Source organism: Excalfactoria chinensis, chromosome 6, assembly GCF_039878825.1.
Source record: "Excalfactoria chinensis isolate bCotChi1 chromosome 6, bCotChi1.hap2, whole genome shotgun sequence".
Taxonomy (NCBI): Eukaryota; Metazoa; Chordata; class Aves; order Galliformes; family Phasianidae; genus Excalfactoria; species Excalfactoria chinensis.
In genome coordinates, this window is record NC_092830.1 from 9300197 (window position 1) to 9365229 (window position 65033).

At 41.1% G+C, this 65033-nt stretch overlaps 2 long non-coding RNA genes across 7 annotated transcripts; both read left to right on the forward strand.

Annotated features, from left to right (window-relative positions):
* Positions 1-3434: 3434 nt before the first annotated feature.
* LOC140254110 (uncharacterized) lies at positions 3435-11053 on the forward strand. 6 transcript variants are annotated; one of them, XR_011904062.1, is made up of 7 exons: positions 3435-4119; positions 5060-5346; positions 6636-6773; positions 7565-7727; positions 7852-7946; positions 8602-8708; positions 10556-11053. It is a non-coding gene; the product is annotated as an uncharacterized lncRNA (long non-coding RNA). The 6 variants fall into 6 exon arrangements; XR_011904059.1 differs by having other exon boundaries at positions 8118-8708; positions 10556-10978; XR_011904063.1 differs by lacking the exon at positions 8602-8708.
* A 1964-nt stretch (positions 11054-13017) lies between these two features.
* LOC140254381 (uncharacterized) lies at positions 13018-25294 on the forward strand. The gene is made up of 3 exons (XR_011904182.1): positions 13018-13148; positions 17099-17228; positions 18077-25294. It is a non-coding gene; the product is annotated as an uncharacterized lncRNA (long non-coding RNA).
* Positions 25295-65033: the final 39739 nt, after the last annotated feature.

Genomic DNA, 65033 nt, shown 5'->3' on the forward strand with positions numbered 1-65033 from the left:
ACCTGAATAATGCTATGATTCTTACTGTTCAGGTATTACTGCTAAAGCTTAGAAGGTTTTTCTGCACTGTAGTCCTTATCAACCAATTTGTGTCATTACATATTAGTAAACTGGTTGAGAACTGTTATGTTGTGGGGACCCGTCAGCAGCACGCACCACCACTTGCCCAGGTAGAGCAGACATCCCCGCTAGTCAAATGTGTAAGACTGAGTCATGCTGGGCCCTGTAGCACTTGCCTTTACCAAAGTAATTTTGGATGCAGCAGTGATAGTTATGGGCCTACTGGATTATGAAATGAGCGGGGTTTTAGTTTGAAAACTTGATGGAGTTTATTTTCATTATAGATAATTTGCTCATTCTATGTTTTGTGCTGCTCATTGCTTTTGAAATTCATCTTGGATTACAAGTACTTTATCTCTGTATGCTCTCGGGTCAACGCGCATGTGATGTTCAATGCATGCCTTCTGTATTTTGAGTATATTCAGTATGCTGAACATATCTTCACAGCAGCTTTTATCTTAAGAATCATTTCTATCTTCCTAGAGAGGAATGTCCTCAAAGCAGTAATGTTAAGAGACTATTTGTTTTGTACAGCTGGTTTACAATTGGGTAGTCTGCCAAAGAATTCTCAGTAAGTTTGTGTTGTTATTTTGTGATGTAGGAATTTATAGCTCTGCCCTGCTTTGCTCTTGAAATGCAACTGATGATTTATGGCTGTGGTGATGCATGGAGGTGCAGTAATATTTCATTCAATTGCAAAGATTAAATGCCAAAGATAAATCACTTTATTAAGTTTCTTTACACTTATTTAATTAATAATAAAAAATCAATGTGACCTTTTTTTAATGTTGTGTTTGCAGATGCTGGTAACTGTATTACAAGTTACGCGATCGCTGACGGTTACATGTGGCACAATGAACATCCTTAGGAGCTGCTTGAAGTTCCCTTGCATAGTGAAATCCTGAAGTAGTTTTCTTGCTGGAGAGGAAAGAGCAGGTAGAATACAAGAAGGTTGAAGTGATATTTATGATATTTATAGTACTTATTAGGTGAAATAAGTTGTCATTTAATTCCACAATTCTGCATTTACACAACAACGTCACCCAAGAAAATAGATACAGAGTAAGTGTTCTATGTACAAAATGGTTATGTTGTTTCATACCATAATTAGTTTACCATTTATTTGAAGCCACAGAAGTTGCTTGAACCATGCTTGAAAGTTTTTCCCATTTGAGGTAGCGGATTTAGCTGTAGAGAATTAGTTTTCATTCATCAGCTTCCAATCAAACATCTACACAATAAAAGCTGCAGAAAGTCGCAAATGACATAGTTTAGTGCAACAGAGCTACTTCCACAAGCCAGTAGGACTGGCTGAATTAGAGCCTACCGCGATTGCAGCTCCTGCAAGAAGTGGCATCTCAGATGTTTCTGGAGTGAGAGGTAAGATCTGTTCAGTTACTTTTTAAGAGAAAGGTGCTTGTAGAACAGTTTATTATCAAAGTGAGAATTGGCTTGATGGTTTGATTGCACCCGTGTTAGTATTTCGCTGTAGAATCAGTGCAGTGTAATGCAATACCAAAAGGCTTTACAGAAATCAAGGACATGTATAGCAGTGTTCAAAAGGTTGTGACCTGTGGTACTGGGCAGATATATCTACACTGATAAGATGGATCTACAGCTGTTTCATGGGAATGTGAACTGGGATCTGGTATCTACAGAATACTAGATGACAGTGATGTGCAACATCTGGATGCCCAATGAAAATCGTGGCATGCCCTTTGCAGAGAGCATCTCTGTGGTAAGTAGGCAATGAATCCTGCTAGAATATGTCCAAACAGATCTTTGAGAGAGGATACAGCTTAAGAAAGCAACATATTTTAAAAGTTTCATGGGTAGGAGTTAGGCTAATCAATGTGACAGCCTAAGATCTGATCAGTCTTGAATACTGTGTATTCATAAAGACAGGAAATAGATGTTGTTGGGTAACCAGTTGCTGCCAACAAGATGCATTTTGAGAACAGAATAATCTGCATGTCTTCTAACTAAATTAAGAGTACTTAGATAATAAAATAAACTTTTCATTCATGCTGTTTTTGAACACATTTCTCTGTATATGAATTCACCGGTCCCTGTAAGTATGCCTGGAAGTATTCTGTCTGCAGATCTAGGTAATGCCTAAATTTACTGTGCGCTGCTGTAGCTTAAATAGACATGTTTTTCTTCTTCTTTGCTGATTTTATGGACCATGCTTTGAACCAGAATAGTGCACCTGCATGTATTTAATCAACAGCATGTGTTTAACAGCAAGTTCTATGGACAATCATAGTGTCAGTTTGCACAGTCCAGTTTGCACAGTCCAGTTTGCACAGTCCAGTTTGCACAGTCCAGTTTGCACAGTCCAGTTTGCACAGTCCAGTTTGCACAGTCCAGTTTGCACAGTCCAGTTTGCACAGTCCAGTTTGCACAGTCCAGTTTGCACAGTCCAGTTTGCACAGTCCAGTTTGCACAGTCCAGTTTGCACAGTCCAGTTTGCACAGTCCAGTTTGCACAGTCCAGTTTGCACAGTCCAGTTTGCACAGTCCAGTTTGCACAGTCCAGTTTGCACAGTCCAGTTTGCACAGTCCAGTTTGCACAGTCCAGTTTGCACAGTCCAGTTTGCACAGTCCAGTTTGCACAGTCCAGTTTGCACAGTCCAGTTTGCACAGTCCAGTTTGCACAGTCCAGTTTGCACAGTCCAGTTTGCACAGTCCAGTTTGCACAGTCCAGTTTGCACAGTCCAGTTTGCACAGTCCAGTTTGCACAGTCCAGTTTGCACAGTCCAGTTTGCACAGTCCAGTTTGCACAGTCCAGTTTGCACAGTCCAGTTTGCACAGTCCAGTTTGCACAGTCCAGTTTGCACAGTCCAGTTTGCACAGTCCAGTTTGCACAGTCCAGTTTGCACAGTCCAGTTTGCACAGTCCAGTTTGCACAGTCCAGTTTGCACAGTCCAGTTTGCACAGTCCAGTTTGCACAGTCCAGTTTGCACAGTCCAGTTTGCACAGCCCAGTTTGCACAGCCCAGTTTGCACAGTCCCTGTATTTTGCTATGTGTTTTAATAAAAAACATCTCTATATATATGTTCATTTTATGTGGGTTTCACATATTGCTAGTTGGTTTTTATATCCTCTTGGGAGAACTTACATAGGTTGATTGAAAAACTCACATTTTGCAGTTTGCAGACAAGAAGTCAGGATGGCGACGGTAACTGGGCATAAAGGATACTGATGTATCAACACAAGATTGTTTCCAAAGCTTTTTACTGTAACAATCAATAGAGTTTATCTCGTTGCTACAATTAAAGCGAATGTATCCAATGGCAGAATGGAAGGCGTTCGGCTTTCCGTTACCTGGCTGCTGAGAGTCGTTCCTGCCACTGGGGGGCGGGAGAGAGGCCGAGCTCTGTGGCTCCAGGGGTGTCGTCCACCCGCCTGTAATCAGATCGTGGGTGCGTGAGCGTTTGTGCTCTGCTGGCAGCCTGCGTGGGGTGACCGCTCCGTTAGCGGGGTGCGTTTCTGGGTGCCCCGGACTGGTGAGAGAAGGAGCCTCCCTCGGCCGTAGGAACGGGGGCTGCCCTGTACGCCAGGGAGGAGTTGCCCCGGGGTCCCAAGCCCTTTGCAACTGAGGCGGTGGCTGGGGGTCCCCTGTAAGCAGGGAAGCTGTCTTTTGGCCGCTGCTTTTTGTGTGTCCGGCACCATTTGCCCGGTCTGCCCGCCTCTGCGATCCCCCGCAGCACCGGCTGGAAGTCCGCAGTGAGTCAGTGAGGTGAGAAAAGTTGCTCAAAGCGGGTTTTGCCGGGGTGAATTGGGTTGGGGGGGCAATGCGGGGAGGAATGCAAGGCCTTCCTTGGCTGGGTGGTTGCGTGACCCGTTCGTTTGTCGACGTCGGTTTTCCCTTTTTTTTCTGTTGTTGGGGCTTGCCGCTCCGCGGGTCTGACGGTGTCGCCGCTGATGGTTCGGGAGCTGCTGCGGAAGAAAGAAGAAGCGGCGCGGAAGACCTGGCCGGCAGGAGCGAGTACGAAGCAGCTGCTGTCGATTATCGATCTCCTTGACTTACCTTTTGTCCTTGGAAGCCTCGGTTCAAGTAAGCGTTCTGCTCTTTTTAGCTCCTTATTGCCACCATATAACTTTGAGAATAGAATTTATTTTCATGTTTTCTTTCGGCGATGTTTGCTTTTAATCTCTGGCATGCACTGAGTTTTAGTTTTAAATGATGTTTCTGGTTCTTTGAAACGTCTTTCCTACTGTTTGAATTGTCAGCTACCCATTAGTTTCCTTTCTGCGCCCATAAGGAAAATCCTTTTATTGGAGCTGTGGGTTATACTGGCCTGTTTTTCGGTTCATAGTCGTGACTGATATGGCACAGCTCTTCCCTTAATCTCGCCCACGTCCTCTGTCAGGCAGGGTCTGCTTTAGATTGTCAGTGAAGTACGTTGCCTCATTTCCAGGAACACTTTTGCTGAGCTTTTCTTCCGTTGCAGTTTGTCAGCGCTGTCTGCCAAAGTTAGATATTTATTTGGATTTATGGGATGAATTGGGTAATCAGGGGTAATTGTATTTGCCTGGTTCCCCATCTACTGTTTGTGTCCTTTTCTCTTCTGGTGCTTTATTCTTCCTTTCTTCGAATGTGATTTTATTGGACTTTATGCATTAACATGGCCCTGATCAGTGGGCCTGTGTGGTTGCGTGACTGTTTCAGAAATGAGTCCCGTTGTCTGATTCAGTTCTCCCTGGGGTGTCGAGTCACCGGAAGGCTTGCTTTGTAGGGCCCGGGACAGTATTTTGGGCAGTAGCCACGTGCACGGGGTCTGTTTCCAGCGATCCAGTGGTTGTAAGTGTGTGGTGTTTAGGTGGCCAATGGCTATAATCTTTTCACACATCTCATAGCTTATTTAATGCTAGGAGTTGGACTATTTCTTTCTCCTCCCATTTTTGTGTGACATTGCTCCTCCTTTGTCTTATCTTACAAGCTCTCCTTGTTAAACGTTCAGGCTTTTTAAGGCGTTTTTTTGTTTTGCTTATAGGTGACAACAGTTACAGGCACTGGTTGTTTGGTTGAACTGTGAGACTTACAGTGACTGTAGTGACTGCAAGGCTAGTTGTGAGCTTCGTGGCAACATTTGCGCCCTTTAGGAGGGTTGCAGTACCCACAGGTCCATCACATGGCTTGAAGCAACCGCGAGGCCTGTCATAGGGAGCGGAGCAGCTGCAGGACTTGTCGCAAGGCTTGGAGCAGCAACAGGGCTTGTCACAGGAGCCGGAGCAACCACAGGGCTGTAAATGCTGCAACCTGGCTGTTCTTCAACGTTGGGTAATCCTGCTTTGTTTTCAGTTTTTGGAACTGCAATTAAATTCACAGCTGCAGAAATCTAGATAGCAGTAGTCAGTGCTTGTGTCTGTTGCCTAATGTACTCAATATTTTTAGAAAGAAGGAAAAAAAAAAAAAAAAAAAAAAAAAAAAAAGGTTGCCAAATACATAAAAAAAGAAATCAAGTTCCAAACTAGGGATGTCAGATGGGCCCTAGTTAGTTTCCATTTATCTCATGTATTTATGGAACAGATACATCTTCTAAATGAAGCTTATTAAGCAGTCTTTCAGTGTTGTTGTACTTGACACGTATCCTCTCAAACGCTTTATAGACAGTGCTTGTCAAAAGTCAGAAAGAACTTTCTCTTACATCCTCCTGTCCCTCTGATAAAAGATCAGGGAAGGGGGAAAAAAATCTGCAGTTCCTTGTGTGTCTGAGGTATGTTGCACCGGGAGTTGGGAAGGCAAAGTCCTTGCTGATGTCCTCCTGTATATGTTTAGAAAGCTATAATGGATCATTAAATTAGAGCTAGTGATAGGTTTTTAATTCCAGGTGGGAATGGTTTTGTTCATTTAATCGGATGTTATGCATATCAGAGATCAGGGATCTCTGGTATTTTTGGGGGAATCTTAATAATTGCCTCAGCACTGAGGCTTCTCTTCAGCATGTAGCAGTATGGGCTTTCTGTTTTTCCTTTTTTTGTTTTGTTTTGTTTTGTTTGTTTTTTAGTTTTAAAGTATTGGGTTTTCTATTTGTTCAGCACATAGACAAGATTAATGTTGTCATTTTTCTGTTCATGTGGAAATTATGACCTGGAAGTGACCAAAACCTCACGCAGATGACAAATTCCCTGCAGTTATAAAGTAACCACATGAATTGATTTGGTGTTGTGATTGGATTCAGTCATTATCTATCTCCATCTGCTTTAGTATTTTTAATCCTTTTAAGCTCCTGGCCTAGGTTATTCCATGCAAAAAAATATATATGTATATTCCAAAAACCTGACAGGTTTATGCTGATAACCACTTTGTTTTACTGTTGTTCTCAGTTAGTTCCATCAGATGTACTCTTCTGCAGTTCTGAACTTTTGAACTGAAATGCTAAAACTAAGCATAAGGTGTAGAGCAGTTTGAAAAGCTGTGAACTTCTCTAAGACCTCTTAGATGCCATCTGTTAAAGGGCAGTTATTCTGCCTGGTTATTCTTACTGTTTCTTATCATTTAGGAATCTATTTCTAGTTTTGCTATGACCAAGTCTGCTTATCTTATCCATCCTATGTGTTTTCACGCAGGAAAGTCCGCGGTAGTTCTTGAAACAGCAGCTTTTGAAAGGTTTTGCCTGCTCCACCCAGTGTTCCAAAACACAGTTTTCTGAGTAGTAAAAGTCACCGTTCATTCCTCCATAGCAATGAATCCATCTCAGTCCTGAGGTATGTCTATTTCAGCACGTAAGTTAATTTTTATTAACACGGGATCTAAAACAGAGTATTAGTCTGGTAAGGAACTGCCATTATATTCTATGTACGTATGCATAGTCTGTAAAGCATTATATTCTAGTATGTGAAGTCCACTGTTTTTCTATCCTTAGCAATTTTCTTTCCTCTTGTGCTTTTTCTGCTTTTATAAGCAGGGTACTATTTTTCTGGAGACATTGACAGCGGGCGTTATTCAGCGCTCATGGAGAGCCTTCAGTTAACAGGCTTTAGCAGGGGGGTTGGAGCTTGACATTCCTCGAGGTCCCATCCAACCCAAACTATCCTATGATTCAGTGTTATTATCTTATTATCAGATCATACTTTTCCTCACTGTCTTTTGGAGTTATTTATTTACATGTCAAACGATGTTTCCAATACAGACAGTCACAGTGAAATGACTCAGTGATGAATGTGTGGTACAGCTATATTTTAAGGAAATAGATTTGTTTACCTTATGAAGTACTAAAGTCTTGAATTTAGTAGTCAAATAATTATATTTGAACATGATACAGCAGACGATTTTGCAGCCTGATTTGCGATCTCTTCCAAGGAAAAAGCACATACTGGGAAGCGAGGGTTGTGAATTCAGCTTGTTTCAGAATAACCTGTTTTTTCAGCATTGCTAACTAGCCTTTTATATTGTTTACCAATCATCAGAAATCCACTTAACACAAGATTATTTCTGGCTCCTTAATGTCCTTCTGGTTTTTTTGTTTTGTTTTTGTTTTGTTTTTTTGTTTTTTCAGCTCTCTTATCATGATGCAGTGGAAGTGTTTGCTAAATCAGCTGTTTCGAGCGCATTTACCCTTTCCTTTCCCTTCACGTCAAACTCACGATGTCACTCAGATGTCCAAATACTTCACTCTAGACCGTGATTTTCAAGGAGGAAGACACTTGCCAAAGACTGTGGTAGTACTCACCCCTATGCTTTAGTGTTTTAATAGTGCATTCCTATTTAATCTTAATACATTCAATCAGTAACTCTTCTTTTCTCATCATTTCAGTAGTTTTTTTCTTCTCCTTTTTCCTATAGGATATATTTTTTCCCACTTGGTGAGTTGATGCCAGCAGAAACATTGTTGGAATTCAAACAGGAGAGATTGTTTGGCTAAAATCTATCAGTACATTGTAAGTAATCCTGCATCACAAATACATTTGATTATGGTTAGAAGAAATAGCAGCAAAGTAGTTGAGTTTTATTAGTGTTGAAAAATGTGTACACTTGTCTATTCTCGGTGCTATTTCAGAGAGAATTCTTTCTTTAATGACAGTTTATTTTTCTGTGCTTTCACCCATAAGCCAGCTTCTCTGATATTTGAGGTGCGATCATGCATGATTGTGATGGATGTAAAAACACGGTATGGTCGATGTCAGAAGATATTTCCAGAGGAGACCTGCTCGAGCACGGCCCCCTATATGAAGCCCCCAGGGTCACGTCCGGGCTGCTTTTGAAGATCTCCTTGGTAGGGTACTGCACAGCCTGTGACAGTGTTCTGACACCCACGCATTAAAGAAGAGTTTCCTGATGTTCGGAGGAAACCGCCTACATTGCAGCTCGTGCCCTTTGCCTCTTGTCCTGTCGTCAGACACCACTGGAAAGAGTCTAACTCTGTCATCTTTATTTCCTCTCTTTTTATTTGATCCCAGTAATAAGTTGTGTGTTTGGTATGTGCTATTAGTGTTACTTCTCTGCGTGACTAGTTAGAGGGACATGCTTATGAGAATTCTTAATTTCACTCTCCATTCCTTTTTTCTTTTTATCTTTGACTGAATTGGAATATAGAGGCAATCACTTGGAAGCAGAGCCGCAGTGAAATCACATGGATAAATTTGACTGATTCTGCTTTCTGAAGTTGTTTTCACGTACTGTAACTTAAGAGCTCTGAAGAGGTAACTGTGCTTAATCTTAGGGGCTGCTTTATGCTCGCTAGGGTTTACGTGACTGATACGCAGCGCTGGCAGACGAGCAGGGTGGTACAAGGAATCCGAAAAGGAGGAGAAGCCGATGGTTTGCACCCTTCTCAGGACAGGATGAGGTGGTGTGTTTGCGAATTCAGGCTGCTAGTTAAACTCCAGGAAAAACCAAGCTACAGATGAGGAACAACATGAAGGTGACGACAGGCTTGCTGGGTTAGGTTTGTCTCAGGGCTGTGCACCTACCCGGGCTCCTTCCCTCTTTATTTTTATGGACAGAATTGAAAGTCTGCACACGGATGAATTCTTTTCTTTGGAAATGATCTGCTTTCCCTCCGCTTTTAATCTGTTTGAGCAAGTTTCTTCTTTTAAGAGGTAGAGAAGGCATTCCGTGAGTCTGCATCAAAAAGGCAAAGTTAAAAGGCAGACTCCTCCTGAGGAGAAGCCTGACAGCGCTTCACTCACGTAGGTGGGAATCCTATTATTGAAGACTGAAAAATGCGAATGGGCCTCGGAGAACTGAACTGAGCAAACACAGCGTTTTATAAAGAGAGAGAAGGGAAAAGCTGAGAAGCCCTAAGCCCATATTAAATTTGCCAAACGAACTGCAGGACAGACTACAATGCAGTATAAATACCAAGTACAGTTTTCCTAGTGTCACGCATTCTGGTTGTTTTTTGTGTATTTCTGATGTTACAGTTTATGGATAAATAAAATAATTTGTACAGCAATAAAATGAAAGAGTATTTCTGACTAAAACTGGATTATAACTCTGTCAGATTTTCCCCGCTTAGCACATCACTGCCAGACACAGTGCTCTATGCGTATCACCATTTGCTTTTGAGTGCTAATGTACATATGTGACTTTAAATCTCATTTTTACTTGTGTTCACTTGAGGGATTTGAACAAAGGACCTGAATTAAAAGCAGATCTGTAACACAAGAGATTATTTGCAGAATAATGCAGAATTCTGAACAGCTCTCTGTGTAACACAAGACATCCCTTACTGTTTTTTTATTCATCTTTCAAACCCTCAGTTTCATGGGGTTTCATTGCATTATTTGTCTGCTTTCTCAGCATCAAGTAATAAACACTAAGCTGTTTAAAGCTGCTTTTACTGAAAGTTTTGCTTTCTTAAGTCAAGAAGATTTTGTCTGGCAGCTTTTATTCACAAATAAATGGCTCTTTTTTTTTTTTTTTTTTTTTTTTTTAATCCTTAAACTTTTTGTTTTGGTCATGTGATATCCCTGTCTGCTATTTGTGGTGACTCAGCACATGTCATTTTCATCACGCTCAAAGTGCAATCTGTCACTGGAAAATGGGCTCTCAGTTTGTGCGGCTGGCAAAAAAGGTGGCCTAAAAAGGCCTCGCAACCCTTTGAGAATGTTACAATAGGTGTTCCACAAAGAGATTTGCTTTTTGTTCTGTGCTCCAGCGTGTCCAATTATTATAATGGAAAGAGACTTCCTTAAGCATGCTGAGGAAAGCATACTCATCTCTAGTAACAGCTTCACAAGCCACAGCTTGAAATGTTTGTTTGTTTGTTTGTTTCCATTTGAGACTGCATAATAATATGTATAACTGCATAATATAATACACCTTTTTTTTTTTCTTTTCCTTTCTTTTCCTTTCTTTTCTTTCCTTTTCTTTTCTTTTCTTTTCTTTTCTTTTCTTTTCTTTTCTTTTCTTTTCTTTTCTTTTCTTTTCTTTTCTTTTCTTTTCTTTTCTTTTCTTTTCTTTTCTTTTCTTTTCTTTTCTTTTCTTTTCTTTTCTTTTCTTTATTTCTTTTTTCTTTTTTTCTTTTTTTTTCTCTTTTTCCCAGTGTGTTACAAGGTTCATTTTCTCTATCAGATGATCACAAATGACAACTGACATCCTTTGGTATTTATGGAAAAAGAAGGAATATAAATGAAAGTGTGAAGAAGGGCTGTACGGTCCCATCGTTCCTATGTGCGCTATGGGTAAATGAGCTGAGTATCCAAACAACCTGACAGAAGGGCTTTGGCAACTGGAAGTCAAACGTTTCATTCTCAGTGCTTGAACTGATTTTACATCTGCAACGTCAACCAAAAATCAGAGCTCACCGGTGGTTCTCGAGAGTCTTTTTTATGTGGTTTTGAGTGAAACTCTTAAGGAAGTTCCTGGCCTTCGCTTGCGTACCAGATAATTAATATATTGAAGTCTTGTTTCCTGATTTCTTCCTGTACATCTGCTACAAAATGACTATACATAGAGATGTAAGGACATATTAAAATTGGAACTCTGATTCCACTATGATTTTTCACTTAGAATATTTTGAAATAAAGGTATCTTAGTCCTCATTTCCTTGGTAATGAAAGTGTAATGTGTTGCCAGTCTTCTCGGAGGTACTTCCAGCAGAAAAAGGCATCTGGAAATTAGAAAAGCATATCAGATAACAGCGGTTGTTGTAAATACCCAGAACCTAAGCAAGTTTTTCATCTTGCAGGTTTCCATGCAGGTCAGCCGTCACCCTTTCATTCATTTGAATATTAGGGCTTCTGCCTGTTAAGCGTCCACTTAGGTACCGATAGCTGCAAAAGGCTGGACGCTTCCTGTCGGAGAGCCGCTGGGGGACACACACATATCTTACAGCATCGGAGCCTTTGGATAGTTTCTACATTTCCTGGGCACTATCTTTGATAGGCATTTGAGGGCAATAGGAATTCCCAGCTCTGCCTATTAAGAGTCAGAGTGAAACTGAAAATTAGAACAATGAAAGATGACTTTATGTCCTGCGACAGGGCATTACAATGGACCTGAAGCTTTATTTAGAGTCTGGTTTAGAGCAGAAACCCTTGAGGAGATAATGAATTCTATTATTAAATGCAAACATGTTTCACATGGGCTCAAATGCACCCTGCTACGGGCGAGCGTCCAGATTTTGCAGTTGAACGTGGCAGGGTCTGAAACAGCGACCTTCATTTGAGATCTCTATCATCCTCAAGAAAAAAAAACAAACAAACAAACAAAAAAAAACCAAACAAAAAAACAAAAAACAACCCACACAATAAGTGTTAATTAAATAAAGAGTTAAATTAAAAAAAATAAAGAGCTAATAAATAAATAGTTAATTCAATAAATAGTTACATAAATGTTAACTGAATTAATAACTTTCCCATACCAGGTGAAGTCTGTAATATTTTTTTCCAACTTCTTTTAGCACATGTTCAGTGAAAGCAACATGTTTCACACAAGACAGTTCAACTGGAAAGCGAATTTATTATTTTGGCACATGAGAGTCATTATGGAAACTATTTACAGTAGACTGAAAGTGATAATGTTGCTGTTAGTGTTGTCTTTAGAAGTTTACAGTTCAAGACATTGAAGATAATTTCACACAAATTCCATTTTAAGAATAGTTTGTAATACTAGAAATACTGAGTCATTATGTATGATCATCCTGTGAGAGTAAACCAAAATCAAAATCTAACATGACTTTCAGGCGTATGTAAGGAGCTCTTTAAAGAAGGGGTAACTCTGGAGTCAGTCTGGGATCTTCTGTACTGCTGAACAGCTCCAATTGTCATTAAATTCTTCTTTGAGGCCTTTCAAGTTAATATTAATGGCCTGCTTTACACAGTATATTACTAAAAAAAAAATATATAGAAAAAAGAAAAAAAAAAAAAGAAAAAACAAACAAAATAACGCATCTCATTTTAAATGGAAGAGACAGGAATCACACCAATATTTCACAAAGAACTTTCTCAACATTAATTGAAAATGAAAGAACCAGAGTTGAAGCACGTGCAAATGGAGTCTCAGTTCCCCAAGAGCGCTTTGTTTCTCTGCATTAAATCTCTTCTGGCTCTGCTTTGTGCAGTAAAATCCTCTGTGGAAATTCTGATGTCGGTTGTGGGTTTTCTTACGAATGTTAAAAAACATTTTGAAATATTGGCTCAGCGTCCATTTCTTTGACAGAGCGGCTCGGGTGGCAACAGAGCTTAAGAATCACGTCGTCGGAACACCTCCGCTACAGGCAGGGCCGCCACCCGCTCGGCGGAGCCGCCCGGAGCCCCGTCCGACCGGGTGCGGAACGCCTCCGGACGCGGGGCCGTCACGGCTCCTCCGCGCGTCCCGCGCCAGCGCCTCGCCGCCCCGAGTAAGACATTCCTGCCTCCTAAGATGTCACCTAAATGTCCCCTGTGTTAATTACAGCCGTTCTGCCTTATCCCGTCTCTTTCAGGCTGTAACAGAGATGACAAGTCACAGCTGGAAGCGATGACGGAGCACGTGGCGAGAAGGGGCCGTGCCGACCCGGGAGAGCTCAGGTGCGGGCGCCGCAGCGTAAGGGGCGGAGCCGGGATCCACCCCTTCGCAGCCCTCATTTAAGACTCGGCGGCGGAGGTGAGAGCATCTTGCCCGAGTTCTGTGAGTAGTAGAGAGATCTTTAGAAGGTGAGGCGTTTTTCTTTTCTTTGTTGCTGCTTCTGTGGCAGTTGCTGCGTTCGGGCTCGTCTTTGTTTGCCTAGCGCTTTGCCACCCTCCTGTTATTGCTGTACTTCACATCAGTACAACAGTATCACACAGACCGCATAACAGGTCAGCGTCTGTCCTGTTTATGAGCTCGCTTCGTGTGCTAGTAGGCTGTAATGAGGCCTTTGTCCCTTGTGATAAACAGACCCAAACCCTTCAATGTTTCTCGTTGGAAGAAGTATTGTAGCCCTTTGCTCCCTTTGCGGCCTTCCCCCGGAGCCACTCCGGCAGTATTTCTCCCCCCGAGGCCCAGGCGCGGGACTCCAGCCGGGGCCCTTCGGGGCAGAGCGGAGGGGGACCGTCACCTCCCTCTTCCCGACGCCCTTTCTCTTCTGACGCGGCCCAAGATGCCGCCGGCCTTCTGGGCCGCAAGGGGGTGCCGTTGTGCTCACGTTCAGCTTCTAGTTCGCTAGAACCCTGACCCAAGCGGGACACTGGGCTTCTTTGAACCTCGTAATGTTCACGTGGGCTTGCTTTTCATATTTGTCTAGATCCCTTTGGATGATATCCCTCCCTTCTTTTGTATCAGCAGCACCACCGAGCTCGGTGCCATCAGTGAACATGTCTAGGGTGCGCACGATTACAATATTTGCGTCATCGGGTACGAGGTTGAAGAGCACTGCTCCATAGAGCGGGCCTTAGGGGATGCTATTCGTCCCCGTGGGGTAAAGAAAACTGGGACTTGTGTGAGCAGAGTACATACTGCAGGGTTAATGATTTGAGATGCCAAGAAAGGGTGATTTCATCTTTTTGTTGTTGTTGATGGTGATGTTGTGTGTTTGTTTTTTTTTTTTTCTCTGTAAAAGAAGTGAAATACTTGGAGTATTGGCATTGCAAACAAGACGGGTTGGAAACCTGTGAGCTTTTGAACATATGACTGTGAGGTTTCTTTTAATTAAATAATTGCCCCTTCCGGGAACCGAGCAAATTCTGCCAGTGGCTGCTCTCTGAGAAATGTCAGATTTGATTTTCTATCTCAGCACAAGTAGAGGAGATGAAGATTCAGCAAGTCAGACAGCGACTTGAGGCGTGCGCTTTCTTGTGTGATCATCTCACTTGATCAGAGTTCCTTTTAAAACAGAACAGTAAAAAAGTCTGTCAGTCAGACAGTCTCTGCAGCCTTCTTTCCTCACGTGCTGAGCTCAGTCAGAGTCCTTGGAGTTCCGGGGAGCTTTCGCTAAGCCCTCACTGAGCTTTAGCTAAGGTGGCGAAGTTTGGGGGATCCCATCTTTCGGGAAAGGCTTTGAGAAGGATACACGATTCTGCTTCCCTCTGCGAAGTGGTTCTGCCTGACTTATCCGAGGCCAGCGTGTCTAGGTACTCGAGTATACCAGTATGTATATATATATATACACATATATATATATATAGTATATATATAGTGTATATATACACACGCACACACACATATATATAGTATTCATATATATAGCTTGTATCGTAAGCAGTTAAGATTTGCAAGACTGTCAGGGAACTGCAGAATCCACGTCGGAATCACCGATCCGGCACCTGGGTGGGGAGACCGGGTCTGTCTCGGGAGCACAGGCAGAGGCGATTTACCATAACAACGGGTAGGGCTGGAACCAGGTTCTGCCCCTCTCAGACCTCACTCGAGGGCCGTTTGCCAGCGAGGAAGGATCTCTCGGCCGAGATCCCTTTTTTGTGGAATTTTTCAGTGAGCCTAGATCTTCAGAGACAGGTAAGCCTTGTTCTTTTTGTTACGTGAACTCACGGCAGTGTTTCTGGTGCTGTTACAAAGATTATAGCTGTAGCCTTTGTAGCCTTAATATTTCTGTTTATATGGCTGGATTTTGATGTGTGAAGTAATTAAGAACTTAGAAACTGCTAAGGGTTATATCAGATAAAGGAATTTAAAAGATCTCCTACTGTCATTGTAGGCTTTATTTCTCTTTAATTGGGAAAAAAAAAAAAAAAATGCCCTTTGACATTCATTGCACGGTTTTGAGGGCAGGAATTTATCTTCTCAGCATGAAAAGTCAATTTGATGCGGAAGGGCTATTACTAGAGACTTCCCCACGAGAGCGTAGATCTAGAGAATGTGGGAGCTCCCACACGGCGTGACAAGGGAGAGGGTTTTTCAGTCTAGGGGATCAAGAGAGGGGCGGTTTTGGCTGTTTGAGTCTTCATAGCTACAAAACTTACTTTCTGTTCAGCCCTTGTGGGTATTGGTAGTAGAACACACTGGTACTGATTCTATGCAGACAATGTGTTTAGTGAAATGTCTTGGATTTTAGCAGTTGAAAGTCTTTGATGCTGCGTGTACTTGTTAGCTATATCTGTATTACTGATTCTGACCTGTTTGTCATTATGCATGAAGGGGATAGGCTCATTAACTGCAACGGTTGGAGCAATTCTGATTCAGTAATTAACTGCTATAAGTTCTGCTTTCTAGTTTGCCTTCCTTTTTTTTTTTTTTTTTTTGCTGTTTCTAACAATCGCTCGCTCCACTGAGCGCACGCATAACAAAAGAGGCGTCTGTGCCGTGTTCTAGTTCTGTATTATCCGAGTATGTAAGGAAGATGCTTGTCGGGCAGGGGGATGCAGAAAGTCAGTCCTATCTCAGCAGACAGCCCTTCCTCCTTGTACCTCTTATTTTTATTATATGTATATATATAAATATATTAAAAAAAAAAAAAAAAAAAAAAAAAAAAAAAAAGCACTGACTCAGACCCCTACAAAGGAGACTGCAAGCGTTTGTTAGGATAAATGACGAGAGGAGAGGCTGGCAAAGCACGTGCAGTTTGGCAAGAGCAATTCTGCTCTTTATATATATATATATAAATACTTTAGCTTTTTTTTTTTTTTTTTTTTTTTTTTTTTTTTTTTACTGATTTGGAATCAGTATCGAGAGGTGTTCAAGGAAAGGGTAGGTAACACACCAAGTTTCATACTTTATTAGTGTGTCTGTGACTGGTTATCTGTTAGCTGGTTTAGATCTTACATAGACGGTGAGGGTGCAGGAGAGTCACTTGTCATAACCCCCTTGCTGAAGCGTTTGGACTGGACTCTCAGCAATAGCCGGGGCAGTCAACAGACTGACAGTGAGCAGCAAGGAGCAATAGGATGCTTTCTCCTTGTGTTTACTAGAAAAATCAGACTTGTAATTGTGATGAACTTGTTTCTTATAAGCATTTATTAGCTCAGTTAAAGAGACTTTAAGCATTCCTCAGGAAAACAATCCATCATTATGCTTGTTGCGATAATCATTTGCCTTCTAGCATGTTCTTGAACTATTAATTAGATATATCTACTAATGTACTGCTGTGCTGTTCATATCAATAGGAAAGCAGAATCATTTTTAAGTGAGCTCTGCACACAATCCTGAATTATCTAACAACTGTTGCACTTCAATGGTAGCAGAAACAGATCATTTATTAAACATGTAGCCAGTACATAACTGCAGACTACAGCAGAAAAGATTCAACCTGTTTGCTTTTAGAAACAAAGGCAGAAGGGAATCAGTTCCATTTATTTCAGTCAGACCAATGTGACACAATACCATCACCCCCTTTTGTATTACAGTTAAGTCTCAGTTTGGGACCAAGGTTCACAGAAAATCACCAAGTTTCAAGGCAAAGGCTTTAAAGGAAAAGCCGCAGCTAGAGAGTTTCCTAGGGAGAAACCACAGTAAAGTGTCAGCAGACTTAACTGTAACATAGAAAGAAGTGTTTTCTGAAGAGCTCAAAGCTTTACTGAATTAAAGGAATACTTCTATCCCTAAGTTCAACTGCAACAGTAAAATCACTGGTATCGTACTCTGCAGTTTCACTTGTTGCGTAAAGCCTATCTGATATGTTATATAGTCTTGCATTAGTTAATTTGAATTTAAGTCTCAATTTCTTTTTCTACAGGCTATGCAACATAACAACTGGGCATGCTTATGAGGGATCACCTTTTACCTTAATTGAGATAAACAGCCTAACACCCACACCAAAGGAACAAGGCTCAAGTCCAGAAGTAGCCAGCACATCTTTTCTTGAGGTAAGTGACATAAACCCCATAGTAATATCTTTGTTTTATTCAAAGACAGACAGGCATCCTCTGTACAAAGTCTTGAGCGAGGCTTCTCTTTCCTTTAATTGCATAAGACATCCCACTCACATCTGACAACACACAGCACTCACTCTGACAGCCACAACAGCTTTATTGAAAGACCATTTTGAGCCTTTATTTTATTTGTCTCCAAACAAGACAGACATCATAACTCACTTCTCACCTTACAGAAGTGAGCTTAGAGATATGCCAGTGGTACACACTGAAATGAGAACAGTTATACCCTGATGTTGCCCTCTACAGTTGGGCTTAAGTAATAATAAAGTAGTAATAACAAAGTAATAATAATTTATTTATTATTATTTATTTTATTTATAAGTAGTAATTCAAAGACTTCTCTTACAAAGCAAGTCCTAGTTCATACTTTATTTTTAAAATTTAAGTTATCTGCCTACAGGTTACATTCAGCACACATTTAAGGAGGCACACTTAGAAATACTGAGTTAAACCTCATTAATGCAAAGAGATTATTTAATATTACATAAATGTAGAAAAGCACTCAAGTCAGCCTTGGACTTGACACACAAGGAGCCATCTGGACCATCTTCTTTATTCTTCTATTTAACTGACTTGCATTCCTGGAAAAAAAACAAAAACAAAAACAAAAAAACACTTAGAGCAGAATAGCAACTTAACTCCTTCTCAGGTATCTCAGACTAAACCCTTTTAAGAGGGCAACCCCCTCTACTTCCCAATTGCCATTTAGTGACTACATAGAAAAAAGCTGTTTCATCATTATGGGTTATCCTAACACTTCATTTTTCTCCTTTTGCAAGACATAGAACCCAACTCCTCCAAGCCTCCTTTACAGCCCAGGAACCCTACCACAATGCAGCCATCACCACATAGGAAACACTGAAGCACACAGGGAAGACAACTTCAGAAGAAGCTGCCCCCCACTCAGGGGAAACCCCTAAAGGAAGAAGGGGCTTTCCCTCCTCACCCCCACTCAGGGGGCTCCTATGCCAGGAGGGGCCCCCCCACACCCCCACTCAGGGGGCCCCGATGCCAGGAGGGGCCCCCCCACACCCCCACTCAGGGGGGCCCCTATGCCAGGTGGGGCCCCTCCTCACCCCCACTCAGGGGGCCCCTATGCCAGGTGGGGCCCCCTCACACCCCCACTCAGGGGGGGCCTTCATAGGCCCCCCCACCGACAAAAAGACCGACATGAACCCACCATCCCGCCCAAAAATAAAAAAAATAATATCTCTTTAGAGATAGTGCAAAACCCACTCTCTAGCCCCATTACAAAGGGGGAAACTCCAGCCACTCACTCCAAGAGTGAGCAGCCAGAGTTTCCCCCTTACATTCCAAATCATGCAACACAAAAGCAAAGTCCAAACAAAGAAAACTAACAGCCCAAGAAAAAAAGCTCAAAGACCTAAAAAAAACCTAACTACTCACCACAAACAATTAACCAAAATTAACAAAGTCAACTTAACACCTCAACAACCAAAAAAAAAACCAGCAAAGCACTAACAAAACATCTAACTCCTCAAAAAAAGAAATTTCAACAAAAGACAACTAAAAAAAAACAGCCAAAAAGACAACAAAACAAAAAGCCAAGACCTAACAACACACCTCAACAACCAAATTTAAACAACAAAAGAAAACTCTGCATGTTCAAACACTAACTCCGCAAAAAACACCAGCCTAAACTAACAAAGACAACTCCTAACAGACCAAACTCAACACAAAAAGAAAAACTCAAGCAACTACACTTTCCCCACAAAAAAAACAAGTCCTAGCAAACACAAACATCTAACTCCTCAACAACCAAAGCAGCAAATTCTGCATGCTCAAACAACACACTAAATCTCCAAAAAAACACCAAACTCAACGCTACATAAACAAACCGAGTCCTGACAGACCCCAACCGCAAAACTACTCTACGAGGAAAATTCAACGACCGCTGACAAAAGCCGAAAACTCCGCACACTCACCGACACGAACACTTTCCCTCAAAAAACACCAGCCAAAACTAACTCAGAAAACTCGCTGCCGCAAAAAAACAGAAACCAGCCAAGTCCTAACAAGACACAGACAACCAACTACTCACCGAGTATCCTCTATCCTCTATCAAAGAGCTGGCTAGGAAGTTTTTCATTCCATGCTCAGTCAAGTGTCACCAAAACATCCTACATTATCAGCAAAGGAATGCTTTGCAGAGAGATATGGGCCTTGTGGAAAGCTTTTTTTCAAGAAACCGCTTTGGATTAAGAACTCTTGCAAAACTCAGCTATGAGCCACAATTATCTGAAAGTAAAAAGGTCTGTGCAGAAGCACAGGGTGCTGAACAGTCTCATGAATAAGTCAAGCTCCTGAAGAACTAAGAAGTTTGAGGAAATGAAACTAAGTTTCTGTCTTGAGGAGGAAGAGTGAAATATATTAGAGGAAGGAAAAATACCTTGTTAAAACCGAAAGCAGATAAACAGAAGCAGAGCGCAAGTGACAGAGGGCAGAAGGAGATGATAAGAAGGCACGGTTCACTGAGGACAGCTTCCTGCTAGACCTGCTGGTTGTGCTGAAGGATGCTGACTGCAAGCATCAAGATGTCTGGTCTGGATAAGAACTGATTTATTGAGAAACCACTCGAGAGGAACAATCTTAGTTTATACATCAGAGAACAGGGATTGAACATTGAGGAAGTTTACTATTATTACTGATGCCTAAAAGAAAAAGAACTACTGCATTAAGAAATCTTGGAGACCCTTTTCAGCTGCTTCCTTCAGACATCACACAATCCTGAGCATTGAACACAGATTAGAGGGCACCTGGAAACCCAAAGAAACCCAGTCCCAAGGAAACAAGGAGTGCTGGAAGCCCATGTGAGTTACAGACATCCTAAAGAAACCAGAACTGGAAGCTCTGCCTCACCCAAGGATCTGGCATGAGGCAGAGAGACAATGTGGGTGCTATGCACAGTGGGGCTGAGGGCATTTAAGGCACTGATGGTGTGCACCACAGCCCAAGCTCTTTTCTGTCACTCTCAGTTGTGGCATTTGCTCAGAAGTTTTACAGCACAGTTCACACACTGCACACCACACATTTTGAAACAGGCCCTTTAACTTCAAAATTAAAGAGGGTAGATTTAGGTTGGCTGTAAGGAAAAAGTCTTTTTCCACACATCCTTTCCACAGAGAAAGTGTGAGGCGCTGGAACAGGTTGCCCAGAGATGCATAGGATCTCTTGTCCTTGGAGATTTCCAAGGCCAGGCTGGACACGGCCCTGAGCAATCTGATGGAGTTGTGCATGTCCATGGTCACTGCAGGGGAGCTGGAGTAGATGATCTTTAAAGGTCCCTTCCAACTCTGAGGATTCTGTGATTCCTTGCAGTGGGAGTTTGAACTAATATTTTTCAGGTACAAGCACACGGCATGTAGCAAGAGGATAATGGAACATTTAATTAGTAACAAAAGTTCTTTCAGCCTTCTCTGCAGACTGAAAAGCTTGCCTTCAAGTCATCTGAGTTGTAAAAGAAAAGGGACGCCTCATTAATAGAGTCTCCACAGCATTCCCATCAGTCATTTCAGAACACAAACTTCATTCTCTTTATTATCTTCAAAAATATTTCATCACCAATGTTCAGAGGATAATATAATGAAAATCAATAACAAATCATACTTTCTGTTAGCAATCAGAATTATTTCAGTACTTCATAAAGGGCCAATAACTTAATCTAACTCATCCAATGAAGTTAATCATAATTGAGCTTTCAGCTTAGAGAAAAACCAAAGCTAGACAGGCAGCATTGCAACCACACACACTGGGGAAGCCAGAATGTTGAAATATTAGTACAGATCAATAATTATTTATGAAATAGAGGGAAAATCAGATGCTTTGCATAGTGCTCGTGGTTTATAAGTATCTTCCAATCCAATGTTCAGAAAGCTTCATTAAACTTGAAAATTGATTAGTGGGCCTAATGATTCCCGCTTTGGCAATGTGAAATGAACAGGAACAATTTTTTCTGACCACATTTGTCCTCTCTAGAAATGTTTTGCAGTATGTTACAATAACTAACCAGCATTCCTGCTCTCCTGTGCTAAGACAGGCTTTTTTCAGTTTTTTTGCACCACTATTCTCATTACTACATTAATCCAAAATACTCAGATAGAACTGAACAGCTAAATGGCTTATGGTATCAAAGAAAGCTTCAAGGAATATCGAGGACATTCTTTCCCTGTCTGCTGAATTTCTGGTCTCAATAATAAAGCAAGATCAGATCCAGAGCTGCATCATGGACCAGTATTCGTGGAAAATAACATTACCACTGTTTGTATGATGACTCATATCCTCTGATTTTCAAACTCTCTTGACAGCCACGCTGAGCCACAAACGGCATTAATGTCACACTAGAAGAAAAACGCAAATCCTAAGTGCCGTTTCTGAGAAAAGTTAATCTGCTGTTTTCCATGCTCAGCTCTTGTAAAAGGTAGACCTGCAGGACGGTAGCAAAATCAATGGGCAATACAGACCGTCAGTAGTCCTCAAAATAAACATCACAAAATATAAAACATATTTTGCCACAAAAATAAAAACAAAGTCCTAAAAAAATTCCATACTGACACTGTCACTGCATGAAAACAACTTTGCATGCCATCTTTCCTATGCGGATTGAGTCACGAAGAATAGAATAAGTTGAAGATTGGATAGAAGAAGCTAAGATAAATTCCATTAGTTGCACAGTTCCATTCTTTAACCTTGTTTCAGCAGCAAATAAAATAATCCCTGGGACACTTTCTTTTATACCCTTCCTGCATGAAGAAAGATTTACTCATTAACTGCCTCTCAAGCTAAGGAACTGCTTTAAAAGCAGAACCCAGTACCATGCTGTGTTAGCACAGCTGCTTACACTGTCAGGGAATTAGGCATTCTCCATGCTTTTGCACTGCCCATTAAAACCAGAACACAGCTATTCACAAGATAGCTAACCCACAAGATGGCCCACAGAAAGTGTGCATCTATTGTACATGCAAAAAGAGCTGGCTATTTATATATTTTGCCTATATCGCTGTAACACACAACAATGTGCTTTATAAAGCACTGACAAATTTTACAGTAATTAGGAGGCCCAGTTAGGGGAGAAATCTGAAAATGCGGGCAGATTTGATTTGATGCAGTGATAGCGGAACAGAGAAATAAACTGGAAGAAAGAAGTCTTTAAAGTATTTTAAATTGCAGACAAACTAAGCCTGTAATTAAAAGTATATGGACCATATGTTTGAATTCTGTTCTTCTCAACAAGGGCTCTGACTTGGGAACGTGTTCCTTGGCTCTGTTCTGCAGTGCCTTTCCTCTCAATGAAATAACTGGCTCATAGTTTTTTCAGAGATAAATTTTATCCCACAAGAAGAATTATCAAGAGCTAATAGCAAATGCAACTTTGGCTTAGCTAGTCATACGCCATCATAAAACATTTCTGAATACAGATACCATCACATTCAGTTTCCAGTCAAGATTCATCAGCTAGCTGGATTCAGAAATGCAGCCTTGTTATTCCACAGAAGCAAAGAAGGATGTCAGCTTTGAGACACTGCTATTTAATGTGACAGACAGATTGTAAAAGTGGGAAGTAAGGCAAGCCCAATCTCAGATTTAGGACGAATTCTGAATGCTATAGCTCAGTGCCACCCGTTGTGCAAATTGGTCTGGTTTATCTTTTTACACACTCTACTCAAAGTTCTTAAATTAAATCAACCACATTTTCATAAGAAATCAATAGGGAGACAGTTTATGTAATTCTAGTTCCTCAGCACCACCCCCACAACTGAGATGACTCATGATCCTCAAAGTAATTTCAGCTTTCAGAGTTATTAGTACTTTGCCCATTCCATTTACTGTAGTATTAGTTATATTGAGATGCAAACACCTGCTTTACAGCTGCACGAAAAATAAGCTGCCCGACAGCAAGTAAGGTAAAACCTCACATAACTTCTGCAAGAAAAAAGAATCTGGTTTCTACAGTTTGCTATGCTCCCTGAAGAAAGGGTGAAATGTCAGCAAATTTTAATGACTTCTCTTAAGGGAAAATGAGAGAAATCTGAAGAATTATACTTGCAGATTAAAATATGGTAATCTAAAATTTCTGTAGAGCTCTAGTGTCAAACCCCAAAGCTGGAATGGCACACAGTGAACTACAATTCATAGTGACTGCCAACTACACCTCCCAGGGATTTTGCACATCAGTTGTTAGTGGATTATGTTTTACTAGAGACCGGATGAAAACTCATCACTCTCACTTGGAAAATACTCCAATTTTCCTTCTCCCTTCCACTATCAGTGAAAATTAAAAACATTAAACACGGTAATTTATGCCTGCGTCCTCATCAAAAGCCCTTGAAATACTTCCTGCTGCATACTCTGTATTGCTATGCAGAACCCAAGGGTGCACACTCGAGGACAGATAGTTCAAAACTGAACTTGGATCACATTGAGCTACAGTCATTCGTGTTGATCGTTCTGCATATCTTTTAGTGAAGACATGCTTGCATCCGCATAGTCTGGAGCTTTCCCTAAGTACCTACAGAATGTTTAAAATGATGGGAATTGTCTGCCTTTGTCCAGCCCAGCTGGTCAAACAGAAATGGTTAGTGGAAACAAAATCACTTTGTTTGTTTGTTTTTTAAAGAGGTAAGCAACAGAGTTACAGCAACAATGAAAACAGGTCATTCTAATTGGGTGTGGGGAAAATTGCAGCAGTGGTAGCATACCACATTACCATGGTGTAAGTGTGCACAAGCACATGATAGGGAAGTAATAATAAGCTGACTTACTTTGTCTAGTGAAAAGGCTGTGTGGATGCATAGCCCCTTAGCCAGGTTTATTTTTGTTTCATTCATATCAACTAGAAATGATTCTTAAGAGAAACTAGACGTGCTCCCAAAACCAAAGGAAAAAACACCAGTCAGAGTGTAAAACTACTCTAATACCAAACTAATCCTCTGTGCATGAGTATGCAGGTGTATGGACATACGATACAGCGGATTTCTCAGGACCTTCCATCTTGAAGATGCAGAAAAGTTATATGGGAGACCAAAGCAAAGCCAGTGTTTGCTGATTAATATATTTTAATCCTTGACCACGCTACAAGGAAAATAACAATATTTCCATTTTATCTATTTTTTACATGAGGAAAATGCACACACAGTATCTGCAGCATACTGTAAGAGGTGCTGGTATGTGGAGCCCACAGCGTAGGTTGTTCTGGAAGTAATACCTTTCTTTCCATCCATTCCAAACTTTTTTCCTGGACTTGCTATTTAGATATAGTTTCTGAAGAATTTCCTTCATAGGTGGAACAAAGCACACTGGTTTTACATTGCTAGAATTCTATAGTTCATGTTCTCTGGCTGCCTAGCACATCATTTTTCAAAAGGAAAATTGGGATTACATTGGCCCTGGGAGATGTACAATGGAGTTAGGCAGGGCAAAAGACCAGTCTCTCATAGCTATAGCAGTCTCATCATAGTACTTATGCCTAATGATTCAACTGTATTTAGCATCACGTACTAGGGACAGTACCTTGCTTACAGTGTGCTACCCTGCAGCTATTCCTGAATTCACGCAGCACGGTTGGTAATTCTAATTATGTTTAACAATTACTTTTACAACAAATACTTTTACATGAAAATAAGCAACAGTAAATGAAGTCCAACAGGATTAATCTGCCACGTCAACTATTCTCAAAAGACAAACACCCTGGGGCATTTCTAGAATCCTGTAAATGCCAGTAGTCTGCCACCATTTTTTCATGATGAGAGGAATGTGATACAAGTTAAATAATAAGAAAATGTTTTCATTCCAGAATATGAGAGCATTTTTATTTATTTATTTATTTATTTTTAATCTGATAAGTTTATATTGTAAACGAAACTACAGCCACAATATAGGTGTACTGAACAGCAACTACCATAAATTTGCATCAGTGACATGAAGGTAATTTAGTCTTGCTCTCAGTTCGGAGCCTTCTAAATAAGAATCTGTTGCACTAACTCAAGCAACCCCTTGACCTGCATGTTATGGGTAGTCCTATTTTGCTAGAAACAAACTGCTAAGCATTTTCACTACGACAGAGTGGCACTACCAAACAGGGTGACAGTTTTGTAATTGGCACCTCTTACAGGACTGAGGGTCTGCCTGGTGCATGTTAAGCACTTGCTCAATTTTGTTTGAACAGAAACAAAACAATATGAGGAAGTTCATGTAAGCAATGGGCGTACTCGCTTATACATTTTAAATAAATAAGATACTTGCTCACGTGTATTAAACAAATAATAAAGTAATGCTTCAATGAGAAGCATACCAGAAGTTCATTTTGCAGTTGCAGAAGAATGAATACTGTTGAATACTAGGTTTTTTGAGACACGTGAATCCAGTTCTGCCTCAAAGAGATATCAACAAAGCTTAGATTTTCTGCAGAAGTTTCATTTAGCAAGAAAAAAACTGGATAATAGATTGAATATATATATATATATATATATATATATATATATATATATATGAATGAATGAATGAAGTTATACAGTAACTGCTGAGTTACAGCCTGAACTGCTGATTGAGCACCTGGGGAAAGAACTGGGTCAGCCCTAGGAGCACAGATGAAGGCAATTCAGCTGTGGAACTGGAAGGGATGGAAGCTGGCTGCACCTCTCCTAGACCCCATTTAAGGGCTGACTGCCTCTGGGGAAGGTTTTCTGGTTGTGTTTATTTCCTTTGTGGAGTCTTTCCTGCAGGCCTTGATCTTCACAGGTGGGGTGAGCACTTTTCCTTTGTGTCACCATTCTGTTTATGCTAGTCCATTTGCTGTTGCACTCCTGTATTGCCCTTCCAGTGTATTAATCTTTCTATTTGTTGTAGGTCTATTTATTTCTTAAACCAAAATTTATGACACAAACTCAAGACAGAGAATTTGAATTCTGCTCACTACCAAAGGAGATATGAACACGAAGCCCCAGCTTTAGCAGTAGAAGCTCAGCATTTCTGGTCTCCTTATCTATGTGTTCCACTGTTTATAAAATACATGTGTAGGTGGCTTTTATATTCAGTGGAACACACAGTGTTATATTAATTATATAAATAGTGAAGTGTGTCTATATATACTCACTGTGGGTACTGAAATTCCTCTGTTTTGTAAACCAGATAATCATTCAAACTGTTACTTGCAATTTCTATGTAAGGCAGGAAGGAGTCAAATTCAGAGTGATCAGAAAAAGCACCAAGAATTGCTGCTCTCTGTGGAACTCTCCACTCTATCTCAGTTTCAAGTTAAAGTTAGGACTACATACAAGTCCTTCACCAGACCTAATCAATCACCATGATTTAGAAGATGCTCTCTCAGGGAACGGATGATAACTGCAGTGGTGCCTGGAAGTTTCTATGGCATTAAAGGCTCAACACCAAGAGGTACTTAGTACCTGCTGGAAAATAGAGCTAGTACCATTTTTACATCATCTTTCATGACTTTTGTCTCCAAAACAGTGCATTATAGACTCGTACTGCTGTATGAGTATTTCATCAGCTTCTGGGAAGTGCCTGCTTGTCTCTGCTTTGATAGCTTTGTTACAGAAACCTTGATTCTTCCTTAGTTCTGTTAGAAAGCTATTTCCTAACAAATGTTGTTTATTAATGTGCTGCATTTCTGGCAAAGCAAGTAGAATATCAAGTGGGATTAAGTAGAGGAGCCTGGTGTTGCTAAACATATGGGAAATACTTAAGTTCTCAGCCATGACTACTTCACCTCTGCTTTTTCACTGCAGAGCACAATATACTTAGCTTCCATTATGGTGCTTCAGTGAACTCTCAGCACAAATCCCATAAAATCTAAGGGACAGAAATATTTGCCATGATTTTTCCAGTCGATGTTATCTTACTCCAAGTATTTCTACCACAAAATGCGAACAAGAGTGGGATAGCAGTACTGCATTTTTAAGCTTTATTCATAAAAACATTATCTTGGCTAATCCACAGTCTTGTGGTCAGTCAGCCCCCAAGTCATGTGCTAAAGAAATGATGGTGGTCTTGGGCATTACAGAATGCTGCTTGCCTATATAAACATAATCCTCATGAAGGCCTAATCTTTGTGACAAACACAGCAAAGGATTTCAGCTTTGTTTATGTGCCAGCTTCCCTCTCTCCACTAAATTCAACTATCTGTGTAAGGCAGAGTTTTTGTCCACTCTTATCTGCTTGAAAAGGAAGCCATGAAGACGCTGACTTCACTTCTGGAGCAGCCCTCGTACTCCCTGAAACCTTCACCCTTGGAGATTCATAAATCCAGTACATGACCTGTGATGAAGATAAGTACAAGCAGAACAAAAAAACTAGAGGAAGACTAAATGAGTAAGTAAATAAAGAATACAAGGGCTGCTCCAAAAGTAATGTTGCTTATTTTATTATGTTGGCCCATAATAACAGAGGTGAATGCTGGTGGAATGGTAGTAGAGGCTGAACCTTCCTCTGAGTATTCTATTAAATTCTGTTGCCATGCAACCGACTGCTTGCTGAAAGCTTATAGAGACCAGTTAGTGGGTCTGAGCACAAAGAGGCTGTGGGTGGTGCATTTCAGCAGTGGTGACAGCAGCGTGAAAGAACAAGCCATGTTCTGGACAGCCATGTGGATTTTTACAAGGGTGGCGTGCAGGCTGTTGTTGGTAGGTGGCAAAGATACATAGCTCATGGTGGTGACTATGCTGAAAATGATTATTTTGTAGCTGAGAATTTGGTATATCGAGTAGTATTATTGGACTGTATGTATCTGTTGTTGTTTCCATGGAAGGAAATAGTAAGCATTACTTTCAGAGTGACCTATGTAGATCTGTTTGGGGTCAGCTATACTATCAGTCTATTGCTCATATGAGTTATGCATTAAGATTTTGACAATTTTTGCTTTTTGCGCTGTTTCTCCGACAAAAACCTGTCATTGTATTGTAAATGTATAGTATCCACATTGGTAACAAGGCAACAAAAGTTTTCCCAGAGCCATTAAATAGCAGATGCTTTTATCCTACCTTAATAACACAGGTCTGTCTTTGTCTTGTGTCTTCTTCTGCATGGAGAGAAGAAACAAAGTGTACAAGACTGGGTTTCAGTTAAAGGGCAGTCTGCTCTAACGTTTGGTTGTGTTGTTCTTGCCAGTTTTCAGGATAATAAATTATTTCACAAACACTTCTGGTTCATTTAAGTGTTTGTAATTCTTGTCATACTCAAGATTGCTCCCTACCATGTTTTTTTTAGCTCACAGCCTGTGTGAGGAAATTAACATAGTCCTAATAGAAACAGGTGAAAAACTGTTATGTTTAAAATATTTTAATAGCCATGATATTTAGTGGCATTTTTCTGCATAGAGTAAATCAGTACATTGGCTCAGTTGAACAGAAATAAAGGAAAACTCCAGACTACAAAGCTTTCTTGATTATAGCATCTCGTATGGGAGAGGAGGAGCAAATATAGATCTGTAGAACTGAACAATAAAAGGTTAAAAGGTATTGTGTTTTTCCACTTCACCCGTTCTCAGTTTGCAGTGGTAATAAATCCAAACCAATATGGATACCTTCTGTTCAAAAGAATACTTTGTCCAAGCCCAGATTTTCTGGCATCACTGTAGCCTACATGCAGTTAGCATCTTCTCCGGAAATTCTTGGTTCTGTAGCTTTTTGTATCCCTCTCATGTGACATACATGGAATCTTTTCTATTCAGGGATCTCACTGTTCAAAAGCTATGATGACCTTACAAGGGGGAAAAGCTGTGATGAAGGGAAGGTTATGGGAGGATGGTAGGACTAGACGATCTTGTAGGTCCCTTCCAACTTTGTGTTTCTATGATTGTATTATATCAATTTAAACAGTAAGAAGTCTTAGCTGAAAATGAGAAACATCTAGGGGAGCATGGGGAGCACTAATATAGCCAAACACTAGGGATTTTAGAGGACTATCCTCAAACTATCTGGCCTTTTTTTCCCCATTTAAGACATGACGAGGGTTTAGCTTTAAGAAAGTTTCATCGGGATTATGTTCATTTATTTTATTAGAGATAGAGTTTTCAGTGAGATGTTGCATTATCTGGACCCATTAGTCAATGGTGTAATTGTAAAAATATTCTTTTCCACTTTACTTTGCTATAAACCATTTCTGTCCTGTTATCCTTCATGTTTTTTGCTTTTGCTGTGCGATAGCCTAATCTAGAGAATTTGGACATCACAAATGTTCATAGTTTTGCAATATAGACTGAAATGTTATTGTATATACTTCTGTCACACAGTTATCGTGTAGTAACGAAGAACCTATTATCCAGTTAATTAGAGCTACCTAAGAAGAACTTGCCATGCTCAGAAAGTGATGAAGTGAGGTGTTATGCAAGGTCTTAAGCAACTTTACAGTCACTATAATAAAAATGGAAAATCTGTGATTTTCAAGACAGGAAAACACTCATGCATGTACTTAGCATTTTTAAGTTCTTACAGTTAAGTGCTTGTAAGTATGTTGGCAAGCACTGAACTGCTTTGTTAATAAAGTAAGATTGAAATCTTAAACGCATGTACAGAGCAGCCAGTGCCTGTCAAGAGGGATTTTAGGCATAGCACTCAAATAAATGGAGATTGTGTAGTTACTTTATTAATATTAATAATTCTCTGGTCAAAGGGAAGGAGATGAGCTCAGCCACACTTTGGTAAATAGTATGTGAGAAAGTCAGCCTGGAGCCCCAAGCCTTCTAGCATCACAGAATGGCTTAAGTTAGAGACCTCAAAGTACCATCTGCTTTTACCCCCCTGCTGCAGGCAGGGTCACCAACCAATAAGTACTAGAGCAGGTTGTCTGGGGTCCCACCTAGCCTGGTCTTAAACACCTCCAGGGATGGGGTATCCACAGCCTCTGGGCACCTTGTTTCCAGCACCTCACCACTCTGTGGGAATACCTCCCCAGTGTTTAAATTAAATTTCCCCTTTTAGTTGAAAACAGTTCCCCCTTGTCCTATCACTACCTACCCATGTAAAAAAAAGTTGATGTATCTCCTGTTTATAATCTTCCTTCAAATACTGGAAGACTATAATGAGGACTGCCCACAGCCTTCTCTTCTCCAGACTGTACAAGCCCAGCTCTCTTAGCCTGTCTTCATAGGAGAGGTGCTCCAGCCCTCTAATCCTCTTTTGGTCTTCTCTGTCAGAGGCCCCAGACCTGGACATAATACTCCAGATGGGACCACACAAGGGCAGGGTAGAGAGGGATGATTGCCTCTATCTCCTTGCTGCCACCACTCTTCTGATTCAGCTCAGGATAACGCTGGCCTTTGGAGCAGCAAGAGAACACTGCTGGCTCATGTTAAGATTTTAATCAACCAGGATCCTCTAAGCCCTCCTCAGCAGGACTACTCTGTCTGGTCTGTATGTGTATCTGGGATTGCCCTAAACCAAGTGTAAAACCTTTTGCTTTGCTGAACCTCATTAGGTTCACATTGGCCCACCTTTCCAGTTTATCGTGGTCCCTCTGGGTGGCGACCCTTTCTTCTGCAGTGTTAACTGCTCCATTCAGCTTGGTGTCATCTGCAAATGTTCTGTGGGTGCGCTTGATGCCACCATCTGTGTCATTACTAAGGACATTAAAGACTACTGGTCCCAAAACAGACCCCTGGGGCACACAGCTCATCACTTGCTGCTACCTGGAAGCTTTTTTCTTGACTTGAAAAATGTAACAAAAATAAAACAAGTAAAGAAACAGATTAATAGAAATATGTATTGAAATGACAGATGCTTAGGTATTCACTGCCATAATCAGTTAACTCCAACTGCAATCTCCAAGTTTATTAGTGAAGCTTCTGTACAGAATATTAAGAAATAGTAAGAACTGAGATTTTTAAATGTGAATCTATTTTCTCTCTTATTGTAAGTCCAAAGTGATAAGTCTGGCTTTTCTGGAATTAGGATATAACCTCAATTTTCTACAGCCTGTATATATCTAAGTTTGTAATTTAATGGCATGTCCTCATTTTTTAATTAGGTGGGAGGTGTCTAACAACACGCACCCTAAAATATTTCAACGTTAATTCATCTTATGGAGACAGTTATTTTTAATTCCAAATACCCTAATCCAGTGATAAAAACCTGGCATCACCCACTACATTAGCAATTATTTGACATTGATGTAACTCCAAATTCAGCACTCCTTTGCATCCTATATAGATGAAAACATGCTATACTCCTGGCTAAATAGGGCTGTAATAATCTTGCTGTTATTTTCCTGTTCTGGTTGGCGTGTATCAAAAGCACTGTTCAGATGCATGTTAACATCCTACTCTTCTGGTTCCTTCTCTGCACAAAATTTCAGATCTGCAATTTGAAGCACCATAATGACACTTCATCACAGTGCTCAAAAAGCCACACAGGGAGGAAATGTTTGTCCTGTTCAGTTATTGTTCAGGGTGGCCTAGCAGCCAGCTTACTAACCTGCCTCAAATTTCAACTGACACATCTTCTCACAGGGCACAATTATTTTGACACGCTGCAAGCAAGCTAGACAAATATTTTGGCGATGGTGGAGTTCAAACATTTCCCTTTGGGCATCTTCAAAAGTTCTTGCTAATACCTCACCTATAAGCTTCAGAACTGGTTTGTCTTACTGTGCCGGTTAGCAGAATGTAACTGACTTTTTGGGGGCAGAATGTGGATGCGTTTCAGGACTAGTCTGATTTTTGTGAACCAGAAACACTGGCAATTGCAATAGCGTAGGAGCTGGCTTATTTTTGAACTCTATATCCAAGTTACTCCTGTAACTTCTTTCAGCAGCGTTTCTTTTCCTGTAAAAAAGACTATACCCTTCAGCACAACACCCTCTTGGAACAGACAATATTGCTCTGCTCAGCAAATAAGAAAAAAACTGGAAGTACCTGTGCAGCTACTTGTTACTATTTCTGTTAAATAACAGAGAGGGCAGAAGAAAGGCAGTCCCAGATGGTGCTATGCAGGGAAAAGCGTACTGCTACATTAAGGATGGGCTTTTAATTAACTTTTATCTGAATGACTATAATTAAAGATTTTAACACAGATGTTCCTGAAGTAATCACGTTCTACTTCCTTGCTCAGCCTGCATTTTAAGAAATGGGAATTGAGCCTATTTTTCCCTTTCAATACTTTCTCAATTATCTTAAAATTTCTGGCTCTTCAATGGTTTTACTATTGAGATTTTCTTAATGCTTTTCTTTTTCAGATTCCTACTGGGTTTTCTAGGACCTCAGAAAAGTCTTTCAGGTGGCCAGGTGTGATAAAAGGCATTTAACAGAATACCGGTTGCATTGTATTGTGTTTGTATCTAGGAAAACCAGTTTATGTGGAGTTCTAAATTTTTCTTTGAAGTTGAGAATAAATTACTCACTTTTGCTTTTGTTGCTCTGTACTGGTTCTATTTTCCTTCGGTTTTGTTCTGCATTTATGAAGATAAAGATCTAATTTGCTATTGTGTTTGTTCACAGGTCTCAGCAGATGATTTTGTTGCGCATCAACTGCTGTGATGTGTATTGGATATAAAAGACATAGCACCTATCCTGAATTTATGCAAAGATTAACAGTGTCTCTAAGCACATTAATTAGCCATTCCTGGATTTCCTGTTGATGTTTTTGCCAGTAATGGAATGACATTGTGAGGTGGCAATTAGAGAACACAGGCAAAGAGAAGCAGGATCCTGCTTCACTTGGGATTCAAAGATATGTAGGATCACTTTCTTCCTTAGAGTTTTAATAAAAAATTGAACTACGAATTGAGAACAGAATAACAGGAAGATATGAAGATAAGATTTAATGAAGGGAGGAGAGGAGCAATGTATGAAGCAGAAAGACCAAAGGCAAAGAGTCCTGCCCTCTCTCACGTTAGATCCTGCCAGATCCACAGCAGTTTTTAGAATATAAGATGATGGAATGAATTGTTTCTTCGTGCATGTTACAGCCTAGGACAAAGAAGAATAAGAACCAAAGAATAAACAGCATAATTTATCTTTCTCTTACTTTTATCTATCCTAATGTTATCTTAATACTGAACAATATCAGTTAAACAACAATCTTGGTGTAACTGGGGGAGGCGGGGGGGGGGGGGGGTAAGAGGGAGGAAGAAAAAGAAAAGGACTCTTCTGAAATAAACATTGAGATTTCTGTGTATTATCTTTCAAAGACAGGCAGAAACATTCAGTGTATGTTTATTTAAACTTTGGTCCAAAATAAGACCTTGTTACTGTTGGCTCTTACCAAGCAAGCCTAGAGCATAAAGCAGCTCTTGCCAAGAAACACTGGGATTCTTCCTTGTAGAGTAATTCCCAAGCTTCTGACTGTCTTGTTCCCACAGTGCATCATTAGTTAGAGAACTGAAGAAAATGGATTCTTTTACGTAGGAACAGTTATTAATAGAGTCCATGCTCACTTCTGTTGTATGCTATGCAAGGATACACAAATTGACCAACGTAGATGACACATTTCATTTTCCTAAGTGGCCACTGAGGTAAGCAGGGATAAGACAGAAAATAGTAGTCTTAGTGGTGATTAATTCTGGGGTCACAATAGGGGGACTAATGAGATGGAAATCACGTTAGAAGTATTCACTGCATCTCTATATCAAGAATTTTGAGATTTTAGGCTTGCACAGAGTACATTTGACACACATTTTAGCAGCGTTACCTTCCATCTTGCTCAGGCTGCCAGATGACAGTTGTAGTTAGGTTAACAAACAAAAAGGTGGTTCAGAACTCAAAAGCAGACCTGATGAATGGCTTGTCACTACCTGGTTCTCCCCGTTCCCTATGCATCTCCTTTTTTCAATGGGGATTTTTGCTGAGACATGTATGAACCGTTTGACCTCTTGCTTGTTTACAGTCTTCTTTACAGCCACTCTTTCTTTTATTATGCTAAGAAAAGGGGAGGAAAGAGAAATCAAAGCTTAAAGCAAATTATAACTTTTAATCATGTCTTTTAAACTGTCTGCTAAGCAGCCTGGTTCACATGCAGTTCCTGGCTTCTGCCAGCAGCTTGCGCCATTTATCTTCCTCGCACCCAGAAACCCAAGACTTAAAAATCTCTCTGGATCTGCAAGTGTGACAAACAAGAGGAACAGCACGAAGGCTGTAAAAGAGAAGCATCCCTACTTCTGATCCACCTTTGGGTGGTGTATTGAAAGTAGGAATCAGGTAAATAAATAATCATGAAGATTAAGTATCCTAGGCTTTGGGGAATGTCAGAAGAAAAGGACCAGTGGGACATGTTGACATTGCTACAGTTAGTTCTTGGAAATTTGGTGAATATGTATACACTTGGTCTATAACTTTCTAATGCTTCTGTCCATTGCATGATAGGAGGAGTGATCTCCCAAGTGCCCAGTGCTGGATAAACACGTACCTGTTTTATAACCTAATTCTGGTTATAGAGTCTGATTCCGCACGTCAATTTTGGTGACCCAGATGGGACCATCTCTGCTCGGCTGTGGGACATCTGAGAGAGGGGACGCCTTTGGCACGCCCCGAGATTTCTCAGAAGGACTCTTCTTCCTCACCTGATCACCGTGGGAGCAGACAAGGACCATCCATCAACAGAAAGGTATGTGTATGGGATAAGGGGAGCCCGTAAACCATAAGGAGATGTCCTATGCAGGGTATAAGCAAAGTGGCTGTCACTTCCCCTGGACAGGTGAGCTCACAGGTCTGGTTGGTTGCCAGCTGGGGTAGGAAAACTCCTTGGGATTTCCTACAAAGGGAACCCATGAGTCATACAAAGGGAACTTAAGTCATACGCGGGGAAAAGGTGGAATGATTTGTGGATTTCTGGGACCATAGTAGTGGGAGCTACCGGCTGCCTTATTACTGTTATAATCAGTGAAAATCATAAGGTTGTGTTATTGCTGCTATTACCATCTATTGTTTATGGCCAGGTACTGTGTATTTGAGTAATTGCTATCAAAGCGCTTGAAAAAGGGTCTGCAGCTCTGACTCAGTGAAGTGTGAAGCTGGCAGTGTGTGTGATTGAGAGTATGAAATATATGGTCGTCTGATTGTTTGTTTACTTATGATATGTAAAATTGCTGCTAATACTTGTAATAGTTTGTGTACAAGTGTGAATGAGTCAGAGTTCTTGCCTTGTAAGTTGGTTCTCCTGTAAGAGAAATGATTGGCGTGTTTTAGGGAGGAACTGAAGTGATTTTGTGTGTTATATGAGTAAATGAATTATTTGGAGTGGAATGAGAACGAAAGAGTATATGTTATAAATTATAGTGACGGATCGGAGGAACGGTGTCGTTTTCACAGAACTAATGAGTGTTGTCCTGTATACGTGAGTACTGCCATCAGTGGTGGTTATTATGTAAGTTAGAAGATGGGGGAAAGTGGCCCCTGAATTACACTTTAGATTAACAGCATTGCAGGAGGTGGGGCCAAGGGCAGTAAGGAGACTGCTTGAGAAAGAACAGTGTGCCATCTGTAGGAAAAAAGGATACTGGAAAAAAGACTGCCCACAGAAAAACTGGAAAAGGGAGGGGGCCTGGATTAAGATCCAAGCCCTGGTGGAAAGGGATGACATAAACCTGGGGAATCTACCCCAGTGGATCCACTGGTTAAAATAAAGCTAGGGAATGAAAAACAAAGTGTAGAATTTTTGGTGGATACAGGAGCCACTTATTCTGTTTTAAATAAATCCTTGATGACGCTGAGTGAAGATTTTGTAATGGTAAAAGTGGTCCCAGGTCAACAAGAAAAGGCATATTTTTCTAAACCATTAAAGTCTGAGTTGGGAAAACAGGTGGGAATACATAGGTTCCTATATATGCCAAATTTACAGAAATATCTTCTAGGGCAAGATTTTTTGGAATAACTGGAAGCAGAAGTAAAATCTGCAGAGGGGAAAATAACATTTATAGTAAAGGAGGAACCTGCAATAGAATTACTTAGTTTGGCCTTAATAACTACCCCAGTAAGTACAGAGATACCAGAAGAAGTAAGGGACCAGGTTTACCCAGGAGTATGGGAAGTTGAAACCCCAGGCTGAGCTAAAAATGCACCCCCTGTGGTAATAAAACTCAAGCCAGGGAGTCAGCCCCCAAGAATTAAACAATACTCCCTAAGGATGGAAGATAGAGAGGGAATATGATCAATAACTGATGGATTCATAAATCATGGCCTGCTGGTAGAGTGTGAGTCAAAATACAATACACCAATATTACCAGTCAAAAAGCCCGATGGAAGTTACAGAGTTGTCTAAGGCCTAAGGGCAATTAACAAAATAACAAAGGACTTATACCCCCTGGTAGCTAATCCATGCACTCTGATTATCAAATTATCCACTGAACTAACGTGGTTTACTGTCTTGGATTTGAAGGATACGTTTTTCTGCTTGCCACTAGCTGCAGAAAGCCAGCTGTTATTCGCTTTTGAATTGGAGAATCCTAGTACAGGATGGAAATCACAGCTTACATGGACTGTGCTTTCACAAGGATTTTAAGAATAGTCCTACGATATTTGGGAATCAGTTGGCAAAGGACTTGGAGCAGTGGGAGCGCCCATCTGATGCAGGGGTATTATTACAATATGTGGATGATCTTTTAATAGCTACAGAAACAAAAGAGGTATGTCTGAAGTGGACAGTTAGTTTGTTGAATTTCCTTGGACTTAACAGGTATCGAGTTTCCCCACAGAAGGCACAGGTGGCTCAACAGCAAGTGTCGTACCTGGGATACAAGATCACTGCGGGGATGTGGATGCTGGGACCCGCCTGGAAGGAGGCTATTTGTCAAACCCCTGAGCCACGCACCTCCAGAGAGCTGTGAACATTCCTTGGAATGACAGGATGGTGCCGTTTATGGATAGCTAACTATGGAATAACGGTAAAACCGCTCTACGCGATGTTAAAATCTTTCCCAAAGGATCTGATTTGGGATGGGGAGGCCAGAAGAGCATTTCAGCAGCTGAAACAGGAGTTGATGAAAGCCTCAGCATTAGTACTCCTAGATGTCACTAAGCCCTTTCTGCTATTCTCCCATGAAAAACAGGGGATAGCCTTGGGAGTTTTAGCCCAAAATCTTGGACTATACCGGAGGGCAGTCGCTTACTTCTCTAAACAGCTTGATGAAGTAAGCAAAGGATGGCCTGGAGGCCTAAGGGCTGTGACTGCCTTGGTAATCAATATCCAAGAGGTACGGCAGTTTACAATGGGGCAGAAGATAACTGCACTGGTATCCCACACGGTCTCTACAGTGCTGGAGGTAAAAGGGGGACACTGGCTTTCCCCTCAGAGATTTCTGAGATATCAAGCTATTCTAGTGGAGCAAGATGATGTAGGAATAACAGTAACAAATATTGTAAATCCATCTGCTTTTCTTATTGGAATTACAGGACAACCCGTGTCTCACGACTGTTTAGAGACTATTGAAGCAGTATATTCCAGTCGCAGAGACCTGAAAGAAGAACCACTGGAGGATGCAGAAGACACCTGGTACACAGACGGGAGCAGCTTTGTTCAACATGGGATTCATAAAGCAGGATATGCGGAACAACCATTGATAAGGTAATAGAGGCTAAGGCCTTGCCTCCGAACACCTCAGCACAGAAAGCTGAAATAATAGCACTCACAAGGGCTCTAGAATTGGCAAAAGGGAAAAGGGTAAACATATGGACTGATTCAAAATATGCCTTTAGTGTTGTTCATGCACATGGAGCAATATGGAAAGAAAGATGACTGCTGTCAACCCAAGGGAAATGCATTAAACACACTGAAGAAATGCTCAGACTTCTGGAGGCAGTACGACAGCCAGAGAAGGCTGCTATAATACATTGTCGATCCCACCAAAAGGGAGACAGTGCTTAAGGAATGGGAAGTGCACTGGCTGACAGAGAAGTGAAGCGAGCGGCAGAGGGTGAGGTGGTGGAGGCTTCCTTGATTTCAGATGGTAAAATTCAGGTGGACGGTGAGCCAAAATATTCAAAAGAGGATTGGAACTTGATAAGTGATTTGGAAGGGCAGGTAAAAGAGGAAGGATAGGCCATTACACCACAAGGGAAAGTATTTATTCCAGCAGCCATATTATGGTCTGTGGTGATGACTGAACATAGGAAAACTCATAGAAAAACTTTATAGAATGCAGAAGCATTCTATAAATATCTTGTTCAACAAAGAGTCGCCCCAAATTTGTATACTACCATCAGACAGGTGACCCAGCAATGTGAAGTTTGTTTGCAAAATAATCCTGAAACAAGTCACAAGGTTCAGTTAGGGCAAATGGGGAGAGGGAATTATCCAGGATGACAATGGCAGGTGGATTTCTCAGCCCTCCACACACACACACGCTTGGCTGTTCAGCTGACAGATAGGGTCTTTATTTTGAACATCTATGGAGCCTCTGGAAGCATTGCTTTCTTTAAGTAAAGCATAGCTGCTGCCTGGAAAATAGCTCATGCAGGCAACTTGGAGACATGGCGACTATCTGGCTTCTCAAGTATGACAGGAGCCAACAAATAATACTCATTTCATACCAAAATCCAACCGGTATCCAAAAAGATTAGAAGCTGAAACAGGTATATTTAAGCTATCTTCAAATGCTCAGTATCTAAAGGCACTATTCAATATGCAAGTTTCAAGCAGTAGGTTGTTAAAATTTCTTTTTTGCCCCATTTCCAACATGAGTCTGATCCTGTCTATTCACCAGTCTGTGGGCTTCCCCTAATGCTTCTAATGAAAATAAGATGATATTAATCAATCTTTGAGCCAGTATTACTAGTAGCATGCAAATATCTCATGAAAGAAATACTGCACAAAAGGTGTCTGTAGTATTTGCCATGTCTTATCCGCTATGTACAAGCAAACCAGAGCTTAGAAAGAGAGTTTAACATTAGAGATGGAAATACATACAATACTTCCACTCTTCCTCCTCTAGTGGTGTTTTTCCTCCCTCTTTTTGTGCAAGAGAACAATAGAGAATTGCTTTTTATTAAGTTCAGAACTTATTTTCTTTGAATACCGTGGAGAGTGATGTTAACTAGTTATAATCTAGTCCACCACCACTGAATGTAGAACAGGATCAGAAGAACAATGTATTTTCACTGGCAGCAGCATTATGCTGGGAGTCAAGTGGGGAAACAGGTCTGAGATTTGGCTGTGCTACCTGAATGAGAGGTGTTCTCAGTCTAGTTTTAATGAGAAATTCCACCAAGGATAAAACAAATTATTTCAGAGAATAGTCTTACTGAACTTTGCATGCAGCTACATTCAGTTTCAACTTTGATAAACTGACATTTCTGATCTAATGCCAGGCCTGCAAAAAAAAACCCTGCCATTCTTTGATTCACACAAACCAAGCAGAAACCCTGAAGAGCACTGAGTGATCGCAAGCTTACGAGATCTACTGAAACAGCAGCTGTGCACTCCCATGTCTGTTTCACAAAAGCAGAGGTGAAAGAGGCTCTTGCTGCTACTCCAGTGGCACTGAAAGCTAGAAAACATCAAATATAGTCAGAGCAAAGAAAATCCATCTATGTGGCATAACTACACGTGAGACCTTTACTGGCTTGTAAAGGAAAACTTGAAAAAGAATATGGAAACAGAATGCTTCAGCAGGGGGGTTGGACTCGATGATCTCTAGAGGTCCCTTCCAACCCCTGCAATTCTGTGATTCTGTAATGCTTAGGTGCTCCATTATTAATGCCTCCTATTTATTTCCATGGAAATTACAACAGAATACAATGAGATAGCAGAATGCTGCTATCAATTTCACTGCAACAAAATGTAATGGAATATTGGTGGGAACGTTCAGCCTCTATTGTCATGTCATCAACAGCTACATCTGATATTGCTGGTCAAGATCACAAAATAGGAGGCATTACTTTTGGATCAGCCTTCATATGAAAAAGATGAATGCATCGTACTGAACCATTAATTCAGCTCCTCCTGCAATGTGCTTTTGTCTGTCAGTGCTGCAGTTAATAGAGAGTCCATGAAACTCTGAATGCAATAAAGTCTTGGCAGAAGTGCAGGTGGAGGCTATGGCAGTTTCTATAGCAACCCAAAAAGCTCAAGGATAGTAACAGAAGATCAACTTTAAGGCAAGATAAATACATAAATATAGCTCTCATTTACCATTTCCTTTGCTACCAGAGGGCAACATATTTTCCATCTAAACAATACAGAAATACAGTCAGATGTCCCACTCGTTATTAACCAGGGTAAAAATAATTTTTACAAACATTCTGTTAGAAAAACTCTAACAGTTTCACAGTTGGGAGAATCATCTGAATTTCTTTAATTAATCCAGTCAAAATGAATAGCACCAAACTTGAATGCTGCCAGAAGACTTAGAACTAGGCTCCAAAATATGTAACGTGCCAGTCATAGTAAGAGATTGCTGATGCTGACACACTGTACGCTTATGAACAAATTATCGCAACATGTTTTCCTGGATTGTGTTTGGATCAAGTTTTAAGTTTCCAGAAAGGCAAAATAAAGTATTTTTTAAGCATCATTGACTTTTTATAAATACTCTGCATTTGGTAAGAAAGACAATAGTGAATAAACTTCATCCACTGTTTTCCCTGGCACTTGAGAGCTGTTATTCCAAAGCTCAGCTGAGACTGCAGTCACTCTTCTGAACTTCTCTCCACCTTATATGACAAGCCCACAAAATCTATGAAAGAGATTCCCTGACTACTTCTGCATTGTACCAGTTGCTCTGAACTTGTTTCATTTCATCATTTAAAAGCAAATGATAAATCAAAAGCCATTCAGATAACAGAAGTACATTCTTGTACTGCCTACGTTCTCTTTTGAACTGCATAATGTAGAGCTAACTCAGGCACCTCTTCATTGCATTGGGTTTTCCTTCATAGTACTTGCTAGCTTCAGGCTAATGACAGAAAAATACTACCACCCCACCAATGAAATAATTAAGCACTTAGTTAATTTACAGTGTGTTCTAAGGATTACAAGCAAGCCTGAGCAAAACTAAGTGGGGTCAGTAGATCAGGAAAGACATCCAGATTTAGATAAGGTTGTGCCAACCTTTTTCTCTCTATCCCATTCTATAAAAAGGATGGTAAAAACCACTTCCCCCACAAGGATCTTCATTACTGAATTATATCTCCCACTGCTAGTGTTTGCCTGAGGGTTTATAATGCGTGCTATCAGACAGTTCTTCCTGGGACTCACTTGGAATCACAGAACACATTTCTCCAAAATGTTAAGGCCCTCCTAGGAAAACTAGCAAAAATGCAGCTCAGTTGACAGGCTTCATCACCACAAACAGCTTTTATCTCTAGTTCTAGCAGTTTCTACTAGCCAGACATCCACTCTGAGTACCCAGCAATTATGCCTTCAAAACATATATGTAGTTTTACATATATACTAGAATTTTTGTCTGGAATTCAATGAGTTATTGCCTTATTGAGGAAATAAAAGTGATCCTTGTGAAAATTTCAAGAAGTCATTATTATGCAGTTCAGAATGCTTATTCCACTTCACATAAGATACTCCTGAGTTCTCAAGATTATATCCAAGCACCACCTAGAGTAATGAGACTGGCATAGCAGTAGAGTTCTCTTCTGCTGTGGTGGAAGATTGCCAGTCATAGATGTGGAACATAAGAAACCAATCAGGTGGTATTTTTTTATCACAAACGCAGCATCTTTTCAGCCACAAGTAAAATGTCTCATCTTGCAAAATGCCTTGAAAGCATTGTGGCTCAGAAATAGTCCTCTCTTCTCCACAAAATCAGTCCAGAGTGAAAAAGTGGCTCTGACACATCAATTATACAAACCAAAATAGAGGTGACATGGGAATAACCTATTCCTTGGCACATCTGGACGATGATCCACTGAAGGCTTCTAACACGTGGATTAAGGTTTTCATTCTCTATCCAAAGAAACTGACAAGCAGTGAAGAGTCTGAAACATGCTAGAATTTCCTCCAGTACTTTCCCTTCCCAAGAACAAACCTCTGCAACAAGAACCAGACTGAGACACAATAATCTGTGGAAGAAACAGTGCCATTTCTCCAAAGGTAGAGCAATTTACATCACCTCCATCAGTGCAATATGTTAATAGACTGTGGTCTTCTTGTTTCAACCACGTAGCAGGTATGAAGCGGATCAGAGCTGTGAATACTTCCTGCTATTGGTTTCAATTTAACATAGAACAAGAAGAAATATCTCTGAAGTCAACAGTGTGTTCTACTTCATAATAGCAAGGTTTTTAAAGTATAAAATAGTTCTCACATGATGCATGTCAGTTCAGTGCCATGAACTTGGAGCACTCATGTACATCACAGTGAAAGCCAATAAAATATCATTTGGATCTAAATTAGGAAAATAAGATATAGCACAGAGAGCCCCAATTGTAAAAGTGCAGAGGGAGAGCTGCAACTTGAGCAGTGAGATTTTAAAAAGCATGCTGAAGGAAAAAAACCACTTTCTAACCACCGTGCACTGTCCTGTATGGGTCAAAAGTGAACTCTGAGAGCAGCAAAAGTCTCCCTTTGTGCTGCACTGCACTTAGAACACGTTCTCATTAGAAGGAAAAGAGATCCATTGGAAGTAGGATGTCAGCTTAACATTCTTCTTTCCCACATACTCATCTTTGAACAGAGAACGGTGTTTTATTATTACTATCAAAGTCTCTCAGCATCACACTTTATGAGAAACCTCATGCAAGTTTAAAACCTATTTCGGTCTTTTCTTGCTGCTGATGCTTACTCAAGGCAGGTTCTTTCAATTATTTAATCTCTGCTTTCTGACAGCAGTGACTGACTTGTTTTTCTTTTAAGCTGTTTGATTTCGGTGCTCCACAAAAAAAAACCAGTTTTGTAGTTTTGTTTTTTGGATCCCTGGTTGTTTTTGTCATTTGTTTTTGTTCCTTTGTTTCTTCTGAGAATAACTCAGCACATTCCAAAAACAATTCTCTTAGCAGCTCCCCTTTCCCCTTAGACACTGAGGTGTTTAATCCTGGCACATAACGGCATATCAGGACCAGATGTACACTACTTACATAACAGTGGCTGTGGATGATAGAAGGGATGGGCCTTGGGAAGTGAAGGTTCTTTTAGCATTCTTGTTGCAGAACACTGTCAAATAGCAACAGTGACTGATAAAGGAACACTCTCATTTTTGTCAGAAAAATGATAACTGAGTTCACAGCACTGTCACGTGACTAACATTGTTATTATCCAGCTCCCACTGAGGGCTTAGTAAAATTGAGGGCTTAGTAATGACGCCCCTTATTGTTAGATCTTGCTATAAATAAGCAGATGGTGGTGATTTGAGGTACAAAATGTTACTGTCACATGCAAAATATCTTTCAGTAGCAGGAGGAAATAATGAATTTAAATTACAAATTAAAAGCGTGTTCCATTTTAACAAAAATAATAGTGCTGGAATCAAGAGCAACAATGCTATGCACATGAAAAGCCTCAAAGTCTGAAGTTCTGTCAGTGTTTTAAAGCAAAACAAGACAATACATGCCTCAGGTTACTCAAATGCATATACTGGAAAATCAGTGGGCTCTTGCTGATTTACAGCAGAAGGGTATTGCTCCTTTGACCTTAATTTCATGTTAAGACCTGAATACATGATTATCTGAATACATCTGAATACACGATTTTCAGGGGGAAGGTCTAGCTGTAAGCCTCTTTTGAATGGCTCTTGCTACACAGTTTGCACCCAAAGTACAGAGTTATAAATTTTTAGTATTTACTTTTAGCTGACTTTTTGAACTGGGGTGAAAACAGAATCACAGAATCATAGAATCACGAGGTTGGAAAGGATGTACAAGATTATCTAGTCCAACCGTCCTCCCATTACTGTAGCTACCACAAGCCACTAAACCAGATCTCGTAGCTCCTCATCCAGACGCCTCTTGAACACTGCCAGGGACGGTGACTCCATCACCTCCTCCTCTCCGGGCTAAACAATCCCAGCTCCCTCAGCTGCTCCTCACAAGACTTGTGCTCCAGACCCCTCACCAGTTTCATGTTCCAGGGCCTCCATGTCTTTCTTGTAGTGAGGGGCCCAAAACTGAACACAGTGCTTGAGATGCAGCCTCACCAGAACTGAGTACAGGGGGATTATTACCTCCCTGCTCCTGCTGGCCACACTATTCCTAACGCAGGCCAGGATGTACAGAACCATTTATAAAACTACACTTCAGCTTTCACCAGTTGGCAGCTTTCTCCAGTGCATTATTAACCCATTAGGGAATTAGTCACATCATTGCTCCCGTGTTTTCACTGCTGCTTGGGGTCATGTTTTCTCGGTCGGACACAAAGTTTCTATAGGTTTAACAAACCTGTTTTTTTGTTGTTGTTTGTTTGTTTTTTGGATCTGGGGAGGGTGAAAATGAAGCAGAGACAGCACACAGCAGGGGCCACTGGAAACCGTTAAGGCTGGCGTCGCTCTTTGGAAGGATGACTCTCTGTCGTTCTGATCGTGTGATACAAAGCGATCCGCTTGAATTAGACACAGTTATTGAACATATTAGTGAATGACACAATGAGGTGAGGAGAAGCGCATTACCAGCTAGAATTGAAAGTGCAGTTTAAATCCCTAATTCAGATCTGAAGCCCACGTGTTCAGCTGCCAGGGCCCCCAGCCGGCGCTAACGAGGCCACGACTGTCAGGTGCTGCGGGGCCGCGGCCGCCCTTGCGCAGCTGCTGCTCGTCGGCAGCCCGGGGAGGGTCCGCCCCCAACGTCTCTTGAGCTCCTCCAGAAGCCGTCGGGAGCCACGAGAGGAGCTTCTGGGATTCACAGAATCACAGAATTATCAAGGTTGGAAAGACCTAGAAGATCATCTAGTCCAACCATTACCAATACTTCCCAGCTAAATCATATTCCTCAACGCAACATCCAAACGTTTCGTGAACACTCCCATGGTCGCTGACTCCACCACCTCCCTGGGCAGTGCATGCCAATGCCTGACTACCCTTTCCGAGAAGTAACACTTCCTAAGGTCCAGACTGAACCTCCCCTGATTCACCGCTGGAGGGCGTCGCTGCTTTGTCCGGTCGTAGCGCCGCTGGGGCTGGTAAGTACCGCGGGGGGCTGCTTTTAATACGAGACCTTAGGATTCTATGTCACGTTCTCTGCGTGTTGTGCTGTTTTGTTTCAGGTTGCAGTGACACGTCTCCCGATGAAGATCAGCCCGGACCGGTGAGCCGATCAGGTAGTGCCGGGACCGTGGAGGCGGCGAGCTCCCGGGAGCCGTTCGGTGCCGTCCGCCCGCAGCGGAAGGACGCCGGGCTCCCGCCGCGCTCCGTTCGGGGCCGACGCGGGGCTCTCGCCGGGCTCCTCCGGCTTCTCGGAGGCGGGGTAACATCGCCGTCCCGCTGCCGTCGCGTTTTCGGAGGGTGCTGCCGCTCTGTTCCCCGAGTCCCAGCGCAGCCCCGGGGCGCTCTCAGCCCCTCAGGGCTTTTTAGCGGCGCCGTCAGGTCCTCCCGATCTCTCCGGTAGGAGCGAACGGAGTGGGACCGTATTCCTCCGTTCTCGGTGCTGTTGGGAATAGGAAGCAACGCAAAGGGCTGCTGCAGCAAGTTTTGTTCTGTTTCAGGCTGAGCGAAGGCTGCAGCGGAGCCTGTCGTCAGCCCGAATCGGCGAGACGGTGGGGAGCGGTATGTTTGAGCTGGTGCGTGGTGTTGTGGTTTGGATATGAGTATAGCTGTTTTGAACTACTTGTTTGTATAGAGCAGCAAATGCTTCTTTACTCCATATAATAAAATCTGGTTAAAAAGGAGTAATCCTTAATACAATTGCACTGTAGAAAGGAACAATTCTTCAAATTTATTGGTTTTTAAAGACAGTGCAGTGTTCTGTATTATAGAACTCCCATTCTCAGTCTACAAGCACTTCTTGACTTATTTCTTCTCCTTATCCCTGTAACCTTGATAACTTTCTCCTGGACATCTACCCACCTATAATTTGCAGGACAACATATACGAACTTGCTTTTTTTAGTCTGGTTTAAGGGCCCAAGCTGAAGTCCTGTGACTGTTAGAATACAGTGTTTCTAGAGTCTGTAGGCTGTGGTTTAATGGGGGGAAACAAAGCAACTGACCATGTGTCTGGAACAAAAACAATACAAAAGGCTCCAAAATAGTAATAATAATAAAAGCAAATAGTGATTGTTTGGAGTTTATTGCAGTATGTAAATACTGGAAGGAGATGAACAGCAGCTATTGTTTATGTAAGTGTTTCCATCTCCTTGTGCCTTTCTTTTTCATAGCTTTTTTTAAAGATGTGTTGCTTCTGTCTGGCCCTGCTCTTGTGCTTCGATGACATGAATAGGTTAGGGTGGTCCCTCTCTGTGTTGTAAGGTGATTAGTGACTGTGACTGTGGGAGCTGCTTGGCTACAAATGTTTCTCAAATGCAAACTGGAAGGATTTCTGTTTTGTGAGAAAGAGACCCTTGTTTTTTGGTTGACCTGAATAAAGCCCACCTTGCACTAAACAAAATTTGTGTTGATACATGGAGAGATGTAAATAGTCTTTATCAACCTTTCTGAACCATTTTATTAACATGAAGACTAGGTTTCATTTGTGTGATTCAAATCACTGAATATTTATAGTATAAATTGTTGTATTCAAGTCAGTTTTCCACTATTTTCTGCCATATCTTCGAATATTTTCTCTGTTCCTGAGGTTTTTGAAGAAAAGGGTAGTGACACACAGAGTGACCAGTGTTAGTGGGCGTGGTGGTGATGGGCTGATGGTTTGAACTAGATAGTCTTAGTGGTTTCTCTTGTCCTTAATGATTCTGTGACTCTATGAGAAGCTTTGTGAACCTTTTCTTTCTCAGAATCTGTAGACGCATCCTGGCAGTGCATGCCATTCCTCTCAGAAACTGGGGTGTTCTGCTATATTTGGATTCTAAGTTGCTTGTTTTTATAAGTTGAAAGTAGAAATCTAGTTTGTAACCGGAAGCAAGGAGGAATGCTGGTTAGTACTCATTTACTATGGAAGCGATCTGCCTCCGGGGTGAGGACCAGTCAGTCCGTTATTGTGCATTTTGTTCATATGACTTAGAAACACTGTGGATCTCAGTGATATTCTCCATTCAGCAGTTCTGTATTAAGGCAGTGAGTGCTATGGCAGATCCTGTGACGTCTACACTCAGTATTTGGAAGCTGTGACTGATGATGATATTGTGTTACAAAAGTGTACTTCAGAGAAGCTATGATCTACAAATAGCGTTTCTTCAAAGAAGTGCCGGTCATTTTTCTTTGTGCCTTAAAATCTGTGTTCACGCTAAACTAATCTTTACCATATTCTTTAAAAAGTAATGAATAAAATATTCATTTTTCATCCTAGAGTCTCACACTTTCAGCTGTGTCCTCAGCTGTAAACTAAGTCTTAATTGCCTGGCGTACAAACTGAGAGCCATTTAAAGAGAAATTAGGAACTCATTATCTGCTAACTTCCCTCTGTTTGTTATGTTTGCAAATTTATCTTCCTGTGTTGTTAGTTTTGTCTGTTTTAATTTAACCTTTCATTATTAGTAGTGTTGAACTGCTGTCTAGGTGCATCAATAGCCAGTTAAGTTTTCCTAAATGAGTATGTATCTGTTTTGCCTCATGTTTATGTTGCAATCAGAATTCTGAGAAGAAATTGTTATTCTAGTAAACTGCTACATGAAGATGATATAAATTGGTCAAAATATTATTAGAATGTGAGGGCATGTCCTTATTCCTTAGAGTACAGACTGAAGGCAATGGCTTTTTACCTCCAAACGCTGTCTTCTCATCCTTTCAGCTGTGGTTATAATTAACATCAGTGTTATTACCTCAGCTTAGCGCACTGGAGAGAGACTGTGTGCCGATGAATCTGAACTCTTAATTTTAATTAAGATTACAATGTTACCTGTCTGTATGGAATATGTTTGAACTTCTCCTATCTTGCAGGTGTGGATATCTTTTCTCCTCTATGGAACACCTGAAATGCTGAAATCAAGTACTAGAGGTATGTAAGGTTAATATGTAAAAGTATGAGTTTGTCTGTATGAAGTTCCAAAGTTCAGCTAGTCCGCTATCCTATGTCTAACAGCTTCCTGTAGCAAATGCTTAGGAAACATCAAACAAGACAGACTTGCAGTGTACATTTCATGAGGTATCCTTCCACCCTTCAGAAAGCTGCAGTTCAGTGCCTGGCTCAACCATAATTAGTTCCCTGTGTTGATCAGCCTTTGCATATGTCCTAAGTCTTTTTCAACTTCTGTAAATTATACTGAGCATGAAATCCTATGGCAAATGAATTGCAAATTGTTTGAAGATACGAGGATGTGATTTTTAGTTCATTTTTAATTTTCTATCCAATATCTTTGTGACATACATTTGTTCTTTCATTAAAATATATATATATATATAAACCAGTGATTAATTTATATAACAACCAGAATTAGTCATACTCAAGGTAGGATAGTCGAAATAAAATGAAACTTGCTCATTGAGTGTTGCTTACTGGACAGGAAAGTGATATAGGAGATATGGGTATCTGGTACCTGGTCCTGCTTTTGGGAGGTGTTTTTAGTTCTCTGTAACATTTAAAAACTGAGAAGGTCTCTGCTGAGAGGTGCTCAGTTTATCCGCGGTGCTAAAAAAGCTACGCTGCTGGAAGTATCAAGCTGCTGCTGTATGACCCTGTTATGTGAATTTCTGCATAGCTCTGTGTGTAGAATGTAAATGACCTAATATTAATTTGTTGTATACACACAAAGTCACTGTATGGAAAATGAGTGGCTATTGTGTATGGTCAGATTTAATTATTTTTTCCCAGTTAATTTTTTTCTTTTATAAAGCCACAGTAAAACTGATGCCTCCTTTACAGTATGTGAGATGAAATATCTGTAAAAGGATAAGATAGGAGATACTCAGAATTTCAAGTCCTATGATGTTAATGGAAATACAGTAAATGAATGATAATGTTCTTAATCATGGCTACCTAAATCTGCAAATCAAAGAGGTCTCTAAATTTTTTCTCAGTGCTACAATTATATTCCTGACAATCTACACATGAACTGTGAAAACTTGAAGGTTGCCCCTAAAGTAATAGAGAGGTAATGGCTGTTTTAGTGAGGACCTCATATACCCACATGGATAGACTGCAACAAGGGATCATGGCAGAGAGGTAAACAGAACCTACCCCCAGAACTGTGGCATTTGGTCAGTGTGGCAGCCCCCAGATACATTCCCTTCCCCCCCCCCTGCCTTTCATCCTCTGATCAGGCAGGAGCTGTGCTTGTGCTGCTGTGGTGTGAGTGGAGCTGGGAGTGATGGCAGCCAACCTCCTTTCTGTATAAAAGCAGCTCCCCTTTGGGAGCACAGCAATGCAGCTGCACTGTGAGCACAACCTGCGAATAGGAAATGCTTGTTAGATGGATGCTCTGGCACTTGTCAGGGAGCAGGGAGGGTCCTCTCCTCTCTTCTCTTTTGAGAACTTTGGGGTGCTGCTGCCCCTTATAATTACCATGGTGGGCATCAGTTACAGCAGCTAATCTGAGGCAGCAAGCCAGACCAAGGAGATGCAGGCTCTCTGGGCTCATGTGGGCACCTGGGTGGACATCCTCAAGGAGGGGGGGGGAGTGGAAGGTGCAGTCCGTAATGTTGACTTTGGGGAGCTCTGATATCTGGAGTTCCCCTTGGGTGCTGAGGGAGGAGAGGGCTGTCATGGGTGCAGGTATGTCCATGTGTGCTGAGGGAGCTGACAGATGTTTGCTGAAGGTGCTCTCTGTCATCTTTGACAGGTCTTGGAGAACAGAAGAAAAGCCTGAAGACTGAAGAATGGCCAGTGTCACTACAGGAAGGGCAAGAAGGAGGATCTGGGGAACCAGAGGCCAATCGGCTGTACCTCTGTTCCTGGGAATGTGACAGAACAGCTTGTTCAGGATGCGTCTCCAAGTGATTGGAAGAGAAGGTTATCAGGAATAGTCAGCATGGATTCACCACGGGGAAGTCAAGCTCAACTGACCTCATAGACTTCTATGATGGTTTCTCTGGCTTGGTAGATGGGGGAGAGCAGTGGGTATTGTCTATGTTGAACACAGCAAGGCTTTTGGTACAGTCTCCCGTGTCATCTTGATAATGAAGCTGTGAAAGTGTGGGATAGATGAGTGGACAGTGAGGTGGGCTGATAACTGGCTGAGCTCAGAGGGTGGTGATCAAAGATGGGCCATGAAGATGATCGGGGGCTGGAGCACCTCCCCTATGAAAACAGGCTGAGGGAGCTGGGCTTGTTCAGCTTGAAGAAAAGAAGGCTGTGGGGTGACCTCATTGCAGCCTTTCAGTACCTGAAGGGTACCAATAATCAGAAGGGGAGTAAGCTCTTTGAAAGGGCAGATAAAATGAGGACAAGGGAAAATGGTTTTAAGTTGAAAGAGGGAAGATTTAGGTTGGATGTTTGGGGGAAGTTATTTACTAGGAGAGTGGTGAGGTACTGGAACAGGCTGCCCAGGGAGTTTGTGGGTGCCCTGTCCCTGGAGGAGTTGAAGGCCAGGTTGGATGGGGCCCTGGGCAACCTGATCTAGTATATGTGGAAGTTTGGTGTCCCTGCAAGGCAGGAGGGTTGGGGCTTCATGACCCCTGAGGTCCCTCCCAACCTGGGCCATTCTGTGATCAGTGGCGCGGAGTCCAGTTGGAGGCCTGTAACTAGCAGTGTTCTCCCGGGGGTCAGAGATGGCTCTGTTCTTGTTCAATATCTTCATTGATGACCTTGATGAGGAGTTAGTGTCCACTCTCACAAGAATACCAATGATACATAGCTGGGAGGAGTGGCTGACACACCTGATGGCTGTGATGCTGTTCAGGAAGACCTGGACAGGCTGGAGGGCTGGGCAGCGAGAAACCAGATGAGGTTTAACAGAAGCAAGCGTGGAGTCTTGCACCTGGGAAGAAACAGTTTCAAGTATTGGTACGGGTTGGTGCATGACCTGCTGGAGAGGAGCTGTGTGCAGAAGGACCTAGGGGTCCTGGTGGATGAAAGGCTGGCCATGAGCCAGCAGTATGCCCTTGTGGCCAAGAGTGCCAATGGAATCCTGCGGTACATTAAAAGGAGCAGGGCCAGCCAGTTGAGAGGTGATCCTTCCCCTCTACTCTGCCCTGGGGGCCTCACCTGGAGTACTGCATCCAGATCTGAGTTTCCCAGTACAAAACAGACAGGGGTCTCCTGGAAAGAGTCTGGCTGAAGGTAGAAGTGCCTGGTTCACCTCCCTTGTGAGTGAGTCTGTTCAGCCTTGACAAAAGATGACTGAGAGGGCATCTGATTAATGTTTATCAATATCTTAATTGTAGGAGACAAAGGGACGTGGCCAGTCTCTTTTTAGTGGTCTGTGGGAACAGGAGATGGGGAAATGGCTGTTAACTGGAGCACAGGAAGTTCTGTGCCAGTAAGTGAAAGATGGAGGGTGATGGAGCACTGGAATGGGCTAACCAGAGAGACTGTGGTGTCTCCTCTGGAGGTGTGCCTGTGCAGCCTGCTGTAGGAAGCCTGCTTTGGCAAGGGGTTTGGACTCTATGAACTCTAAGAGGTCCCTTCCAATGCCTATGATTCTGTGACTGCAGGCATCAGGTGAGATAGTGACATGTGTGAAGGTGTAAGGCTTTCTCCCTGGGTATGTTTAATGTTTCTGAGACCAAATTGAGATCATTTTGGTTTTTGCAATAGAAGTATCCTATGTATCCAATAATTTACATCATGTTTCCATGTGCCTCTGTTAATAAAGTCTTCATACACTTGAATAATCTTAAGCAGACTCCTATACTTGTAATCAATCATTATCAGCTTGAAGTAAATCTGTCTATACTAAGTCTGACATAGGGCTGCTTAACAATATCTGCTTCCTGTTGAAGTACTAGTGCTGAAGCTTAGAAGACTTTTCTGCATTGCAGTCCTTACCAACCAGTTCACGTCATTATGAATTATACTGGTTGAGAACTGGTTCGTAGTGGATGTCTGTCAGTGACTGACACAACTGCTTGCTGAAGTTGTGCTGAAACTGCCACTATTCAAATGCGTAAGACTGAGATGTGCTGGACCATGTAGCGTTTGTCTTGACAAATGTGACTTTGAATGCTAAGCAGAGGACCACATAGTAGTACAAATGATCTCTATACAGTGAAGGTTTTGTCTTTCTGTGTTTTGATAGGACTGTATGCTGTTTGGGACAGGATGGAATTTTGGCATTTCCTCTATGTTGCCTTCACATATGCTGTGGTAGTTATGGACCTACACGATTGTTAAATAAGGGGGATTTTTACTTGGAGACTTGGACCTGATATTCATTATAGGTAATTTGCTCATTCTGTGTATTGTGCAGCTTTTTTCTTAGCAAATTAGTCTTGAAATAGAAGTAATTTATCTCAATATGTCCTGAGGTCAGCATACAAATGACTTTAAAGACACAGTATCTATATTTTGAGTCCACATAGTGTGCTGAATATATCCTTACAGCACCTTTCATCCTAAGAATCATTCAGATCTTCTCAGAGAGGAATGCCCTTAAAGCAGTGGTGTTAAGAGAGAATATTGGTTTGGTACAGGTTGTTTAAACTTAGTGGCCTGCCAAAGAATTCCTGGGCAGTATTACTTCTTGAAATGCAGCTCGGTGCCCCGCAATGCTCTTGAAATGCAGCAGATGAGTCACTGTCATGCTGATGCATATAGATACTTTATTCAATCACTGTGATTATTTCATAAAGTCCTTTAGACTTATCTGATAAATAATAGAAATCAGTGACATTTCTTATTGTATTGTTTGTAGCTGCTGTAAACTATTTTTTAAGTTGCATGAATGCTAAGAGTTATGTGACAGAATTAACATCTGTAGAAATTGTGTGAAGCTTCCTTGTATGGGTAAACCTTAAATACATTTCTTGCTGGATAGAAAATAACAGGCATATTACTTAATTTATGCTAGATATTGTGCTTTGGTTAGTATGACCGGAATTGGATTCCTTTAGGAAGAAATTAAACTAGAAGAGCACCTCTTGGGGTGAATCAGTTAACGTTGGAATAAAAATAATAATAATAGATGTTGCATTTTAAGATTTTAACAGTAATGCTTAGCAGAACTGAAAAACAAAAACTAAACAGCTACAACAAAAAGACACTTGTACAGTTGAGAATAGATATTGACCAAAAGACATTGCTGGAGCTCTGAAACTAATCATTAGTTCAATAATCATTAGAATGTTGTTGTTTCTTAAAAATATCAAAGATTGAACTGGATGCAAGGTCTTGGGAACAATTGGGTAAAACTGACCTTCTGTCTCGACCTGTGATCATCCTATCAGGGGTGATAGCTATGCAATTCAGTTTGTCATCTATTTTCTGTTGTTCATTTAGTTGTAAGAACGAAGGAAATGCAACTCTTATGTGACTTTAGACTCCAAGTGTTAGGAAAACATCAGCAAGTTTTTCCCAACAGGTATGTGGAATCTTCACTGCTAGAAGCTATGAACTGTCTCTAGACCGACTCTTTATTCTGCATTGATTCCAATGTGAAAGCTCACTGCAGAATATGAGAAGCCTGATTACGTTACCTTCATTACTTGTTGAGTCTTGCAAGCCAGACACTTTACAGAAAAGGGACAAGGAAGAGATCTAAAAGAATTATATCATTTTTCTAAGTTGATCTTTGGTATGCTTATGAGAATACATACTATCTCTAGCTGCAGACTTAATAATTCCCTGAAGATTCACCTGAAGATATACTTGTGTTGCACATCAGATAATAGTGGTTTTGAAATGCCTGTTCTTGCCAGTGATTTAAGAGGTCTTAGGAGGAGCACAAGCTGTGATATTTTGTATTGACTGAAAACCTCTTAAAAGGGGAGTAACCCAACAACTCTATTTCAGGTCATATATTGGCTTGAGCAGTGGGACTGGGTGAACTTCTTGAGGTTCAACCAAGTCAAGTGCAGTTTTGCACTATGGTGATGCCTACTTTTTGCTATCATTACATGCCTGGGGAGAAAAGGATTGTGCACAGCCCTGAGGAAAATTATTTGGAGTTCTGCTGCACAGCAAGTTGAATGTGAGCCAGCGATGTGCTCTTATAGCCCAGAAAGCCAACTGCATCCAGGATTGCATCAAAAGAAGCACGACCAGCAGGGTGAGGGAGGTGGTCCTGCCCCTCTGCTCTTCACTTGTGAGATCTCACTTGGAGTTCTGCATCCAGATGTGGAATCCTCTGTACAGGAGAGGTACGAACCTGTTGAAGCACATCCAAAGAAGGGCCACAGAAAAAATCCAAGGAATGGAACATTTCTACAACAAGGACAGGCTGACAGAGTTGGGGCTGTTAAGCCTGGGGAAGAGAAAGCTCCAAGGTGATCTGATAGCAGCCTTCCAGTATCTAAAGTGGGGTGATGACAAATAAGGGATATGGACTCTTTAGCAGTGTCTTCTGTGATAGGAGAAGGGGAAATAGTTCAGAAGGGAGATATAGATTGGCTATAGGAGAAAGGTGTTTTTTTAAAATAAGGGTGGTGGAGGCACTGGCACATTTGTCTTCCCTACGTTATTTCTTATGGTGTAATCAGCATAGACAATCATTCTCCAGAGTAACAGCCATGTTCTGTTGGTTCTATTTTTCTACTTTTTCCGGAGTTCAGATATCTAGAGGAGAGCAAGAAACAAACAGGAAAAGTGTTAGAGAGACACGAGAAGGAGAAAACAGCTCTGTTCTCAAGTATAAAACTGTAGGTGAAAAGGGGTTAGTATAGTACCGTCTTTTCCTGTTATTTATTTATTTATTTATTTTCCATGAAGCTCCTTTATCTAAGCTCAGGTAAGAGTCATTGGAACAAAGTATTGGTAACACAGCTCCAAGACTGGTTTCTCTGTTTTGAAGAGGAAATAAGGCTGGGGCATGCCCTTCACAGAGAGTATCTCTGCGGTAAGTAGGCAATGAATACTACTAGAATATGGCCAAACAAACCTTTAAGAACTAGGTTACAGGTTAAGGTAGTAACATGTTTTAAAATTTCTGTGGGCTGAAGTTAAGCTAATCTATGTGGAATTTAAAGACAAGAACACCCCTGAATATTGTGTATTCATGCAGAGTGAATACAGAACTTGTTGGATAACCTGCTGGTACCAACAAGGACTGCTTTAAGGACAGTTATATGTATTTCTTCTAAATGTAAAGAACTGTACTGGAAGAGTATTAAAATCAACTTTTCATGCATGCTGTATTAGAATACATTCCTCTGTATATAATCTCTGGAGTGCTTGCCCTATATTAGCAATAGGACTACTTACTGATCCTTGTAAGTATGCCTGGATTGATTCTGTTTGAAGATTTAGGTGACACCCAAAGTTATTGGGTACTTCAGCAGCTGAAATAGAAATGCTGTTCCTCTCCTCTGCTGTTAGAGGCATGGTCCAGAGAAAACAAGAGTAGTGAAATTGTGTATATTGTTGAATTGGACAGGACAGTGATTAAAGTATTGAAACATAGTGCAGTACCTCTTGAAACATACTTCAAATACAGGATGGAATATAAATGGAAATGAAATCACTTATGTACAGCTCACCTTAACGAAGTGTTCCCATGCAAATTAATTTGAATATTAAATGTAGGTATAAATATTATCTGCACTTACTTTCTGTGCCTAATCCAAACCCAGCTGTGCCGGCCTGAGTCTGTTACTTCTGGGTGTTTTCCTATATTCTCCTGTTCATCCAACTGACTGTCACTTTGTATCCTGACAGTGTTTACCAAAGAGTTTCATTTTAGTATCTTTCCAAACAGGTGCCAGCCAGTGCACAATGTTCCAGCCTGACAAAAGGCTTTTGAATTTCATGCTGCACAAGCGGATTCTGCTCCACTGTCTGTGGAGTACCGTGATTTTGCCAGCCCTGTGTTTTCCTTTGGTTTGTAATGCCCCTTAGCAGTGAAGGCATTAACAGTTGGTGGTTCTGTGATATATTTATTTATTTTTTTTTTATATTGTGTTTTGGGAATTGGTGTTAATGGAAAAACTGTTCAGTTCTGCCGTTTGGAGATAATATGAAAGGAGGGTGGTGCTAAATGAGCATTAAAGATGCTGATATATTCACATGATATTGTTTTTAGAACAATATAAGAGCAGCCATATGTTTTGCTTTAGAAATGCACAGCGTCCTTCATCTTAAGTTGGATAACATCATTCACCTAGATTAGTTCACGCCTTAGTAAGCGTCAAATCTGGAGGTGTTTCTGCATGATTTGCTGTCTCTTAGGGGATAGGATTACATGCTACCATTTAGGAAACACCTACCAGTACTTTCCAGCCTCGGGTTGTTTATACAGATCTGTATGTGGCTTTGGTACCACAGATTCCCATGGATTTGTTTTTTTGTAATAATTATCACTTTTGAAATCATGCTCAGTGCTATGGAGGCACACTCTGCTTAAGGGAGACAAACAGTTTGCATAGGGCAAGGAGACTTGTATACAGCTTATAATTTTAAATGGTGCATACAGAACATGTATTTTCTTCTGTAAACAGGTAAGCTTTGCATAAATTATCAGGGAAGTTTGTATAATTTTTTTATCTTAATGCTAGATGAGATCAAGGTAAGGGGGAACCAAAAGGGTTTGGGCCAAAGGAATCTGTAGGAGTTTCTACCAGTTTGGTTTGCTGCCATTTGCCCCAGGGTGCCTGCAGCTTTTAGTGCAGCTTCAGGAGTGTCAAGCAGCACTTCTTCAGTGTGTGAGAAAGATCTGTACTTAAACACAGCGTGCAGTGCAGCTCCCAGACACATGAAGCACTTTGTGTCACAGCTCAGGCTAGTTGTTCAGCAGGTGTCAGAGTTGGTGTCCCCATCAGGGAAGAAGCTGGGACCCAAAAGGAAGACCAGATGACATGTGGGTCTGTTACTAATTAAGGTGGGGACCTTGTGACACAGAACAGAGGAAAGGCTGAGGTACTGAATCCTTTTTCCACTCAGCTTTTTACTTTGCAAGACTGACCTCTGGAAATGATCTCAACAGCAGTAAACAGGGAAGAGAAAAAGTGAGCTCCGGTTCCTTATTTCTTTATGCACAGTGATCTTGTTCTAGTAAAATGCTGTCTGTTGCAAGCCTTCCTTTGGAATTTATGCCACAAACACAAAATGGCATTTAGCTGTTATGTATATACAATCTTGCCTCAAGCTGTGAATGTTTTCAGTTGGATAACTTTCTATGCAGTCTTCAGTCATCAAGGCTTTAAGTAGATGAGGAAAAACATACCAAGTCATTTATGAGTGGCTATTGTGAAGAATGTAGGGAAAGGAATTCATTGGAGCTTTGCAACCTCAAAACTAGTTCATAGGGCAAGCATAGTTGATGACAAACCCTATTTAATACACAGATATCTAATAGAGTTTGAGTTCTGTGTGCTCCAAGTATTGATTCAAATTTCAATGACTTTTTGGTAGCATTAATTCTCATTGTGGTTCATTGTTTTTTTGTTTTTAGCTGACTCTGTACTTCTTCAGATTAATACTGTGTGCTATAAAAGATAACTGGTTGAATGCAAGGAGCATAGGATTTTGAAAATTGAGAAGCTGTGACAATGCTGAAGTATTCTGAACTCCAAAAACACAACTTGAATATTTTAATTTGTCATCAGAGTGGGAGAATGGCTCTAGGTAATTTCTGATTGCCTTTATTTCTTCCATCTGCTGCTAATAAAAAATTAATTCGGTTGAAGTTTGGGTTAATATTATTTCTAGTTGCATATTACCTCATCCTAGTTTAATGAGGATTCCAGTCTCTCAAAATATTGCCTTGCCTGTTGTGATTCAGCTTACAAAAATACCTGCTGATTATGCACAAGTACGAGGACGAGTCTACAAAAGGAATATTCAGTGTTTTTCAGTTTAAATAAATGAATCATAGCCTTGATGTTCTGAGCTGTAGGGAAGACGAGCAGCTTGAAAAGTGAGTGTCCAACAGTTTGTTGACTAAATACTTGATTTACCTGTTGAATTTTCAATTATGTGCCTTGTGAATTAGAGAAATGTGAGAAACTTCAAGCAGATGCATTGGGTATTGGCTGCCAGAGAGTTAAGGAAAAGTTTATTTTTTTCTAACCTGCTCCATAATTACTGTGACTTTATAGTAGAAGCTGAGGTAAATGTCCTATAGAGCAAGGTAAAGAGCACCAGATCAAAAATTTGTTGCATATTTCTATGTCTTCATTTGAAGTTGTCAGTGCTGCAAGAGTTCTACCCCTTCATAAGATTCTTTAATCTTGAGAAGTGTTAGGCTGATAGCAAGGAAGTTCATGCCTTCTCTGCATACAGAGCAGTCTGGCATATAAACAGATTTAGCTCCTCCATAGTGATAAGACCAACTGATTTCAATCATACATGTAACCCTTCTTTTTTGTCTGAATCTGTTTTTGTATTTATTACCGTGTTTCGTTTTGTTTTATTTTCAGAAGGGCCATGTTCCCCATCTCCTACTAACTGAATTATCTTGGCAGGCAGAGCACAGTCTAGATGAGTAGACTGTACTGCACCAGTCCTAGCCTCTCCTTTTTGAATTGTCATACTCATTATTTATTAGCAACACCTATGTTGCTTTTTGGGTTACTTTTTTCTTTTTTTATTTCTGTTAATTGAGACATGAACACAATATGAATAGCTATTATATTGCCTGTTTGTAAGCTTACTGATACACAGTCTGATACAAAAGGCTGATACACAGAGTGGGATATTTAACAGGTAACTTCCTATCAGCCTTAGAACACATCTGTATTTGCCAGCCTTTCCATTCGGGGTGGAGGTGTTTGCATACTCTATCCCTTTCTTGTTGCCTTTGATCAGGAATTTCTCTTGACTCCTGATGTCAAGGCAAGGGTTCACTTGGCTGACTTCTTGATGTTTAGTGAATTACATGTTTTATTCCTTAATATTAAGGATTTAATTGATGTTAAAAATATTTAAGTATTCATTTTTTGTATTAGAGTATTCAAATGTGCAGAATGCAGTGTAACTGTGGGAAGCTCTAGGGGCAGTGCCCATATCATGTTTTTACACCCGCGCTGTAGAAGACTCAGTGTTTACCCATTAATGTAATTGATAGTTCTGAAAAACGAATAAAACAGTAAGAACATGAACTTTTCAAATCTTACTTGTCCTTCCAGTACCAGAGCATCTCTTAGTTGTGCAACACTTGATATGGTCATCTGCTGTTTCTTTTCTTTCTTCCCAAGGGACGAGTGCTCCAGCAAGCAGGATTTAGTTGTTTTGATTGCACAGCTGTTTAGTTTTAGTTGTATGTGCTAGAGACAATGTCCTGCATTTGGTGTAGAGATTCACTATATTTTTGATTGCATCCACTTAGTGATTCATTGAGGATGTTAAAAATTACTGGAAAATATTGTTCCTTGTTTCCTTTCAGAAATGAGTGAGCTACCAGTGAAAACAGAGTTGCCCATCCACTTGTTGGTGGAGTCTCTACTAAAAGAGCTCAGCTTTCTGACAGATTACACCTCAGTTCACAACACCTTTCAGACAAGACGTAACTTCTCTAGTAGATGATGGTGTCAGATAATATCTGCAGAAATGAAGGATGAAAGTGACTGTACTGGGTATCATCTGATACGGGATCCAGAGTATGTACCAGTTCCTATGATTCTTCATAGTAAGGCAGGGAAGATATTTAAGTCTTTGAATCACTTAGAAACACATCCAAAATTTTGAGTCATCCTCTGCTAAGCTGATAACTGAAATCAAGGAGGGTTGATATGTGCTCTAAAATGGGAGCTGTTTTTCATTGTGTCCATTTTCTGGGGGTGGTAATGTGTTTTCTTTCTTTGTATAAAAGCTAAGATCATTTCTAAGTGCCTAAGAAGAACTCAGGCTATTAAGATGCTGAGGTACTTCTGAAAATCTTGACCTACAGATGTTTTGAAAGTTTGTACAGTAACAATCGACAGAAAAAATATATTTTGATAGCAGATAATAACATCTATCGTATATCAAAGATACCAGTCAGTTTGTTACCAAATACAGTCTAGACTGGAACTATTAGAAGGGTCAGTAAAACTTAAACCCTCCTAGTGATGACTGAGCCTGATGATCCTTGAGTGAATACAAACTGGATATTCTGCTGCCACTTGGGTTTCTGAGATGATGATTCTACTGCATTGCTCATCTTACTACTCAGTTCCTGACAAATGCTCTGGCTAACCTGGGGTAAAACGGTGGCCCACGAGAATTTGTCTTCATTCAATTCAGCCAAGATAGGTTGGACGCTGGTGCGATACACCGTTTGTACCACAGCCTGTTCCCTCAGGTCCTGGGTTCCTTTCTCCAGGGCAATCCATCTGCCTGGGTTACATCCCAGGTAAAAGAGAATTGCCTAAAAGGAACCTTCTCCTCACAGCTCAGTTATTTGTGCTTCTGATGCATAGAAGGGGCGTGCAACGGGCATAGCCCATTGGTGGGAGCAGCATATACTCTGTAATCATCACTGTGTCTCCTCCCATAGCCGTATTTTGTACCATTGCTACAACGAGGAAGAAAGTAGCAAAGGACAGAATGAAAGGAAATAAGCAATAATAAAACAATAGCAAGTGCAATCACGGTGTCGAGCCATACAGCTTTGTGGGGTTTTTTTCTTCTCATTAATAAAGTGGTGGGAATGGTGGAAGAGACGAGTGGTGCACAGATGCTTAAAAAGGGAGAAGCACAAAAATAGAGATCCCTGTTTAAGGACATACTTTATTTTTTTATTATTATTATTATTTTTTAAAGCACTTCAGGAGAGAAACAGTGGATGCTCAGAGAAAAAAATAAAATTGAATGTCAAATTTTGTATTCCACTTCAGGACAAGCCGTGGTAATAGGTGTTACAAGTGAGAAATCTCCCTTGTAACTTCATGCCAGCATATTGCAATGAGAAGATTGAAGAAGATTGATGGAAATCTTAATCTCAAATCAAACAGATAAGGAGAGGAACGTGAGGCCTCTCCTTGTCAAATAAGACACAGTCACAGTTCAAATGAGCCAATGTGGTACGGTGGCTCTTTGTCTGGGAAAGCACCAGTTGTTGTCTTTCTAATAAAAACAGTGCAAGGGGGTCTCCTGTAATCAGGGAAGCTGACACTTGGCTGCTGTTTTTTCAATTTCCAGATAAAAATGATACTTGCCAAGTCTGTAATCCTCTGCAGAGCCGGCTTGAAGTCAACCGTGAGTCTGTGAGGTGAGAAAAGCTGCTCAAAGCAGCTTTTGCCAGGGTGAATCGGGAGAGGGGGTGTGCAAGGCCTTCCTTGGCTGGGTGGCTGCGTGCCGAGTTCCTTTGCGATGTCAAGATTCCCTTTTCCTCCGGGAGGGGGGCTTGCCGCTCTGCAGGTCTAATGGTGTCCCCGCTGATGTTTCAGGAGCTGCTGCAGAAGAAAGAAGAAGCGGTGTGGAGGACATGCCAGGCAGGAACTGGGAAGAAATTGATTCTGTTAACTCTCATTCTCATTCAGTTCACTTTTCCCTTTTAGTACCTCTGTTGAAATGTATGAATTACTCTTGCTTGCTCCTTATTGTTATCTTTCTGCTCTGAGAATAAATGTTTATGTTGGTGTTTTGTTTGTTTTTTGTTTGTTTTTTTTTTTACAATGATATCTGGCTTTTATCTCTGTTCTCCTTAGAATTTTTCTTTTGAATTACACCTCTGTTATCATGAAGCTTCTACTTACTGGGTGGTTTACTTTCATGCCATTTGTTTCTTTCCTTCACCCATATGGAAGATCCTTTTATCTGAGCTGCTGATTTTAGTGTCCTTTCTTTGGCTTGTAGTGGTGACTGATATGGCACAGCTCTTCCCTTATTCTGCCCATGTCCTTTGTCAAGCAGGCTGTGGTTTAGTTTTTCAGCCAATTAAGTTGCCTTTCTTTTAGGAACACTTTTCTGACTTCTTCCTTTGCAGTTTTTCAGCGGTTAATGTGGTTCTTTCTGCTGATGCTTTATCCCTTCTCTTTCTTTCAGTGCAGTCTTACTGCACATTCTGCACTTACATGGCCCTAATCAATGTGGCTGGTGATTTTGTTTTTCTGAACTGCTATGGTTTAATTTTGCAGGTGGTTTAGTCCTATTGCAGTTTTTGGCTTCCTCCCCTGCTTCCCACGGGGTAACAGTTGAGACTGGGATGAGAGGAGGAACAGGTAGAAATAGTGAATTAAAGATAAAAAGAATTTACTAATGTACAAAAAAGAAAGGGAAAACTCGATTATGGCTATGGTACGTACACTCATTTATTTATGAGTAGCAACTGTTAACCACACAATTGCCCAGCCACCACTGACCGATGCTCAGCCAGTCCCCAAGCATCGGTAGCGTTCAGGCTGGACATTAGGAAATATTATTTCTCTGAAGGAGCGGTCAGGCAGTGGTATGGGCTGCCCAGGGAGGTGCTGGAGTCACAGACCCTGGAGGTGTTCAAGGAATGTTTTGACGTTGTGTTGAGGGAGGCTGTTTATTGAGAACTATTGGTGATGTGTGGATGGCTGGACTGGGTGATCCAGCCGTGGTGATTCCACGATTTAGTAGGCCAATGTATAATCTGATTTTTCCAGATGCAGTGTATTGTAGGGGATGTGATATAGGAACTCAGTGCTGTGTTCTTTTGCCCAGGTGATTCTAAGATTGTTTCAGGACTGAGTCCTGTTGTCTGACTCGGTTCTTTCTGGGTTGCCATGTCACCAGAAGGCTTGATTTTCAGGGCCCTGGACAGTAATTTGGGCAGTTGCAAATGAGCATGGGGTCTGTTTCCAGCCACCTGCTGGTTGCTTCCACCACTGGAAGCACGTGGTGCTTGGTTGGCCAGCAGCTGTAATCCTTTTGCACATCTCAAAGTTTACTTAATGTTAGGAGTCAGAGAGCTTCTTTGTCTTTCTTCCCCTCCCATTTTAGTAATGGCTTTGCTCAACCTTAATCTTGACTTACAGGCTTCTCTCCTTGTTAAATGTTTTGACTTTTATAGACATCTTTTTCATCTTGCTTATAGGGGTCAACAGTTAAGGGCACTGATTAGTTCTTTGGTTGAACTGCTGGACTTATTATAGGAATTGGAGTGACCACAGGGCTAGTTGTGAGGCTCATGGCAGCTGCAGGAGCCTTTAGAAGGGTTACAGTACCCACAGGTCCATCACAAGCACTGAAGCAATTGCAGGGCCTGTTGCAGGGACTGGAGCAGCTGCAGGATGTGTTGCATGGGCTGGAGCAGCAGCAGAACCTCTCTGATCTCCCCCATTCTGTTCTCAAACGAACATTAAAAAATGTTTTGTCTGTGTAATGGAGTACTTCAGTGAAGGTGTTTTGACAGCTGTCTCTATGGCAGGGCAAGTGGTGGGAGAGTAGTCTCCGTGTATTCTTTCCCTCCAGTAGATTCTTTCATTCTTGTGTTTGGTTGATGCAGAAGGGGAATTCACAGCACAAAGTGCTCACTAGAAACCTTGTTTTTTGAGAGGGAAAAAATGCTTCATTATTTTTGGAGGCTTTTTAAAACTATAGAAAATATTTCCAGTATTAGTTATCTGAAAGAACATCTGGGCAAAAGAATGAGATGTGTTTTATCCCTTAACAATTGCTTGTACTCTTTAAATAGAGATGAGGTACTCAAATGTGTGGAAAGTTGGGTTTCTTTTTAGTTTCTCCTTTAGGCGTCCTCTCAGCACCAGCCACCTTCTCTTATGCTTTAAAATCGGAAACAGAGAACTGAGAAGAGTTTATTTAAATCTCCAAGGATACGGCAGTAGTCCTGAGAAGAAAGAGAAGAAGTGGGTGAGCCTGAGCTACCCTCTGCAGTGAGTATCAAGGCAGAAAATTAATGTTTTGGCTGACCAAGAGGAGATATGATGTTGCTTTTATGCTTTTATGTTTATTATTTATTATCATCCAGTATTTGATTTTTACACCATTTTCCTTTTTAAAGCTTTAGGTCATTCAGCGTCACTGAGTTCAGTGGAAGAAACGAATCCCATGGATGTATCTTCTTAGCTTTAAAACAAGAAAGGGACTTGAATGTTTTGCTGATCTCAAATCCACCGTGAAATCTTCAGTGTGTCTCCAGCTGTAGGTACGTAAATACTACCACTATTATATCAGGAGGCGGTTAATGTTGTTGTCACAGCTGTGGTCGAGTGATCTGAACTTTTAAAATAAAATAGAAGGTAAGTCAGAAGTGTACCAAGATGCGAACTTTGACTGATGCAGCTCTACCATGGGAAGCTTGACCCAGTGCAGTGGTTGAAGAAAGTTTTTCATGAAGCTTTGAGGGGATCCCATTACTGTGTACCAGAATTTGCCCATGTTTACACGCTGCAATGATCTCTTAAAAGAGAGCCATCTTTCCATGCATAGAATTGGAGAACGTGTGAATTGCTGATGGCAGCAAACTGTGTGTAAAAGATGAAAGATCAGGTCAGGACTCTTGATGCTGTAAGATGTACAGGCTGTAGCTTCATTTCACCCATTTAATTCACAGCTTTTGTATTGTTGTGTAGTTTTAGCAAGGTCATCCGAGCTTTTGAGAGGATAAGAATAAAATATGGAGAGGACAGTTTTTAAGAACCAAGCTGGTACTTTCTCTATTTGTAGGATTTCTCACAACCGAGCCACCAGGACATCTCCAAGGAAACCAATACGTTTAGGTGTTCTTTCTACCAAAGGACTGCTAAGCAGCCTATACTGCTGTCCACAGTTTGCTGTGACATAATTGCTGGAGCGGAGAATTGACAAGCTTCCCTTTGCTTGTCCAGGCTGAAGTGTTTAACTCTGCTTTCTGTT